The sequence below is a fragment of the Dasypus novemcinctus genome, chromosome 18 (assembly GCF_030445035.2).
Source record: "Dasypus novemcinctus isolate mDasNov1 chromosome 18, mDasNov1.1.hap2, whole genome shotgun sequence".
Taxonomy (NCBI): Eukaryota; Metazoa; Chordata; class Mammalia; order Cingulata; family Dasypodidae; genus Dasypus; species Dasypus novemcinctus.
The window spans coordinates 38716978-38789066 of NC_080690.1; positions in this window are offsets into that span (position 1 = coordinate 38716978).

Consider the following 72089-nt stretch of genomic DNA (forward strand, 5'->3'; position numbering starts at 1 on the left):
TCAAACAGAAAACAAACCCAGAAAAATGGACGTGTTTTGTTATTTCTATTTTCTTCTCCTGGTTTTCCTTTGGGGGGAATTTGCCACACTCATCCATTTAGCAATGAGGTTTTGGGTCAGACTGACTCCATTCCCTGCTTCAATGTATGGGCTCTGTTTAAATTAAGCCCATCAGCCTCACCCAGGTTCCTATCCACAGAGTTTACGTAGTGACCCAGTTTGAGTCAATGAGAAGGTTAATCACAGGTGAGGGAATTTTAATGTGGGTCACTGTTTTCCCTGAACAATGTGGTTCAGTGGGGCCATATGAGAGCTGGAATAGCTTGGATTATTTTCTATCACAAGGAGAGAGCCTAGAGCCAATGAAACTACTAGGTAAAGCCAGTGGTGCACCCAACACCTCCAAGGCAGAAACTGAGTCCATGATGACATCCTTTGAGCACCTTGGGCTTCTGTGCTTTTCCATAAGTGAGCAATAAGTTAACTTTATTGTTTAAGCCAGCGTTGTTGAGTTTTCTAGCTTATGCAATGTATGTTCAGTGTGTATGTATGTTAAGCATATGCTGACTCCCTTCCTCTGCTTTCTGTCTTTTCACTACTCCCCTTCCATGGAGTCTGATGACGGGATTCCAAAGACCTTGGTTCATGCCTACCTCCAGTACTTACCAGCTCTGCATAGTTGAATAAGGAAATATTCCATTTTGTTTATTTGTGAAACAGTGATGATAAAAATAATATTTAGCCTACAGGGCTGTTGGGATAAACAAATGTGATAATGATTATAAAAATACCACACAGATATTAATTATCTATCTGAAAGTAATAGCTTAATCTAGAAATAGTCAAGCCCATTTCCCCCAAGTCCTTTCCAGGAATAATTTATAATGATCTGAAAACATATCTATAACCAAAAAGAGTTACGTGAAAATAGGTCATAGGTAGAATAATAAAACTCTAGTATCATAATTATTTTATGTAGGGCCTGATTTAATGCTATATGGAATATTCCACTCAATGAAATCATTGCAGACTTTGAGCAGCAGGCTAAGATATTAAGAGACAGAATTCGTACATTGTGATTGATCATATTAAAATAATTTAGTTCAAAGTAGGCATCATTATATCTCATCTAGAATTTTCTTCTAATGTGAGGAAAGGTTTTTGCATGGTAAATTTGCTCAGTTTTGCAGCACCTGTTCCTGAGCTATCTGGAGACACTTGCAGCTCTGTGGGGCTGGAATGCTGGCCAGTGTCCCTTAGAAGGTGCCTTAGGCTCTCCGCCTCTGGTCTAACTATAGTCTGCATCACGCCTGGTTTTTCCAGGAGATGTATAATTTCGTAAATGAGTTCAAAACCAGCTCCATTTTTCTGGTCTAACTGAATCGGGCTGTATAACATGGAAAAGGCATTTACTGGTGCTGTCCCTTTGTAGTTTAATTCATCCCAATTGCCCCATCTTGTGGAAGAAAGAAAAACAGTCACAGCCAGACTTTTCCTTGAGTGTATGCCCCCAAAGAACAAATTCAGCCCGTCTCTCTCTCTGACAGTTTCTTTTTCATGTATTACATTTGAAATAAATTACTCTAAATAAAATTGAGTATTCTTAATATATTTGCAACTTGATCTCCCATATTTACAGATGGGAGACCAGTATGTGACGGTTGCAGTGACCACTGCTGGACAGAAGTCTGTTGCTGCATTGGAGGACTTGAGTCTAGATGAATTAGACCCAGGTTAGATTGCATTTCTGCAGCTTTCCACCTGCTGAGCTCTTCTCAGTCTCCTGGGAACAGAGTGGCTATCCCACTTCCAACTATTTGAAACACCCTTCCCCACTTCCATCCTGCCTGGGGTCATCCCTTTCTATGGGAAGTTGGTTTGGGGAAGGTGAATAGGACTTATTCATCTATTTATTCATTCACCCATTTCCTTATTGATTCATCCATTCATCCATGTATCCAACATGTATTTATGGAGAACTTTCCATATCCCAAGCACTATCCTGGGTCCTGGGGAAACAGTGCTGGGCACAACAGCCAAATTCTCTCCCCTTGCTGGGTTGACACCTTAGTTGAAGTTGGGTACACTGACAGTAATTAAATGATTATACACAGTGTAATTGCAAACCATGATAGGCCTAGGAAGGGGAATTAATAAAGGGTATTATGAGACCATAAAACAAGAGACCTGCTCTTTGGAACCTGACCTTTCCTGACAAAGGGATACTGGATGGGCGATCTGAAGATGTAGGAGCTAAAGGAGTGATGGGGGACGTGGCAAGAATATGACAAGCAGAGTTTGTGAGTTGGGAGGAACAGAGTGCCTGGAGTAGAGAAAAGTCAGTACCTGGAGTAGAGAGAAAGGAAGAAGAGTGGTTCTCAAGAGGCTGCAGAAGTAGGCAGGGGCCAGATCATGCTGGCCAGAAACCTGGCCACCTAGCCACACGGCTTGCCAGTGTGAAACACTGTCCGTTAATAAAACTTGACTGAGCTGGCCTGAACTTCCTCTGCTCTGGCTCAAGGCAGCTGTGGCAGAGGAGTCTCCCCAGTTCTTTCTGGATAGCCCCATCTTGTTCTGCACTAGAAAAATGCTATGCCTTCCACATCCTGTGCTCATCCATTCTGGTCTTTAAGTCACAACTGCATCTTAGAAGGTGCTATTTCTCAAAAATTGCACATTTTTTTTTTCCCAGCCAACCTCTCAGGTTTATCCAGCACCTGAGGGTGTTTGTGTTTATATGTATAAATGACTGTTGATTCCATCTCAAAGCTACAAAAACCAGCTTGCCTCCTTAAGCAGTCAGCCTGAAAGTTGCACAACACTGACATCTGGTGCCTGTGTGCAGTTTGAGATTGTACCAGGTCAGAAGGAGGCTCCTGAGAATGAGAACACTGCAGCAGGTAGCAGAAATAAATATTTGGAAATGGGCACACCCATACATGCACACACACACACACACACATATACCCCAAATAGCCTGTCTACGGTCTTTGGTTGTGAATTTTTTCTGACTTTTCAATAATACTCATAAATAGAATATTTGTTTCAATATGATGCTTTCTTACTGTCAATATTTGCCAATTGGATATGATGTTCATTTGATGGGAGATGATGTTCCACTTGGGTTTAGAGGAAAAAAAACAATAAAGTAAATCGGTGTTTTTATTTAGCCTATATTCTTATAAGACATTGGATTAATTGAAAAAAAATTATAATTCTTTACTCATAAAAACAGCTTAATAATGGTGATCTTATGGGTGATAATATTTGTATAGTAATGTATAGCCTTCAAAGCACTTTAACATATTTTCACGTTCTCTCATTCATTCAGCCATGATTCATTCACTTAAGAACTATTTGTTGAGTGCCTATTTTCTGCCAGTGACTGGTTTATGCAAATATGCACTGGATTCAGACCAACTTGCTTTAAGCTTTTGGGCCTTTGTATGTTAAATGGCCAGTGATAATAACATTGCCTTATCTTATCACACAGGGCTGTTGTGAGGGTTTAAATTTTAAAAAGTGTAAAGTATTCTCTACAGTGCCTAGTGCATCGAAAGTTATCAGTGAGCCATGCTTTGGGGTTGGCATGCATTATTTTATTGCAGATTTTCAGGTTAGGAAGCAGAAGATTTTCAACTTGAACATGCATGTGATGGGAAAGTAAAAAAAAGGTGGGGTATGTAATTCATAGGTTAATCTGTATCAGAAGACAGGAGGGTTAATGACAGGAGTAGGTTGAAAAGGCTGGAGGGGAGGACTGGCCCTATTGTGAAGGAAATTTAGTGTCTGGACTTCATTCCACAGGGAAATTTGAAGGAAATGCAGTTGTTGGAGTAATGTATTTGGAATATAGGCTGTAGGTTTGAATGATGGGAAGGGTCAGAGATGGAAAATGAAACCATCAGTTATAGGCTCTTACAAGGGTCCTGGTCTGAAATAATTGGACCTCAGGCAGATTAGAGATCAGGGTGGGCATGTAGAGGAGTGGCATGTGGTTGGAAGGTCCTATAGAGCATGGATCTAGGCAGATGTTGGCTCTTCATTGTTTGTTGGTGTTTTTGTGGGGTGACTGTATTGCCAGCTACTGGAATCTCATTCGTTGGAAATCCAGAAGAGAATGGTATTTTGGGGGTTTGCTGTTTGTACTTTGTTGGGTTCAAGTTCTATTCCAGATAAAACAGTGTGTCCCAGCAACTCTTTATGCTGTGGACACTCAGCAAGAGTGGGTTCTTTTTGCAGGGTACTGCCTGGGGCCATCAATACATTCAGACTTTCTTCCTCCTGAAGAAGGGAGCTAAGAGAGATGTGATAAGAAGAAGATAGCCTTTGGTAAGGACTCCCAAGAACAGGTCTATAAATGGTGCTTCTAGAAAGTGATAGGAATTGGACTTTTTTTTTTTTTTTTTAAAGATTTATTTATTTATTTAATTTCCCCCCCTCCCCTGGTTGTCTGTTCTTGGTGTCTATTTGCTGCGTCTTGTTTCTTTGTCCGCTTCTGTTGTCGTCAGCGGCACGGGAAGTGTGGGCGGCGCCATTCCTGGGCAGGCTGCACTTTCTTTTCACGCTGGGCGGCTTTCCTCACGGGCGCACTCCTTGCGCATGGGGCTCCCCCACGCGGGGGACACTCGTGCGTGGCATGGCACTCCTTGCGCGCATCAGCACTGCGCATGGCCAGCTCCACACGGGTCAAGGAGGCCCGGGGTTTGAACCGCAGACCTCCCATATGGTAGACGGACGCCCTAACCACTGGGCCAAAGTCCGTTTCCCGGAATTGGACCTTTATGTGAAGTAAAAGTGAAGAGGAAGGGAATTAAGAGATGGAGGCTATTCACTAACTAGTTTAATAAATATGTCTAAGACTTGATGGCTTATAGTAAGTACACATTCTTTTCTCATGACTGTGGAACACTTGTCAATATTGATCGTGGTTCCATAAAGAAATCCTTAACAAAGCTGAAAATATTAGATCTTAGAGTCTGTAATTTCTGACTATAATGCAATATGATGTAGTAAAGTGACATATTAAAAATAATAGGATGAAAACAAAATTACTCACAACGGAAATAAAAAAGAAGAATTTTCTTATAAGTGGAACTCAAACGCAAGTTTACAAATCATTTAGAAAGTATGTAACCTCATTGTGGATATTTCAATGATTCAATAAGAAAGATTTAAAAAGTTGAAATGAATTAAATATTTAACTTAAGAAACTAAAGAGCACATTGAAACATTCTAAACACAAGAATAAGTGAATTAATGATAATAAAACTCAATTAATGAATTAAAAATGCGATTAATAAACCAAAAGCTTCTTCTTCAGGGAGCCAAAGTAACCCCCTTCCCTAGAAAGTCTAGGGAAGAGGGGAGGGAAAGAAAAGGGAGGAGAGGAAAGGAGAAGGAAAGGGCAGGGAGCCACAACAATTGGAATAAAATAGAAGATCTAACTATGTTATGTTAGAATAATTAGGACTGTTTTAGGGCAACTTTATGCCAATGAATTTTTTTTTTTTTAATTACCAGGACCCTGGGATTGAACCTGGGATCTTGTATGTGGGAAGCTGGCACTCAACCACTGAGTCACATCAGCTTCCTTGATTTGGTTTTTCATTTGTTTTTTTTGTTGTTTGTTTGCTTTTTTCAGGAGGCATCAGGAACTTAACCCAGGACCTCCCATGTAGCAGGCTGGAGCTCAACTTCTTGAGTCACATCCACTCACGTCAACGAATTTTTTTTTTTTCACGGAAATATAGCATTTATTTATTTATTTAAAAAAAATTTTTATTGATTTTGTAAAAATATTACATTAAAAAAATATATATGAGGACCCCTTCAACCCCACCACCCCCACCCCACCACTCCCACCACCCCCCAGCAACACTCATTCCCATCATCATGACACATCCATTGTATTTGGTAAGTACGTCTCTGGGCACCTCTGCACCTCATGGTCAATGGTTCACATCATGGCCCATACTCTCCCCCATTCCATCCAGTGGGCCCTGTGAGGATTTATAATGTCCGGTGATTGCCCCTGAAGCACCATCCAGGGCAGCTCCAAGTCCCTAAGACACCTCCACATCTTGTCTCTTCCTGCCATTCCCCATACCCATTAGCCACCATGTCCACTTTTCCCACTCCAATGCCACCTTTTCTCTGTGGACATTGGATTGGTTGTGTTCATTGCATCTCTATGTCAAGAGGAGGCTCAGATTCCTCATGGATACTGGATGCAATCCTCTCGCTTTCAGTTGTAGGCACTCTAGGCTCTGTGGTGTGGTGGTTGTCCTTCTTCAACTCCATCTTAGCTGAGTGAGGTGAGTCCAATAAATCAGATTGTAGGTGCTGGAGTCTGTTGAGGCTCAGGGCCTGGCTATCACATTGTCAGTCCAGAGATTCAGATCCCCTAAATATATCTTAAACCCCGACACCAACTACAACTCCAGCACAGTAGCATGAAAGTCTTAAGAAGAGAGATCCCATCTGAGTCCAGATTCATCACGCATAAACACCAGCTCCAAAGAAGGGCCATCTGACATAGCAGTTAACCCCATCTGCTATGACCATAGCACCCATGGGCCTCTTTAGCCCTCAAAGGAACCAATACCTGGGGGTTGTATCTACTTTATCTGTCTCTTGGACTCTGCTCAGTTGTGCATAAGGGCAATCCTTCTGACAGCCTCCAGACTCTTTTTTAGAGACTCGTAGCCATATAAACTCATTTCTCCTTTCCATTTCCCCCTTAGATTATGTCAAACAGCATTTTAAAGTCATGTTATTTTATGCAGACAGGGATATTCTGCTGATCTGCATTGAACCTTCCATTCAAGGTCATTCTTCAGTTGCATCATCAGTTGGTAGGTGATAGTTGATCCCTTGGTGCCAGGGAGGCTCATCCCCGGGTGTCATGTCCCACGCTGGGGGGAAGGCATTGCATTTACATGCTGAGTTTGGCTTTGAGACTGGCCACATTTGAGTAACATGAAGGCTGTCAGGAGGAAATTCCCAGGCACAATGCCACGTCAATGAATTTTAAACTCTAGATCAAATGGGTAACTTCCTAAGAACACAAATACTAAAATGAGCTCAATCAAGGTAAATATCCAGACTATTTCAATAAAGTAATGTAAAAATCTATCAAAGAATGGTTTTCTAGGGGACTTTTCTAAGTGTTTAGAGACATCTAACACCTGAATTATCCAATTCTTGAACACTGAAAATGAAAATGTTCCTAATTCCTCTGAAAAACTTACAAATTCAAGTAAAAATGACATTCAAAGAAGAAAACTATAAATGAAACTTATAAATGAAAATGCAATAAATTATCTAATACAATTTTATCAAAGGAAATATAGTCATGTATTAAGAGAAAAAATGCTGTAGATTTATTGATTGCTTCTAGAAAGAATCAATATTTAAACATTATAGTAAAGAGAATTCCATGTCAAATCCATTAAAAAAATGTGCTTTTGGCAATTCACCATGCAAATTAACATATTCTATACTCTGAAATCTTACAGTTTTGGATTTAAACCAGTTCCCCCAAATATGTTTAACATTAGAACTCTGTGTTAGTTTTATGTGCCACCCATTAATGTCCCACAGGCACTTTTTTCCACAGAATACACCATTCAGAGTAGACATGCTCCTTCAACTTCCATAAGGACCTAGGGAAGGCATAATAACAGCCTTACCAATATGTCCAGGTCCTAATCCTTAAACCCTGTGAATCTGTTACTTTACATGGCAAGGAGGAATTCAGGTTTCAGATGGAATTAAGGTTGCTAATCAGTGTACCTTCTGAACAGGCAATTATTCCACATTACCCTGGATGGCTTGATGTAATCACAAGTGGGAGAGAGAGGCAGAAAAGAAAACAGGGAAAGAGGTGGGAAGCTGGAAGTAGACTAGAGTGATGTGATGCGAGAAGGCCTTGACCACCCGCTGCGGGCTTTGAAGATGGAGGAAGGGGCCTCATGCCAAGGGGTGTAGGCACTCTTGAAGTTGGAAAAGGCAAGAGAATGGATTTTATCCTTAACCATCCAGAAAGGAATGCATCCCTGCTGAACTCCTTGGATTTAGCCCCGTGAGACAGACCCATGTTGGACTTCTGACATCCAAAATTATAAGTTGATAAATTTGTGTTGTTTTGGTCACTGTGTTGGTGATGATTTGTTACAGCAGCCATAGAAAATGAACGCAAGGTATGTCTAACCTAACACCTCCTTTAAAAACCCTATTACTGATATTTTTATCTTTTATAATTAATTCTATGGAATAGACATATGGACGGGAAAATGAGTTAGAATGACTCTTTTTAGTAAAGTGAGGTATTAAAAACAATAGAATGAAAACAAAATTACTCTCTTTTTTAGCTGTAGTATAGTGGAACGGCAACAGTGTTTGCAATCCAGAGTGCTGTAGTTTTTAATGTTTGCATGACCTTGTGAAAACTTTTTTCAGGCTCTGTTTGCTCATCCATAATTACATCATGGAGTTGTGAAGACTTTATAAGACTCAGTATTGTAAAGCACCTGAAAGTAGGACTTTAGAGTAGCCTGTTGGGGTTTGAAACCTGACTGTGGTTGTTACTAGCAGGATAATAATCTTGGGAATGTCCCTCCTGCTATAACTTCCTACCTTCTGTCCTTTCTTCCCTTCCTTTGTCTTCCATTTTCATTAAAATTTTGTATTCATATGTGTCAAATCCAATAGATTATTATAAAAAGGCAAACAGTGAAATGTCTGCCTATATCTGCCCAGTTTCCTCTGCCCACGTACCCAAAGAAAACCACTGTTCTTCTTTTTTTAAAGATTTATTTATTTATTATTATTATTTTTTCATATAAGGTAGTATATTTTATATATATACATATATAAGTATATCTAATATTGCACTTTTCTTTTTTCAGTTAAAAATTTACCTTGAAAACCTTTCTCTATCTGTAACAAGAGTGCTCTATATGAATGTTCTGTAATTTATTTAACCTTCTGATGAGTACAAACTTGTTTGTAATCTTTTCTATTACAAACTATACTGAGATGAATAAAGTAATTTTGCATATGTACAAAGATATCAGTAAGAAAGTCCTAGAAGTGGGACTGATGAGGCAAAACTTTATTCATTTGTAATTTTGATAGATATAGGCAAATTTCTTACCTGCCCTAAGACTCAATGTCCTCATCTGTATAGCAGGTATAATAGTCAAACATACCCCTCAGGAAGTGTTTGTGAGAATAAAATGAAGTAACATACATAAAGCACTTAGTATTAAACGAAGTTCCCCTTTTACTTTTACTACTATTTGATGATGTCATGTGATAAGTTGCAAAGTGCTCTGCATAGCACATTTACATATTGATTATGATGTCATCAAATTTCATAAATACTGACTTGGGGTAGCACATACAACAATACTTCAAAACTTACCTAATGAACAGGGAAGAGATTTTTTTGCAGATAACATACTGTTTATGTGTTCATTATACAACCAACTTGCTTAAAATATTTTTTCCTATAAAATTAAACATTTTCCCAATTATCCAAATTATGGCAAATTGAGGAAGAGTGGACATTTTAACAGCAAGATGCTTTTACTCTGTTGAAATAACTGAAGCTGCATTTTGGCTAAAAGAGCCCAGGCTGAAAATTTTCCGAAGGTGGTACGAGAAAGGACGTAACCCAATATGGTATCGGGTACTTTTTGTAGCCATTAAGGAGCTCAGCAGATGTGCAATTAATCCTTAAGGAGATGAAGATTCAACTTGAAAAAAAATCCTGATTCAAACAATTCCATTCTCCCATTAAGTTTCTCTTAAAATAATTTGAAAATTGCTAAAAATTTCATGACTTGTATACTTTTAAAATTTCTATGTCTTACATAGGAAGTGCCTATCATACATCTAACATTATTATATGTACCCAAAGATTAATTCTTGCCCTTATGCTATTCAAGCACAGAATAATTTTAGGGGTCATGAGGCAGATAAGATCACATACATGAAATGAAACTTTCCATTTAGAGATTTTTATTCTGATGTCATAAACAGAAGCTATGTAGTGTTTAGATACAATATAGACCAGGATTTAGGAGGCCTTTTTGCTATTCAGCTGTCTTACTTGTCCTGCTACATTGCAAGGATATTTATTTCCCAAATACATCTCCATCACAGCCCGTTTCTTCATCACTGTTACTGGAGCCTTTGGCTTATCTTGTCCATTGCAATTGCAGTCTGGTTTCTCTCTCTAGGTTGAGCTCGCTGCTGGAACATAGTCTGGGAAATAGACTGGGAAAATCAAGATTCAAAGATATTTGCATTTATAAAAGTTGGAGAAAAGGGCTTTGTGATGAATCCTTAAATATAGATTTGTAATATAGCAGGAGGAAGACAGTGGGTGGTGAGTTAAAGAACATTTGCTTTTCCACTAATTGAGATTAAAGTTCTTATGGAAAACTTAGACTGACTTGTGTAAGATTCAGCAAGAACATCTCAGCTACAGCTATGGATTTGGAAATCATCAGGGTTAGGTGGGGCAAATTCCATGGTAGTGAATGAAATACGTAGGGAGAATATGTACCAAGAGATGAAAACCCAATAATCCAAATAATTTGAGTGAGTGTCTTAAATTAGTTTCCCAGCAAAAGCAGAGCTGGGGCAACGGTTTCCATGCCCTTAGTTTATTTCGGGTAGTGTTCTCAAGCGATATGAGTGAGATACTATTAGAGTGAAACAGGAAAAGGTTGGGGGGGGGGAGCGGGAATCTAATAAAAGGAGGTTATCAAGCTGTTCACTATGTAGAAAACTGGGGCTGGCCTGCTCTGGGATCCTCCAAGGACCTGTGAAGAAAGTACCTCTGAGGAAAGGGTTATCTTTCCACCAGCTTCCATCCCCCATTGAGATTTAACTCTCTCATATTTTCAAGTTTGGAGACTGAGAAGGGCACAGCAGATTTCTGCAGGCATCTTACACAATGCTGGCAGAAAAGCCCAGAGGCACACAGCGAAGGGGTAAACTGTCTAAGGGGCTGCCAGGTTAGACCTCTCCACAGCTTGTTTGTTGCAGCAAGGACAGGAGCCAAAAGGTGACCTGAAAAGTGCAAGGTGGAGTAGAAAAGGAGTTTGAGACAAGGCACAATCCATGTTTAGGATTGGAAGGTGATTCCAATGATGCGGCCAAAGAAGTAGAAGGAAAACTAAGAGACAGTGGTGTCCCAGAAGCAGAGGGAGAAAATTGCTCCAAGAAAGACATAATGAATTGTCTCTACTGAAAAAATTAACATTTGTAGAGCATTTATTATGTACTGGGGAATACTCCAGTGAAGGGGTTTCCTATCACCATCCCTAGTCATAGTAAAGATTCTGTTAGGCAAATATGATTATTCTGCCTATTTTATATGAGAAGACTGAGGCTCAGAGTTGTTAAGTATTTTGCTTCAGATCACACAGCTAGTAAAGGTTAGAGGCTAAGATTGAAATGATGCAATTTGCCTTCAGAGTTCTAAATCACTAAACTATTAAGTGCTTATTGAATTTAGGCACGATAGGAACAGGTTATCAGATTGCAGAGGGAATGAGGAAGACAAGGGTGAGGACACAGAAGGCTGAAGGCTAAAGTTGGAAGAAATTAAGCATTTTTATAAATGGAGAGGTTGAAGACCTGTACAGGAAGGGAGAGAAGTAAAATGGAGTGTTGGGTGGGGAGAGGATTGATTGATTTATTCATTCATAAACTCATTAGACATATTTCAAAATTATCTCTTTGCCGTACAGTATCAAGAAATGGGACATAAATCTAAAAATAAAAAGGACACTCTGAATGTGTTGGATCTTGTACAAGAGCCAGGCAAGAAAACAAGTAAAACAAAACAAAACAAAACAGTCTGATGCAGTATTTGAGTGCAATAATAAAAACAATAGTATAATTTATTGAGTGACACTGTATGCTTAAATTCTTTGCAATGATCTTTCAAAGTGGAATGAAATATACATTTTTAGAAAATGAGGCCAGGGAAATCAAATGAGGAGTCAAAGTTCATGCTCCAACTTTCAGATCTCTCTCTGAGCAATTCCAAACCTGCAATTTTCACCAGCCTCATGTTTGAAGGAATCCCAAAACAGAAATACATTTATTAGGTCACAATAAGATCTGCTCTTTCATTTGTTCATTCATTCATTTGCTTTTCTTATCGCAAATATACACATTTTATATGTCTGCTCTGTGTTAGGAAGTGATGAAGAGGTTAGAGGTTCTTTCTTTGATATGTAATAGGGATGGGTAGCAAGAGGGTGGAGGAGGCAAAGGACTTAACATCTGTTGGTCATTAACCCAACTTTTAAATCCACACATCCCTAAATCTCCCTGCCCACTTAACCATCCACTCTTAATTACTTTCCACTCTTCCTGTTGATGGGGGAAGGGTTAAGTTCTACGAGTAGTTTGGCTTTTCCCAGCTGTTTCCTAGAAATGATTAACAAGAGTCTCTTATATCTTTGCCATAGTCCTCTCTGTGTCTTGATTATTGCGCCTTTCGCATATCATCTGTGAAGTCCTTCCTGAGGGGTCCTGGACACCTCAATCCCAGGGCAAAAATTGCAGTTTTGTAATTTGATAAAAGATCCGATCTGAAAAAAATGATTCCAGAAATAAAACATGGAAACAACCCAAAAACCAGAGGTGTTTGCAGCAATTTCAGGAACCACAGGCAGCTGTATGCAAAACCACGGTAAACCACTGCCTTCCCAGCACCTCAAGCTAAGTGCTCCAGATGCCAATGGCATTGCTGCATTTTACTCCAGAAAGTTCTAGAGACAGGCCAGTCTTATACTGAGCAGCTGGGTAGAGCTACCAGATGTGAAAATAAAAGTACAAGTAGTATTTGGGACATAATTATAACCAAAAAAATCTTTGTTTTTCTGTAACTCAAATTTAACCAGGCATCCTATAGTTTTTGCAGCCATAGCAATTTCAGATTCCCAACTGGCACATAATCTTGTCCCCATCTCACCACTGATGAGAAAATGGAGTGGCAGGGTGTTTGTGGTTGCAGGAGCAGGCAGTGAGGGATCCATCCCTTTTTCTGTAAGAGGCGTGGCATGTTTTCTGATTCTCTCACAGGGATGTGATTCTTGCAGGCAGCACAGGCTGCACCTAGCGATGCCAAGGAGCAGTGAGTGCAGTGTGCTTGGTCTGACTTCTCCCAGAGCTTGATGATGGATGTGTCCTCTCTTTCATCAGCCTCATCTTCATAATAGAGTGAAGTTAATCTCACTGATGGTTAGGTTCAGAAGACAGCATATACAGTGAAAATTGCTTAAAGTTAAAATTTTTAGAAATTCTTTAAATCCAAACCTTTTTAAATGACCATTTTTTATCTTTTCTAAACCCTGTAGAAGGTGTCTCACTGGAGACCTCCAATGCAGCAATTTTCCTCCACTGTTAGACCAGACTGTTGAACACCAGATGAAGTAGTTGGCCATGTTGTATGAAAAGTATATATCTTTAAACATCAGAATCCCACTCAGAAAGATGCTCATTTGTGAAAGTCATGAGGTGCTGAGATGCAAGGAATAACTGGCAGAGTCCTGTCATCTGTCTCACATTCACTCCAGGAAATATTCTTTGGGTGAGATGCTGGACTGAAAGGCTATAGAAGTTTCTTATTTTCTCTTATCCTTCCTTGAATGTGTTTGGTTGGATTCATACTAGTAAAGTGAATGTTTGATACAAAGAGACTGGAGTAACTGTTATTTATCTCACTTTTACCATGTATCAGACATTGTTCTACATGCTTTACTTGGTCTATTTCATTTACTGTCTACAATAAACCTGTGAGATGATCAACTTGCTGATTCTGCCACAGCCTCTGTGAGGACATCAGTGTAAGCCTCATGTCCACCTCCTAACCATGATGGATCTAACCAGGGGCAGGCAATTGACCAAACCCAGATTATCAACCTGGGTACTTGAACTAGAAGAATTAGAGATGACCAGCAGCTGAGGAAGCCCTGGTACCAGAGAACATGCAGATTCAGGGCTGGAAGCCAGGCTGGTATATTGCTGAGTAGAGGCTGCTGGTGGGATGGAGAGGAGACCAAGAATCCAGACAAGTGAGACCACCCTGAGAAATGGAGAGACAGACTTGCTTCTATTACTGAGAATTTTCTAATTTCCATGAAACCTGGCTGCATGTAAGGCTTTTGGGTTCCAAGTGGTTTCCCTTGTGTTTAAACCCTCTCTCTTCCTGGAGCTAAACTGAGAGGGTTTCTGTTTATTGTGTCCTTGACTAGAATCCACCTAATTGGAACTTCAGTTGCTTTCATAAGAGCAAGGAGAAGGAAAGTTTTGTCTTATGGGCCAGTTCACCAAGAGTGAGGGATCAGGAGACATGTTTTAGTTCCAGTACTACCATTAATTTGTTGTGTGACTTTGAGTAAAGTACTTACCCTTTCTGGACCCCAGCTTCCTGATTTGTAAAACGAGGATAGTACTGATTGCCATGTCTTTTTCCAAAAAGGAGGCTATATAAAAGTAATATATGTTACAGTGTTTTGAGCATTAAAAAAGCAATATATAAATGTAAATAATGATGATTACATTGGACCAAAACAAAAAATCTTTTTTTTTATAGTATGGAGTTTTTATACTAATAAAATTTCTAAGACTTGCCTGGCATTTCAATTCCAGTAAAAGTTCTCCGGAGTACTCTGGTGTGAGACCATAGGGGCATGTGCAGGCCTCTAAATTTTTGCTTTATCTTGTCAACTAGATTTTAAGTTCACTGAGGGCAGGAATTCTAAGAAATATGTATTTGCTTCTTCCTTAAGACTGTGCACAGTGTAGGGGTCTGTATACCTGCCTAAAGAAAAGGCTAGTGGATGATGTTCCAAGAAGCTTCACCTTCTGTGAAATTCAAGATGAGTTTTCAGGTCTCTCTGAATACTCCTATTCTAGAGGGGAGAATGAAAAAATAGTTTTATGAGCATGCATACATACTGTAGGGTATGCCTACACATCTTATAGTTTTCACACCCGAGCACTGCAAATGAAATCAGTGTCACTGATCCTCCCAGCTAGGTGACACGCTATTGTAAAGATCAGATTTGTATATTCACTAATGTGAATATATTTATGACCCTGCACTATCATCCTCAGTTTAAATATATGTATATATCTCCTGCATCTTCTTGAGGAAAGATATTCACCTTGTCAAAAGATTTCAGTATTTGGAAAGTTACAGATCTACTGTTCTTTTAGTCAAATGAGCAAAAAACTAATCACAAAAATATCCTACAATCCCTATCTGTCACTTAAAAATGATGGGTGCCTCGTGCAGGCATGACCTTCCCACTATTAGAGATACCCGAGCTGTGGCTGAATAACCATCCATTAGGGATAGCTTTGAGGGCAATATTTGGCAGGGGTGGGGACTGAAGATGGTCTTGATTACTACTGATGGTCCTTTCCAACTTAAACTCTGGAATCAAATTGTATGTATTGGATAATTACTATATGTACCTATAATACCTGTTGGGAATAATGCCTGCATCTCAAAGAGTTCATATTCTAGAACAGAGGTGGGGAACCTGTTGCTCACAAGCCAAATCCAGTCTGCTGGGTGATTTTGCAAGTAAAGTTTTATTAGAAGGCAGCCATGCCATTCATTTACTTCTTGTCTGGGGCTGCTTTGCCCTATAATGGTAGAGTATTTATGACAGACTATCTGGCCCACAAAGTGTGAAATATTTATGCTCTCTGGCACTTTAAAGAAAAGTTTGTCAACCCCATAAGCAGTAGACTGCAAAGTTGGGTGCATGCTTCTCAGAGGGACATATGCTTCTCAACTGGGGTAGAAGGTGTATTAGAACTTCTACGTATCTTTATTTTTATCTTATCTATTTTTATTTTTCTTCTTTCACCATTTCTAAGTTTTATTTTCCTCAGCTCTCAGATGAGGAAGAAAAGTGATGATGCATAGGAAATAGTTTGCACAACTTGAACTCCTAACTACTGGACCCCTAACCACTACACTATCCTTCCCTGGAATGAAGTAGAGGGTGAGGTAGAGGAAGGCTGGGGAAATAAAGGAAGGCTTGTTAGGTGTGACTGGAGTTGTATTTTTGAAGAGTGGGTGAGAATCTGAATGGTGATGGGGCACTCTTATCTCCCAGTAACAGGGAGGCTGGCTTAGGCAACCTCTAATTTTCCTAGCAAGGACGTCATCCCCCTCTTCCACACCCCTGCCATTCTTTGAAAGGCTAGAGAGATTTCACCTGCTAGTTATTCACTTGATCCGGAGAAGTGCTTCTGTAATTTCAGTCTGTGCTTTCTATCACTAAGATAAACTAGTAATGATTTGCCAATAAGATGCAATTATAGTGCCTGCTGGGGTCAATATTCAATCAGTGGTTCCATTCTGAATGCTGCTTTGATCAGTTGGTCAAAACTTTCCTTTCTTTAGATGCTTTGTAAACCATGATTGATCAAGAGGTTTAGGGGCTTAAGATTGGGATGTGATTTTGTTTTTAATCCAACTTTTGAGCAGTACTCCAAACTCTGGCCAAATATGATAGTCTCACTTGGAAAGCACTCACCCACCCTGACATTAGACTTGGCATTTCTTAGTATTTCCCCTAACCACCTCCCACCCCAAATCAAGGCCAGACACTAAAAGAATGGTAAATAAGATAAATTATTCTGAACATGCCATAGCGAGATCAGAGAGGCCCATGATTCACCCCACAGCCAAAAATTTAATTTTTTTAATTAAATATATTCTGTTTTTTCCCAGTCTTTCCCTTCTGTTTGGTTGCTTGCATTTTTTTTTTCTCTCTCTTTTCTACTTCCCTCACATAACCTCTTAGGTTTTCCTTATAAATGAGAAAAACTCAGCCTTACCCCTTCCTTTGGAAATCTCACACAGAATACTGAATACCCTGTAGAAAACCAGGTTGAGGTTGCTCAAATATGTTCCTTGGGCGCACCAGCCCAGATCTCCACACCTAGGAGATCCTCTGCTTTTTGTAGGGATAGAGAGAGATTTGGCTGAGAGTAAATCTAAATGAAATTGGGAAACTGTCCCAGAGGCCCACGGTAGTATTTGATTGGATCTTGGTATTCAGCTGGGCCACAAAGTACAGCTGGATGACTTTGGAGTTGGTTTCTCCCTCCCTCTCTCTCTCATTCTAACTGAACTCTGCTTAGTTCAAGTCAGAATTTTTATCTTTATATGGATTCACATTTACTCAAGATTCATAATCAATGGAGGCTTCAAGTAGCTGATGGCAGCTCTTCTGTGTAGCTAAGATATTATTTTTTGTTTACCTTTTAAACCTTTAATCCTCCAGGATTTTATTTTTGTTATGTGACCATATAGTTTAAATTATACATAACTTTTGACCCAGGAATGCCTCTGAGGGGAATCTGTCTTAATGAAATACCCTAGGACTAAAGGATTTATAAACAAGGATATTTATTGCAACATTATTTGTCAAGGCAAAAAACAAAACAAAAAGCACAAGACTGTCAACAGCAAGGGAAATATTAAATAAATCCTGGTATGAATCACACTATGGAATATTAAATGGTTCCTAAAATGGATGAGTTAAAGCTCTATCTTTTAACCCAGAGGACTCTCAATAATGGGCTGTCACTTGAGAAAGACACCAGATGACAAGAACAAACCCAGTTTCCAAGGGCTGTTGAAACTATGTACCACAAAGTAGTGGTTTAAAATAACAGAAAAGTATTTTCTCACAGTTCTAGAGGCTAGATGTCCAAAATCAGGGTGTCAGTGGGGCCATGCTCTTTTTGGAGGCTCTAGGAAGACTCCTTGCCTCTTCCTAGCTTTTGGTGGTTGCTGGCAATCTGTGGTGTCCCTTGGCTTCTAGCTGCATGACTCCAATCTCTGCCTCTGTCTTCACAGGACCTTGTTCCCTGTGTGTCCATCTTTATGTGTCTTCTCTTCTTTTCATAAGAACAACAGTCATTGGATTTAAGCCTACCCTAATCCACTCTCATCTTAATTTAACTAATTGCATCTACCTATTTCCAATAAGAGCTACCTATTTCCAAATAAGGGCACATTATGAGGTTCCACTTGGACATAATATTGGGGGGGGGGGGGTGGACACTATTCAATATAGTATATCTCCTATAGCCAAAAAAAAAAAAAAAGAAAGATGCAACTAGGACAACACCAGGCCAGTGATATGGCTTACTTTTCTGGGAGATAGAGGGAGATTATTAACATTTTCTTTACATGGTTTTATATTCTTTCACTGGTTTCACTGGTTGTAGTGGACATATGTCAGTTTTGTAATTTGATAAAAGATTAGATCTGAAAAAAAAAATGATTCCAGAAATAAAACAAATACACAAACCAAAAATATTATGTCTCTCCTTGGAAAACTTAGTACCAAAATTTTGGGTAGTTGCACATGTAAAAAATACAAGAAAAGTCTTGTGTTTTGTACTACCCACTATCAACTTCTGTGAAAGCTGAGACAATTTAGGCAGCTGGGGTCCAAACTGGTGATGTCAGGAATCCTGGAATCTGTTATTCTCAGATTAGGATGACTTTACTTTCACTCTTCACATTTCCCTGGTGACTCACCTATCAGAATTGTTAAGATGGTTCCAAAGACTTTTCCAACCAAATGATATTAAAGCAAATTTTTGACCTGTCTCCTTTCTGCTGCCTTCTGACTTTGAGTTATTCCTATAAGTGTTTCAGATAAAGGAGGATTAGACTTGTGTAAGTCAAGGTTCCTTGTACTATCTATGTGACCTTGCATAAATTTTTATTAGTCTCAGTTTCCTGAATTACAAAGTGAGGACAAAAATGCCTCTTTAGCAGATCTCACCAGGGATAGTACAAGGTTTAAATAATGGATAATGGATGTAAAAAGACTTTGCAATCTATTACAATTTTAAAATACCATAAACTAATTTTTCTGTGACTACCTTTCTTTTAATAGAAAAATGTGACTTCCTACCCATGTGAGGATCTCACTGGGAAGTGATGTTTGGCTTTTGGTCTTTCTGCTTCTGGCATTTGTGTAGCAGAGGGCAGAGTTCAGCATGATTGGAGTCACAGAAAATTCTACAGACATGTAGAATCTTCAGGTCAAATCGCTCTTTGAAATTCAAGCTTTCAGCCTATTGGGTAAAGATGAAGTGTTCCCTCTGTCTGCTACACTATTTCAACCAACAAGTCTTTTATAAAAACAAAACCACTAACTCATGAGATCCTGCTTTATTTATTTTTGCTGTTGATGTCTCACTGAGTAATAATAACATAAGCCCCTTTTGTAATAGTTTCAATTCAACCTAGAGACTCATTCTGTTGTTTTCCTCTTTGTCGCACCTTATATTAAGCATCTTACCTAATACAATCGCTCCCTTCTAAAATGATAGAGCAGAGGCATTGCCTTAGTCACAAGAATATTCCACGTGTTAAACTGGGCATCTTTCAAAGCACACATCCATTGGAAGAGCGTATTAACCACCAATGTCATCCTGTTAATTGTCAGTAATCACTTGCATATACTCGCTCTCATTTAACCTTTAAATCAGAGGCTCAGAGGGAGTACCTAACTTACCCACAGTCACACTGCTAGTAAGTGACAGGGTCAGAATCTAACCCAGGTCTTTGCTACTAGATGCATAACCCAAACTACTTTAACACATGATCATCTTCATTGAAGTAATGACCGTATCCAACAGGCTCGAAGGGCAGCTAGCTTGACCAATTTCTGCCCCATATAATCCAAAGAGACTTCTCTTTTTTCTGGGACTTCTCACAACAGCTAACAGATATCCCACCTGTTAGTCAAATGTAGTTAATTATGGAACTCTTTTGAAAAGTATTTCAAGGGACTAGACTCTAAGAAACCTTCCTTGGAAAAAGCTGTTCCAGCCTCACACCTTGTGCTTGCACTACTATCTTCTTCCTCACCTCCCTCTCCAATTCTAGAGACTCTTACTTAGTTCTTATAAGAAGTACCATGTAGATATTGGCCATTGTTCCCTTTTGGGTATACAAATATTATTCTTAGTTGTGAAAAAAAAAAAAAAGGAAATTGCTGAATGTCCTTTGTGCCTGGGGTCTGGTGTGTTCTTTAGTGCGAAAACTCTGAGGCCTGTTGTTCTACCCCCTCTGATGTTCATAGTGGATTTTTCATGACAAAGCATATTTATTGTCATCTGATCAGATTTGGGATTCTGTTCTTTTTGTTTGTTTTTTGTTTTTTGCAGTCCTCTATCCTGAGGTGGAGCAGAGTTGCAGTGCTCACCAATGGTGTACTTGAAGAAGGCTGCTAAAAATGACTAGAACTGTCACCCCTCAGCCTGCATTTCCAGTAGATTTCCCCATGCACATGCTAATCAAGGACACAGGGAGACAATTCATGGCCTGGATATTAATTTTCTCCCCACAGAAAAAGGAACCGGGAGATGGATCACTGAGTGCTTATCTAGCACAGAGAATGTGGCCTGAATCGCCTATCTTCCATTTACCTCCCTTCAGAAAGACACTGCAAGTATCATCAGTGATAACTTTGCAAGTGGCCTTAATAGAGGGTCAGGGAATTAATCAATGTAGCTTCCCACAATGGAATCCACTTGGTCAATATCACCAAGTACACTCAGACCTAACAGATCACAGGAGAGTTTTCATGATCAATAAAAGTTATAAAGAAAATAAATTATCAGGGCTATTTCAAAAGAAAATATCATAAATGCTTCCTGCTGATAACTCTTCATCTGGTAGCTTTGGTGACAGGATAGGGCATAGGCTGTCACACCCAGAGAGAAATGGTCATATCCTGGGATATTTGTGTGATCAGTTTAAAAGATATAACTGGTTTTGAAGGTTAATTGGCTTATAAATTTGATATCCCAGTTTTTCTGAACTAGGTTATAAATTTTTTGATGGTTGAGATTATTTTGATTTCTCAGTGCCATGGACCTGAGCATATAGTAGACACATCAGTTAATTTTTGCTCAGGTTATCATCGTCCCTAGTTTCCTCCAGGAACTAGAGCAAATAGCAGGGGGTAGACTCTGCCCTTCCCACACCCTGGCTTCTACCCCCAGACTCCTTCTAAATCTTATAAATTTCTCTTTTATAAATAAAAGAATCTAAATTTATAGGTAATGAGATGCTGAGATACCTGGAAATAACACCTACAGGTTAGTTGTACCACAATCCTACAAAGAGACATTACCGAAATTTTCCCACTGTTTCATCTCTGTGCCCCATAACAAATCATTTCATATTTAGTCACTTAAAATAACTGCTGTTTCACATATATATGATTCTGTGGGCCAGCAGTTTGGACTGGGCCCAGCTGGAGGGCTCTTCTGCTGGTCTTGCCCAGGTTAACTTATCTTCAGCGATTTGGAGGCTCAGCTGGGCTGAATGGTCCAACATGGCCTCACTCCATATCAGGCATGTGGTGCCATCAGCTGAACCCCTCTTTCCGTGTGGTATCTTATCTTCAGGGAGGTGGAGCTGGGCTTCATCAAATCACAGTATTACATTCCCAGAGGATGAGAGTGGAGGCTGCAAGGCTTTTTGAGGCCTAGCCTTCAGGGTCACACATTAGCATTTCCTCCAGATTCTGTTGGCCTAAGTAAGATTCAGAGCCTAAGTAAGATACAGATACCAGATTCCAGAGGAGAGGAAATAGACTCAACCCCTTGAAGTGGGAAGTGGCAACGTCACACAATGAAGGGACAAAAGGATTACTGCAGTGGTCCTCACAAATTATCAGCCACAGTTTCCCTCTATCCTTCCCACCCCTCCACAAACACACATCACCAGACCTTATTCAAGAAGCATACATTTTCTCTGGTCCAAAGAAGGTTACAGCTGAGAGGAGATGACAATGTAGAAAGTAGATAAAATATTTTAAAGGACTAAGCCTTTAGAGTAAGGGAGAGATAAAATCTAGACAAGATGTTTGGGAAGAAACATCTTGAGACAGCTTATCCAGACTAACTGGAGATAAAATTTACCTGGGTTGGGGGTAGAGGTCAGGGGTGATGCAGGGAAGAAGATCCAAACAAGAACTGGAGGGTGGACCTGAAACTGGTTTATAGAGATGGCCATGCCCCAATGTCATGGAAGAACCAAAATAGGTCCCATAGTATCAAGCACGGCTCAGAAGTAGACTGAGAGCCACTGAATCTGAAGGAGCAATGGGTCAAAGGGAAAATATAGTGTGTCTGCAGAGACCACATCAACCAAGAATAAGGATCAGATGAGAGCTGTGTGGCTCAGAGGATATCTGCATAGACAGAAAACACAGATGAACAGTTACCTCCCTTCCTTGCCCCTTTCCATGCTGCCGAAACCCATAAATTACTTACTCCTACTCAAACTGCAGGAACTTCCCTGGGGAAACAGGAAGAGTCAAATTGACTGAGAGTACGTTTCCACTATCTCAGTGGTACAATGACTTGATAGTTGCATATCTGGCTTTATTCTGTGATCTTGAAGCCATACTGGTTGAGAGTCATATCAAACACAATGCTAGTATAATTCTGGGTAAAAAATACCAGAGAAAGCACCTTTATTGGAACTCTTGATCTTACATGAATTTGGAATTTACAGTGTGTCTATTCTTTCCCTTTAATTGAAGATGGATGAGACTCTCCCAGAACCCAAAATATTCTATGGCAGAAGGTAACTGTTTAAGGAAGCAGGACTTTCCCCATTCATGACTAAAGGGCAGACAGTATTTATTATCATTACCCTTCATCCATCCAGTTCAAGTCCAACATGTTTTCTCCATCCTCACATTCTGAACTTGAATCAATATTTTTGAGTAACTATTACCTGCTAGGTGCTGTGGAAGGTACCAGGGTGGGCAAAAGGAGACTTGGTCCTTGCCCTGTTAATGCTTAGAAGCTCCAAGAAGAGAATCCCTCTATAGGTTCCATTCTAGGAGACAACTAGCTATGTGGTCCTAAATGGGAACTCCTGGGAGGAAGGCACAACAGAGGCACAATAAGATGATCCTCAAACTCTCTGACATTGATCTTCCTTGGGACAAACCAGATCAAACTGGCTGATCTTTGGTAAAAAACAATAATTACCAGTAATTACCATTGGCCAAATACTACGCTATAGGATTTATCTGCATTATATCCTTTGATTTTCTTCAGCATATATGGCTATCTAATATCTCCCAATTCTGCTCCATCCTCAAGTGTCTACTTGGAAATTATCCAACATTTCTCCATCTTTGTTTCACCTTAAAACAAATAGAAAAACAAACACACAAACATGACCTTATCAGTCTTATTTGCATACCTTCACAGCTTTCTTATCTCCTAGGTGTGATAAGAGATTTTTGGATATTGAATAAGGTATCCTACAGAAGACATGTTCAAATTTTACTCTGTGTTCCTGTGTGTGTAAACTCATTTGTAAATAGGACCTTTTGAAGATGCTGTTATCGATTAAAGTGTGGCCAAATTGAATTGTAGTTGATCTTAATCCATATGACGGGAGGTCTTATGAAGAGAGGAAATTCAAACATAGTTAGAAGTAGAACCCAGAAACCAGAAGAAACCAGAGGTCAGTAGAAGCCAGAAGAGCAGACCCAAGGAGAGAGAGAATTGTGGGAATGCTACAGACTCTGCAGAAAGAAAGTCCTGCCAATAACTTCATGTTGGGCTTCTAGCCTCTGAAACCAAGGCACTAAATTCCTGTTGAGTAAGCAAACCAGTGTGTGGTAAATGTCATAGCAGCCCTGACAAACTGAGACAGAGCTGATCAGTCAAAAAAAAAAAAAAAAAGACAATGGGTAATAATAATTCAGGGATGAAACAATTATGCTTTCATGCTTTGCAGGAAATTAAGGCACATATACCATTAATAAGAGCCAAAGCACAGTAACAAGAACACTAAAGAGCTTCGGGAATTCAGTGTCAATTCATCAGCTTTTTTTTTTTTTTACAGTCCCTGTTTAACCCCACTCCAGGCATGGAAACTCAGTAGTCAGCTGGATAGAGAGGGCACACTGGCAACTGTGAATGAGTACCTGGCCCTCTCCCATTGATCATTTCTCCTCTAAGCTTCCTTAGAGAAACGTACATATCTAATTCTAGGGGAAAAATGTTTTCTCTGACAATAAACAATCTGTAGTTATATCCTGGATAAGCCCAGCCAGACTCAAAGATTGGTTAGATATCAGATAAGAGCTTGGAGGGCCACTTGGAATTTCTCAAAGATGTAAAATATCCCTTAGGTCTCAAGAATCCACAACAACAAAACAGCAAAAAAAAAAAAAAAAAATCCATTAATCTGTTTGTCATCTGAAAAGCAACCTTTAAAAGTTTACACAATTTTTATTTTTTTGAAATAGTACATCAGGAAGGCAAGCCCTCTAAAGTGCCAGCTTAAAGATTTACATGCCATTAACTGTGTAGGGGAAGTTGGCACTTGAGGGAAAGCTTTTGTTTTTTGGCTTTTGTTTCTGCTGGCATTAAAAAACTAAATTCAGTCAAGAGCTAACTCTGAGGTTGGCAATGAGAGAGAGAGATGTTTACACAAGATTTTGGTTCCTCCTGAAAGATTCTTAAATAGTTTACAAGGTCTCAATGACATTTGAATCTTTCTAGGACATTAAGTACCTTAAACTATTGATAGGCTGAACTCTCTTAGCTGCGTACCATATGGAGGGCTCCTGTTCTGAAAATAATCAAGACTGGCTCTGTTCACTGGATGAGGGACCAGAATTGAGGCTGCTGCTGAGTCCCAAGGTGGTTTGAGGATCTGGATGACAAAGATCTGGGTTCTAATCCCATTTCCACTTCTTTTGGTTGCTTGACCTAGAACAGATGACTTATCCTGTCTGGTCCAGTTTCCTTGCCCATAAAATGAGAGCAATAATGATGCCTACATCACAGGATTGTTGTGGTGTTAAAATAACTTTATACAGCATTTAGCACTGAGTGGGACACACAGTAAGTACTTCATAAATAATTATATTATAATAATTCCTTAGGAGGTATCATGCTCCATTAAACTAAGGTCATGTCTGTGTAGATCAGGAATACTTGTCCCTAGAGTGTATGAGGATAGAACCTTGGGGGATGAGTGGTGGTGACTGAACTCTGAAGGTGTCTTGGTTTGCCAGGGCTGCTAAGACAAATACCATACAAATTCCTTAGACAGCAGGAATTTATTGGCTTACAGTTTGGAAGCTGGAAGTCTAAAATCACAATATCAGCCTATCATGGCTTCTCCATATTCTGTAACATTCTGGTGGGTTTGCTGGCAAATAATCTCTACCTCTACCACAAAGCCTTCTGTCTCTTTCTGCTTCTTATGTGGTTGTATGCCCATGTCCAAATTTCCTATATTGTGTCCAGTCATATAGAATTAAGGCCTACACTGTTTCAGTTTGGCCTCATCTTTATAGGATCTTTGAAGAACCTATTTACAGATGAGTTCATACTTGCAGGACTGGGGTTTGGACTTGAACATATCTTTGTGGGGGATGTGATGGCCTACCACAGATGGGAAAAGTTATATCTTTGTTTTACTAGCTTCAACCTGAAATTTGAGCATGTCCTTAAATTATGAATACTGATAATAAACTGCACTAGTATTAGTGGACCCCATGGATTTTCACCAATAGAAACCCCTGGTATTTTCATTTCCTATTATAGTGGTCTCAGGGATCTTGAAATATTATTTATGCTCAACAGTGCTTCAAAATTACAGCACTTATTAATCTACCAGTAGACCTAGTTATTTAATGTCATTGGTCCATGTTTTATGAGTGGGCAGACTCATTCTGGTAAAGGGCAGAAATGAAATAGAATCTTTCTCATGCATGTCCTATCTGTATGCAGCAAGAGTTTCTGAGATGAACCAGTCTCTGAGTCAGGATGAGCCACCCTTGCTCTCTTTCTATTCCCCTCTTCCACCTAGGAATTTTGGCCACCTCAGATTCAAGGGGGCAAACTGGAAAGAAGACCCCTCACTTTCTTCTCTGCCTTAAGCAATATTTTCCAATACAGCTTTGACATCTGCAAGGGGGAAAACTAGTAGCATAATTATAATCCAAATTAGCTCCTGTTCTTTTAATACAGAGTGCATTTGAACAGTATCTCAATAAGGAAAGAGGAATGAATAGTCTTTTCCAGGTCCCCAAATCTCTATAACAAACTCCTATCACTAGTCATGTCAAATAATCCCACCAGTAAGAGATTAACATTAAATGAGCGACTACTCTATCCTGAGAACTGCAAAAGTTCTTCACTTATGTTATCCTATCTAATTCTCACAATTATCTGAGACATTAGTTCCTTGCTTGTACAACTGAGACAATTGGGTTTTGAGAGTTTAGATAACTTACCCCAGCTCATGCAAATAGTAATTGGGAAACTGGAATCTAAACACAGGTCCCTTTGACTTCAAGGTTTGTGTTTTCTTACTACTTCCCACAAAGTCAAATAGATAAAACAGATTTTATTTTTCTGCTTTGGTTTCTTAGTTAGAAACCTGATACTTTTATTGCACTAGGTAATGGGGGTAAATCTTTCCCTTCGGAGGGGATGGGTAGTTCTTCCTTCACTTTGATGATGAAGTACTTGGAATTTATTTAAAAATACTTGCTCTGTCAGATAGGGTTGAATTTTCTCTCACTGGTGAAAGAGCACTGGCATAACCCCTTTGCTGCAAATTATTCCTGGGCACTAAAAAGTTTTCAGAAACAAAAACCCTGTTTATTTGCTGATAACATTTGCTCCTTTTTAAATTTTAAGAGTCTCAGTAAGTGGAATTATTGTTCATCCAGTTGGGAAAGCCAAGAATCTGGAAGTCTCCCTCTTAATTACACCCATAGGTAATTGTAGCAGTTTGATATTATTTATAATTCCAAAAAAGAAGGATTTTGTTTGTAAACTGGTTTGCTCCCCTGAGTATGATCCACTTTGATTGTATTAGATTCAACTGAGATATCTTTGATTGACTAATGTTAAGAGTAGGGCTTTGATTTGAACATATCAGTAGTGCAAACTATCAGTAGGGTGCAAACTCAGCGTTGAGTCCCTGCTGCCTTGGTGGGCTACATAAACGGACACTCACTCAAGAAGACACGCAGAAAAAGAAACACAGGAAGAGAGAGAGAGAGCTCCATAGACACAGCAAAGGAGAGAACTTTGATCTTGCAGCCCCGGAAAGAGATATGAGCCTGATAGTTGGCAGCACTGAGGAAGTCCAGAAAGAAATAAGCCCTATGCCAGCCTGGAGCTGAGAGAGAGGAAGCCTGAACTCTCACAGGGATCAGCAACCATCTTGCTTCAACACACGGCAACTGACTTTGGTGAGAAATCAGCCTTGAGTTGGACTCTTTAGGGCCTTGTAACTGTAAGCTTTTACCCCAAATAAATACCCCAATAAGTAGCCAACAGATTTCTGGTACTTTGCATCAGTACCCCTTTGACTGACTAATACAGTGATCCAACACCAAGTCTTGTCAATTTTAACCCCCTAAACTGATCTTAAACATTTCCATTCTGTGACCATTGGTGTGGTGAGTGTTTGATCAAAATCTGTCTCCTACATGAGAGTGTATGCTCCGTGAAGACAGGGACTGTGCTGGTTTCACTACCGGTGTTATAACAACCTATATCATGTGCCAGCATATTTCTAAAGGTTTTACATGGAATAACTCATTTTTATTTACAAAAACCTGATGAGATGGTGTCAGTTATTGCCACATTTTACAGATAAAATGTAATGAATTGACTTGCCTAAAGCTCACATACCTGGTAAGAGGTGTAAAGCCAGGACTCAGGCTTAATGAAGCCTCCGGCATCAAAATCCTGTTCTTAACTGCTACAATTTATAGCCTCTCGAACATCTAGCCACTCCCTGGTACTAAAGAAGTGCTAAATATTTGTTGAATGAATCAATGAAGGCATAAACTTGTATTGCATGGAACACATACAGGAAAATGCTACCATGGAGTGGTTTTTCAGGAATATCAAAGCTGCCAGGTGCCTTAGAGGTCACCCAGTTTAATCTTCTCATCTTACAGGCTAATAAACTAAGATTTAGCATCAGGAGTTGATGCAGAAAGTCTGTTCTTTCAGCCGCATTGGCAAGAATAACACACCGGCTTGCATCTCCCAGACCGTACCTTCCTTCACTTCGGTAACCAACAAGGTAGAAAATGGCCCTGTAGGGATTTTTTCCAATAGACCGGCAGAAACTTTTGTGTGTGTAAAGGATTTGAGTGCAGGGAATGGACTTATTTTTTACCTTCCCCTTTCTGTTCTGAAATTAGATTATCTAGGACAAAAAAGAATGCCAAAGGTAATGAAATCTCCACGGTTACACACACAGCTTAAATTAACAGTATGAGTCAGTGTTCAGAATAGAAATAGCAGCAAAAGCTGACATCTTGGGAACAAATGACTCAATTAACTGTATGGGTACTGCCACCTGGTTAAAATGTCCTTGATGATTTGTAATCAAAGACCCATAAGGGTAAACAGACAGTGGTTGTGGCAATATTTGTACCTGGTTACTTGGGCCACTGGTTCATTGGGTTATGTTGGGGGTGCTTTCTGAGAACCTTTGGCTTTCTACCCCCACAGTAGAATTCTAGATTCCTATTACCTATCTCCTACAGGCAGGCTATGTCTCACGACCAAGCCAAGTAGAACAGGACACCGATGGCTGGCTAGCTTGTAAGAGGTACTTTGAGAGACACCTGAAAATTATGTGGATGAGAAGGGAGAATTTTCCCCTGTGGCAACAGAGCATTCTTTGTTCCAGGTGGAGTTGGCTGAATCAAAGTTTGACAAGGACAATGAAAAGAGTAAGTGGACCCTGAGGCTTCTTGAAGGTCCAGCTAGAATGTGGTAGTCATGGAGAAGCTAAGATCCGTCTCCTAAGCCTCAACGTCTTAGTGTTCCCCATTTTTATTTCAGTTTCCCAATTTTGTAATTGAGTGGTGTTCTCTGACCTTCAGGCAGCCTGGAAATCCTCTGAAGGATTTCTGCAGCCATAAGGACAGGAGTGGATGAGAAAAGGAAAGCATGTTGGGGCTAGAGAGCAAGAACCTGCAACTCATACTTGGCCCTTGTCCCCACTCCCAGCATCTTGATTCTGTGTCTGATTCTTGGCACCTGGATGGCACTCACAGGTTAGATTTGGCATGGCTGAAACTATACACTGGTAACTGGAGCTTCAATAGAGCTGATGCCCCTTCTGAAGCAAAATATTTCAGGCTTCATTGTAGTTAGTCAAGTAAGTACATTATCTGGAACCCAGGATCATGGTCTGTGACAGTTTGAAGTTTTTTATGAATCTCAAAAGGACCAACATTATGTTTTTGAACTAATCTATTCCTGTGGGTGTGAGACTCTTTTGATTAGTCTACATTAGTGAGTTGTGATTCAGGTTGAGTCTCCAACCAGAAAGAGACAGATACACAGGAAAAGGGAGCCCTGTCATATTTGATCCGGCCATGGGAAAGAAATGATTCCAGGTTCTCCCACAGCTGCAGAAAGACAGGGAAGTCCCAGGAGAATGAGAGAGGAGACCTGGAAAGAGACAAGCCCTAGAGAATGTAGATTCTGGAGGGGAAGGCAGAGACCTCGGCAGAGATTGCCTGCCATCTTGTTTTACCACATGGCCACCCACCTGGGCCAACAGTAGTTGATTTTGGTGAGAAAGCATCTCTAATGGTGCCTTGATTTGGACATTTCATGGCCTTAGAACAGTAAGCTTTTACCAAAATAAATTTCCCATTTTAAAAGCCAACCCATTTCTGGTACTTTGCATTGGCAGACCCATGATAAACTAAAACATGGTCTCTGGACACACATCCAGCACACATAATCTCTTTTCATTTCCATTGCTCTCTGCCTAGAATTTACTAATCCATGTGTGCTAGACTTAATGATGGCCAAAAATTGTCACATCCTAATCCACATAACCTGTGAACATGTTACCTTAATAACCGGTAAAGTGACTTTGCGGGGTGATTAGGTTAAGGATATTGAGATGGGGAGATTTTCAGAGATTATCCAGGTGGGCTCAAGGTAATCACACGGATCCTTAGAGGAGGGAGGCAGGAGGATTAGAGTCAGAAAAGGGAGAGGTGATAATGCAAGCAGGGGTTGGACTGACATACTTTGAAGATGGAAGAAGGGGCTATGAGCCAAGGAATGTAGGCAGCTGAAGCTGTAAAAGGTGAGGAAACAGATTCTCCTCTAGAGCCTCCAGAAAGAATGTAGCCCTGCCAATACCTTAATTTTAACTCTGTGAAACTGATTTCAGACTTCTGTTCTTCAGAACATTGAAATAGTAAATTTGTGTTGTTTTAAACCATTACATTTTTTATCATTTATTTCAACATTAGGAAAGTAAAATAACAACCAGCCAGCTTCTCATACACCTCCCCCATGCATTCATTCATTCAATCAACAAACCTTTGTTCCATGCATATGTGCCAGATACTGTACTCTACATTTTAGGGGATGCAAATATGAGTAACTCAGTTCTTAGTCCCCAAAAGCTCCTGAGCTAGCCCTAGAAGGGATTAGGGATGGGTACAAATTTCTCAGTTGCTAAGAACAACATGTGAAGAGCCAGTCTTCTGTGTTTCCTGACATCCTCAACTGCCGGGTGAATTCAGGGTCTGTTGGCACAATGTGAAAGGCCTGCATTGGGGCTTACTCATCTCTCCTGAAGAAGGCATTAAATTATTCTGCCATGCTTGATGACTGAATCTGAGCAGCCTTATAATCAGTTTAATCTGAATAGAAGGGCACAATGACCCTGGCAAAATCACCCATCTCCCTCTTTTATCCAGTCCCAGAATCTGGGCCTTAAATTCTGCTTTGCTGTACTCAAGGTCTAGCTGAAGAGTTTCCCCTCTGGAAATAGCTGAGCTTTTTGTTTCAGGAATTGAAGCAGAAGGAAGAACAGAGCAAAATCAGCTCCCCACAAGGGCAGGGGTTGAGTGATCAGTTCTAAGAATCTAGCAACAAATTCAGCTTGAACATGGTTAAAGGAATCACACACCCATGTTCCTTCTTTGCTGTGATTGGACAATGATAATTTGAAGCATGATCCTTTCAGGTGGTCACCCAGAAGCCAGTACAGAAACAGCAAAAATTTGCATGCAGAAACATCACAGCCAACTTTTTGTTTTAAATATTTATTTTATTTATTTATTTCTCCCTACCTGCCTTGTTGTTTGCATTTGCTGTGTTTGTCTTCCTAGTTTCTTTTTTTTTAGGAGGCATCAGGAGCTGAACCCAGGATCTCTGGGAGGGAGGTGCCTAATCACTTGAGCCACCTCTGCTTCCTACTTTGTTGTGTCTCTCATTGTCTTTCCTCCCCACATGTTGCATCATCTTGTTGTTTCAGCTCGCCATGCTTGCCCATCCCATCACATCAGCTAACTATCTTCTTTACAAGGCATTGGGAACCTCTGCTCCCCGTTTTGTTGTGTCTCTCATTATGTTCCTTCTTCTTTTGTCTCTTGTTGTATCAACTTGCCATGCATGCCCATTGTACCAGCTCACTGTCTTCTTTAGGAGGTAGCAGGATCCAAAACAGCAACCTCCCATGTGGTAGGTGGGAGTTCAGTTGCCTGCATGACATCTGCTTCCCCACAACCAACTTTTGAAGATATTCTCTACAGGCCTATGATGTAGGCAGGGCAAGGGACTACAATCCTATTTCAACAGACAGAGTACTGAGACTCCAACAATAACAATAACTGGAATTTCCTGAGCATTTCATCTGGGCGAGTTCCTGTGTTAAATACTTTCCAGGCACTGAGCTCTTTGAACTCTTTAACACAGCCTTATATAGTAGGTACTATTGATACATCAGTTTACAGATGAGGAAACTGAAATTTACAGATGAGGAAACTGAAGACTGGAGAGAATAAGCCATGTACCTCAAGACATAGATAAGGGAATAGTAAAGCAAGTTTTGAATCCAAGATTTCTATATCCCAGGATCACACTCTTAGAAAGACTTTAGGCTATATTTTTCCCATGGAACACAGCAGTGGTGGGTCTTGGAGAGGAACTCAGGTTGCTTGACCCCCAGTCTAGAATTTTCCTAATGCACCAATCCCCAGTATGGTCTCCATGCCCTGGAATTCCAGCTTAGCAGAATGGCATCTAGGCAAGTTGTGCTGGCTGCCATTCCAAGGGGCCTATGTGGTGGATTTGGGTTCCCAGTCACTCCCAGTCACTCTAGAAGGGAAATTCTGCTGGTAAAAGCCTTATATCCACAGTGGTGAGAATCTTTTAACTCATTTAAATGCCATGCATCTGAACTACCCTGGTAGTACCTGGAATAAGAGCATTCATTCTGGAACAGAGAAGCATTAAAAAAATGCACATTCTCCCAGAACCAGAAAGAATTGAACACCAGTAGATTCTGTGTTAATTTACTGCAAACTGGGCATGGAATGGACTTGCCAAGTACCAGGCCCCATGCTGAACACATTTCCTGCATCCTTTAGGTAGGTATTTTTATCTTCACCTAAAAGGTAAAGAATTGAAGTTCACAGAGGATAACTTGTATGCCCAGGCCACACAACTGATGAGTTGTAGCTGAACATTGAACTCTGATATGTCTGGCTCCCAGAGTCTAGTGACAATTGGGCATCCTCCCTAAGCCAGGTTGCCTACCCCAGTCTGAACAGGAACCACAAACTAGGATTCACAATTGTGAGCAAAAGTAAGAGAGGAAAAGCAGAGCAAATGTGGGACCAAATGGGAGATCAACTCTGGAAGGCTGGTGTTCATGCCCAACCGGATCTCTGATTTTTTATCTCAACCCAGGAATAAAAATAGACCAATACCTGGGAGAGAGGGACAGGTCAATATAAGGATTCCTTCTTTTTCAATGACATATTCACACCCAGAGAAGGCTTTCTCTTGAAAGTTATAGGTTAATTAAAATTTGCCCAACTTATTGATTTAAACTTATATAAGCATTTACATATTTATATACTTTTTACTGGTGCCCTGTGGAATCTTCACTTCTGTTTGATTTTGCTAATTGCCAGAGCACTTCCTCTCCACTAGTGGATCAATAATAATAATGATGAAAAGTCTAAAAACGCAAAAGCATTTTTTGTTTCCAGCTTCTATTTTACGAATAAAACATTGATGCTCTTTTTAAGTTGGCCATCACTCATCTGGTAGGTTTTGCAGACAATAACAGTTCATTAGTAATATCTGGTGGGGAAGATGTATGATGCTGTAAATATTTAAAATCAAATTTGAAAAAGAAGACAGAGATGAATGCACGGGGGGGAGGAGAAGCATGATGCCCAGGGCTATAATTTTCACAGCAACTTCCACTTGGGCCCCGCCATTGTTTTCCCCTGTAAGATGGTAGCCGCGAAAGGAACTTAACAATGTGGCTACATCCAGAAGGGTCCAAAATGGCAGACATAGAAGTCAATGAGTGTCTTAGCCTGTGACCTCTCCAAAAGCAGCCTCTAAGGCAAGAATGTGGGTGCACGTCCTTTATTTGGAGAATGATTTTAGGAAGCACTGTGTGGGAAAACATGATGGGGAAGGGGAAAAAAAAAAGGCCAATCAAGGGTTAATGGGCAAAGTTTCACAGTGGGTACATGGACTCAACCTCTCGGGGAACCCTCTGAGAAACCTCTTGGCTAGGACTCTAGGGGGCCAGGGAACTGAGGTCTATCATCCACAAGCCCATTTCCCTCCTCCTTCATTGTTTCTCCTGGAAGTGTATTTCCTGACACTTCAGCTGGCCTGAGTTCAGACCCAAGAAAGCCTTTAGGGATCTGTGGGTGGCTGGTGTGTTGGAAAATGTCCATTCTGGGGAAGGGCAGGACTCTGACAGCTCAGCTGCAGTGGGTGAGAGTGAAGCCCAGAGTTTCTTTCTCAAAAGCGATGGGAGAGCTGATAGAGAGCCCAGCTTACCATCTTTGTTTTGGAACTCCACTTTCCATATTTTCCTCCCTGTATCCCACCCAAGAGCCATGGAGAGTAGGAACTGGTCATAAGTGATGGTCTAGATGAGCTAGGGCAACCGAGGCCTAGAAAAAAACACAGTGTTGACCAGAAGCAGAAATGCCCCTTTCTGTATCCACTCTCTCGGAGGTGTATTTGGAGGAATTCAACCCTTTTTGGAAGTGACAGTATAACTATCACTTGGGAACGCCCTCCCTCCAAGTTCCCCCGCCCTATCCTTTGTCATCCAAAAGGCAGTGAGTTTCCTCACAGAGCTTAGTCCCAGTCATTGGGTCCCAAAACCATCCTTCCCCACACTTCCTTTCTAAAACTTTCCTGAACATGTTTTATTTCCTCGACCCCCTGTTTTATACCAAAAAGCTAATATTTATTCTGATGTTAATATTTGAAAGTGGATGAAAATGTGTAATTTTTTTCCAGTGGAGAATTCCTAAAGCTAAATTATTCTACCCAATAAAAGTAGATTTCTAAGCTCTCTTCCAGCACTGATCCATGCATGCCTAAAATGTTCCAAACTGTGAAATGAGGGGAGGACCTCAGGCCTCAGCTAATTCAACGTCCTCATTTCACAAGTTGGAAATCATGCGCCAGAGATGGGAAGGAACTTCCTTGAGGTCATGGCATTGCGACATGGCAACAGGCTGATAAAAGGTGTATATTTTTCATTTATTCTTCAAAGGATCTCAGAGCTGGGACAGAACCTTGCAGTGACCAACTTCAATCCAGGGCACACAAGAAGTGGGGGAAGCAAGTTACAAATTCCCAGCCCTGACAGTCCAGGAGAAGCCTGGAACTTGCATAAAAATCATGGGTAAACACTTTTAGCACATCTTCCCTTGCAAGAGGGCCTGAAATAAGTTGACCTGGGACCCTAAACACATTCCTGGTGGCCCTGGTTCCATCCTTTCCCTATACTTGCATCTTCTCTGCTTTACAATGTACTGGCCAAAACCTTGCCCAGTGTCTGTTTAAATGACCTTTATGATGGACTGTTTATGAACACTAGAGGCACCTGAATCTATTTCCCAATAGCTCTGACTGCAGATGTTTTCTGATGTCCAGTCAAAACCTGTCTCCTATAACAGCTGCCCACTGGCCTTGTGTGCTGATTGACAGTCAGAAAGCAACACACTTGACAACCTTACAAATATCTAAATAGTACCATTGCTTCTTTTCCTTATACAACCTCATTGTGTCCCCCTCACTTTCCTCTGGACACTTTGCCACTTATCTTCTTGGAATAGAGGGCTCTTAGGTATGTAAAGACTCTGAATCAGTGGCTGATGAGCACAGAGTAGGCAGTCCCTCATCTTGCCATGTGTGTGATCCTGGAAAAGTTATTTTAGCCTCTGCATGTGGACTTGTGTTAATTCAGCCCAAAATCATAATTTTATATTTGTTTTTATCAAATAAAATACTGTAACACACATCTACTATAAGTTCAATGGAAAATTAAGTTTTTTCTATTTATTTTGCTGTCAATTCCTAACCAGCCCCCTCCCCCTTTCTGTATTTGGGCAGCTGGTATTTGGGTTCTGAGAGCAGGACTTTTATTTTTGACAGGCCTAACTACTTGCCTTACATGCTAACTGAATTCTTATCTAACAACCTCACTCACAGTACTACCTTTACCATAAGCAAATGCTATAAAGATGATAGAGGAATGGGATTTGTGGTGCCATCATATAATCAATTCATGAAATAGACTTGGTAGAAGACATACATTAGCTGACTAGAGTTTTCTGGAACACATTGTTGGTACTGCCATAGAGGATTCAGCACAGGTGGGGCTGGGAGTATTTCTGTTTTGATGGAAAGTAGAGCAGCCATGTGCTTGTCAAAAGACCTCAACAGATCGTACAGCTGAGTGACCATGGAGCCGAGGCTTGAAAATTTGATTTGTGGAATACTAGGTTCAGAGATAGAGAGAGGGTTTCACTGTGCTTAAGTTTGGGAAAAGTTTCTTATCTGTGTTCCCTATGAAAGGTTATTAGCATATTAAAGGCACTGAGAAATCTTGCATTGATTGTTTAATCATAGTTTACCAAACCTTTTTTTCCCCAAATAACTCCAACTAAATTTGATAAATTCTGCTTTAGACAGACCACTTCTCTTCCTGCTTCAGTTTTGCCTTCTGAAATTGACTAGCATCTGAGTTTGCGCTTCTCAAAGGGCTCTGTTTAGAGGCCATACTTGAACTCATAAATGTTTACCAAACTGGATTGTTTCAAGTCATAGGTTGTAAGAATTGAGGCAAAACTCAGTGAAAGACCGAATAAGGATATCCTTTCCTGAAATTGCCAGTGCTTGATTAATAGTCCCATGTAAAAATAAAGCATTTGCCCCAAGGATTTCATTATTGAGTTTTGAAAAAAATAAAAAAGGGCAAGTGGACATTGTTTTTCTTCTTCCAAGTGGGGATTTTTCTGTTATTATTGACTCAGATTATAAAGAACAAATATTTACTGAGCCCAGACTATGCACTCAGGGATATTCCAGGACTTGTAAAAGATTCAGAAAGAAAATGATAAACAGTCAATATTCTCAAGGCACTTACAGTCTAACCAAACTAATCCCAGTGTTGCCCAGTATACAGCATTTACAGGAATTAATCTAAAGAAGTGATTAGTGAGATGGAAAGGGGACGATTTCATGGAGTTAGTGGGACTTAAATAGGGCTGGGAAGACTGGGAAGGAATTTTAGAGGAAAAGAAGATAGTGTTCCAGGCAATGAAAAATCATCTCCAGAAAGTGTGATGACAAGAGGCTTCTGGAAAAATTCCTTTCCCTTGGGTCTGTGCTATTCCAAGAAGATGTCACTGTGATGACAGTATCTTTCTTTATTCACTAGACTTTTGCCTAAAGTAGCTGATGCTTATGAACTTTAAATACAAAGCTGGTGGTTGGTGCAACTGAAATATGTATCAAGAGTTTGAATTTAGATATGAGTATCTAAATTGTGTGTCTAATATTTGAAAAGTAAGCAGGTGATTGGCTTTCATCAATCTGCATTTTTTGTAAGGGCTGATGAGTTCCGTGAGTGTGGGCAGCCTGGTCTGGAACGTTTAACTACTCATAGCAACAGCCAAGCTAGCACCCCGCTGACCCAACAGCCTGATGGCCTGCTCTCTGGGCAAGAACTCAAGGGCAATTGCTGAGACTTTATGGTGATGTGCTTTTTCTCCACCACCAAGGGAGAGGAAAAGAGACCCTGTTTCTTTGAGGTCCTGCAGGTTATTGGATCTTGTCCATGGTTCCTGCTCCAAATTCTTTATGTTCAACATGAGCAGCTTCTTGCCTAGACTGTTGGAAAACTATAATCTGAAATTCCCTCTTCAACAGATATCTTCCTCTTTCTTCTGCACTGGGTTTTAGGAAGACAACAGTTGGCTTTAAAACTTGCTTGTCTTTTATTCATACCTCTCTCTGTGTTTCTGGGTAAAATCCTACTCATTTAAAAAGAGGAGAATCTGCTTTTCAGCTTCACCCTGAAAGTAAAAGATTAAGGTTAGTCCTTAGAGAAAGAAATAGATCGTTTCTCATCTTTCTTTGAAACACAGCTTCAAGGGTTCCTCCCTCCTCCTCCACTTTTTCTCCATTTCTTATTCCTCTGCACACATTTCTCACTGTTCGTAAGTCCCCATTCACTATCGAGCTTTCTTGCTTCTGCTTTTCACAACTCAGACCAAAATTTGACAAAAGAAACTGAGGAAACTAAGGCTGGTAGGTGCTATTGAGTGACTCAGTGGAAGGGAAGCTCTACAGAGTGCCAAGGACAACCCACCAGCCTGTAGGTTCTAGACAGTATCTTCTGCCCTTGAGGTCATTTCTGATAGGAGCAGAAGAGAACAATGAAGATCAGAAATAAATTACATCACGCCACTGATGCAGTGCTTGGGACACAGTTGGACCTCATTACATGATTCATCTTCTTCTTATCATTTTTATTAGGATCCTGGAATTGTTTGGACCCACCTGGAGCAGGGCTGGCTCCAGATAGCCTATACCATTTATTTCAAAAAATAAAATTAAAATATCAGATGGACTTAATCTGAGAACAGACTATAGTCCTTTAATATTGTACACTAAAAAGAGTGAGTTTGAAAAAACAAGTTGTAGAACAACATGCATAGTGCGATCACATTTTTGCTTTTAAAAATCAAAGCCCCATATAATTCATAGATGACATTTCACGAGTTATTACTGTTTACCTAGCACTGGGCAAAGTGCTTTTAAAGCCCTTATCTCCTTTTATGCTCACAACAACTCGGGGAGAGTGGAATTGTTATTAATGCCTGTTCACCAAGCAGAAATTGAGGCTTAGGGAGGTTAAATAACATCTCAGCATTGCAAGTCCAGGTGGTCTGATTTCAGAGTCTGTTTTAGAAAGCATTATACTATTATGTGTTCATTCTAGAAAAACATGGGGAGAGATACAAACCAGACTGTCAAGGGTTATACAAGGAGAAAGGGAATGTGTGGTGGGGAGAGGGGCAGGGCAAGTTTGAAACTTATTTTTATTATAAATTTGTATATTGCTTTAGATATTTGCAATGCATATACATTGCTTTTAGAGTTAAAAAGAAAGTCCTTTGAATTGCATACATTTGGTTCAATTCATTGCTCTTACTCTTTCTATTCTGCCTTTACTGTGCTATGTCTCACAGAAGTATGGTATTCCCCAGTGGCTCTCAGGGCCTGTGATATATAACTGCAGCTTCACCTGTTCACACAGGTAGTTGCATCACTGTTCCTGGGAGGAAAGTGCCTAAGAGCACCAACTCTTTTGCTTCCCCATGTGGTTTGAAGCCATATAATTGTGGTCCCCCAGTGTTGGGCAGAGAGACTTCCTTATCTTTCTTGGGGTCCCTGGAAGGACTGGAGTTAGTGGCACAGTTATGAAAAGCATCTTACATTCTGCATTTGCAAAAGAAGGGATTTAGATAGGACTCCAGAGATTTTATTTGTATGAACCAGGCCATCCAATGGGGGATTAGAGAACAAAGCAATTGCCTGTTTATCCACTTATCCATTCGTTCATCCATCCATCCATCCAATTTTTTTTTTTTAAGGGAAGTTGAGGGTATACAGAGCAATCATGCATAAAAGACAGGATTTCTATATACCACCTTGTTATTAACACCTTGCATTGGTAAATTTGTTACGATTGGCCAAAAGCACCTTTTTATAATGGTACTCTAAACTATAGTACATAGTTTAACTTAAGGTTCACAGTTTGTATTCTAAAGTTCTATGAATTTTTAAAAATTGTATTCTAGTAGCATATATACAACCTAAAATTTCCCTCTTTTAACCACATTCAAATATATAATTCAGTGTTGTTAATTATGTTGACAAAGTTATGCTACCATCACCACTATCCATTACCAAAACACATACATCATTCCAAATAGGAACTCTGTATATTTTAAGCCTTAACTCCCTATTCCTTAAATTGTCCCATGCCCTAGTAACCTATATTTTAGGTTCTGACTCTATGAGTTTGCTTATTCTAATTATTTCATATCAGTGAGATCATACAGCATTTGTCCTTTCCTGTCTGACCTATTTCATTCAACATGATGTCTTCAAGGTTCATCCATGATGTTGCATGTATCAGAAGTTCATTTCTTTTTTACAACTGAATAATATCCCATTGTGTGTATATGTTACATATAGTTTATCCATTTATCAATTAATGGACACTTGGGTTGCTTCCATCTTTTAACATTGTGAATAAGGCTACTATGAAAATCAGTGTGCAGGAAGGAGATGTGGCTCAAACGATTGAGCTCCCACTTAGCAAATGGGAGGTCCTGGGTTTGGTTTCTGTTGTCTCCTAAAGAAGATGAGCAAGAACAGCAAGCTGATGAAACAAGATGATGCAAGAATAGACACAAGGAGGAAAACATAATGAGAAACACAACAAAGTGAGGAGCAGAGGTGGCTCAAGTGATTGGGTGCCTCCCTCCCATATAGGAAGTCCCAGGTGGAAGACCAGCACACAATAAACAGACACAGCAAATGCAAACAACAAGGGGGTGGGGAGAAATAAATAAATAAAATCTATTTTTAAAAAAAGAAGAAAATCAGTGTGCAAATATCTGTTTGAGTTCCTGCTTTCAACAATTTTGGGTATATATCTAAAAGTGGGATTGACACATCATATGTAATTTTATTCTTAACTTTCTGAGGGACTGCCAAACTGTCTTTCACAGTGGCTGCACTATTTTACATTCCCACCAGCAATGAATGAATGTTCCTATTTCTCCATCATCTCCAACACTTGCTATCTCTATTTTTTCAATAGTAGCCATTTTTGTGGGTATGAAATAGTATCTCATTGTGGCTTTGATTTGCATTTGCTTAATGGCTAATGATGTTGAGCATCTTTTCAAGTGCTTTTGGCCATTGTATATCTTCTTTGGAGAAATACCTATTCAAGTTTTTCACCACTTTTAAATTGTTGTTTGTTTTTGGTTTTTTGGGTTTTTTTTCGGTCTTTTTTGTTATTAAGTGGAAGGATTTCTTTTTTTTTTTTTATTGGCTTTGTAATAATATTACATTAAAAATATATATGTGAGGTCCCATTCAACCCCACCCCCCCCTCTCCCCCCCCCCAACAACACTCGTTCCCATCATCATGACACATCCATTGGATTTGGTAAGTACATCTTTGGGCACCTCTGCACCTCATAGACAATGGTTCACATCATGGCCCATACTCTCCTCCATTCCATCCAGTGGGCCCTGTGAGGATTTACAATGTCCGGTGATTACCTCTGAAGCACCATCCAGGGCAGCTCCATGTCCCAAAGACGCCTCCACCTCTCATCTCTTCCTGCCTTTCCCCATACCCATCATCCACCATGTCCACTTTTCCCAATCCAATGCCACCTCTTCTATGTGGACATTGGATTGGTTGTGTCCATTGCACCTCTATGTCAAGAGGAGGCTCAGATTCCACATGGATGCTGGATGCAATCCTCCCATTTTCAGTTGTAATCACTCTAGGCTCCATGGTGTGGTGGTTGTCCTTCTTCAACTCCATCTTAGCTGAGTGTGGTAAGTCCAATAGATCAGATTGTAGGTGCTGGAGTCTGTTGAGGCTCAGGACCTGGCTATCACATTGTCAGTCCAGAGATTCAAATCCCCTAAATATATCTTAAACCCCAACATTAACTGCACCTCCAGCACATTAGCATGAAAGTCTTATGAAGGGAGATCCCATCTGAGTCCAGATTCATCACACATAAACACCATTTCCAAAGAGGGGCCATCTGCCCTGGTAGTTAACCCCATCGGCCATGACCATAACTCCCATGGGTCTCTTTAGCCCTCAAAGGAACCAATATCTGGGGGTTGTATCTGCTTTATCTGTCTCTCTGACTCTGCTCAGTTGTGCATGAGGGCAATCCTTCTGCCAGCCTCCAGACTCTTTTTTAGAAACTCGTAGCCATATAAACTCATTTCTCCTTTTCATTTCCCCCTTACTTTAGGTCAAACAGCATTTTAAAGTCATGGTATTTTATGTAGATGTGGATATTCTGCTGATCCGCATTGAACCTTCCGTATAAGGTCATTTTCCAGTTGCATCATCAGTTGGTAGTTGATAGTGGTCCCTCGTTGCCAGGGAGGCTCATCCCTGGGTGTCATGTCCCACGCTGGGGGGAAGGCATTGCATTTACATGCTGAGTTTGGCTTCGAGACTGGCCACATTTGAGTAACATGAAGGCTGACAGGAGGAAATTCCCAGGCACAATGTTGCTCTAGGCCTTGTTCTTATTTTAGGTTTATCAGCTCACAAGCATAGTCATTAGCATCAGGGGCTCACTGTTGAACCCTCACTCCCTCCCGGTCCCCGCCACTGTACCTGGGAGACTGTTGCTGCTCCCCTAGGGACCACGACAGAGCACCACTGCCAGGAACCCAGTACCCCCCCTGCTGTGGTTTTTAATTGTTGCCACTATGAGTATATCCAAACATTACCATGCACCCTGGACATATGTTCTGTACAGCTCCCTGTCAGCCATATATCACCTGTCATTGGTATCCCATACCAGTATCCCTCCATTGCCATTGTTGAAACACTCTGTGATCCAGAACTCCCCGAAATTTGAAGCCCAATATAATGTCATGGTCCCTTACTAGGGAATGGCATATAGCGATGGGTTTGAAGGATAGATAAAGAACTTGGATAAAGTTAGATAAAGAACTTAGATAAAGAATGTTGACTTGAAAAAATTCCACATCCTATCTTTTTCTTTTTTTTTTTTTTTTTCCCCCCCTAATTATTCAGCTTTTCTTCACAGGAGTCCTAGACCACAGCAATGTATATATATATAATATACAGCACTCCCACACATCCACCAGAAAACCTTTTCCCTTCCACAGTGATACTCTTACGCCCTATTCATATCATATTTACTTAAAGTGATGTACAGAGTCTGAGACATTAGCTTTCTAACAAGGTAACATCTGTGCTTACATTATGGTGCATACTTTAGGATACACAGTTCTTTACATTTTTAGTTATCCTATGTTTTACATTATGGTTTACATTATCAGTCTGTCATCTCCTATATGTTATGGTGTAATATTACGTGTTTTATATCCATCCTTGTGTACTCTCAAGAAACTCCTCTCTTACCCCCCATTTACTTTGGTTCCACACATTTAACGTCCATTTTCCCTTCCACCTTGGTGCCCACAGTGACAGCCAACCTCCGTTTCCTGAGGAGCCACTTCCAGAGATAGATGGAATAGTGTTCAGGGCCTAACTTGCTCAACTGCCCCAATGCCCTGGGAGCCACCCTTTCTCTCGAGGGATACAGTTCCCTCTATTTGATGGCATTAGTCCTCCCCAGGATGTGGGTCCACCCCCACTCTCACTACTTGGGTTTCTACCCCATGGTGTCACCCACTCTGGCAGAATGAGCATTTAGACATTCCCCAGGAGCCCGTCCTGCATCAGACCCTCCCCTCCAAGCATTCTAAACAGGTAACCCTCTTTATTATATTTTGATATGATTTTCTCGGCATTTTACTCTCCACCAACACCTGACCCTCTCCTGTGTTCGTATGCTACCCCTCCCTCCCCCCACTTTTGGGCAACGTTACCCATCCGTCCCTCCCCAGGCACCCTCAAACCCGCAAAGCCCCAACCAAAGGCAACCCCTTGCCCCCCTTTTATCTCTTCTTTGTGTTCATACTTACCACCATCTCGTCTTAAATTCCACCCTTGCAGACATCGGCTCATATCCTTCCTCCACCCTCCGATTTCCTGTAAGCCTATCGTTCAGTCTCTTGCTATCTAGGGCAGCTTGTTTATTTCATATCATTGAGGTCATGTAGTATTTGTCCTTCAATGTCTGGGTTGCTTCACTCAACATAAGGTTCTCAAGATTCATCCATGTTATCACATGTGTTTGTAGTGTGTTTGTTCTTACAGCCGAGTAGTATTCCATTGTGTGTATATACCACATTTTATTGATCCACTCATCTGTTGATGGGCATTTGGGTTGATTCCAACTTTTGGCAATAGTGAACAATGCTGCTATGAACATTGGTGTACATATATCGGTTTGTGTCCTTGTTTTCAGTTCTGCTGGGTATATACCCAGCAGTGGTATTGCTGGGTCATATGGCAAATCTATGGCTAGTTTTTTGAGAAACCGCCATACTGTCCTCCAGAATGGTTGGATCCTTCTGCATTCCCACCAGCAGTGGATGAGTGTTCCCCTTCCTTCACATCCTCTCCAGCACTTGTATTCTTCTGTTTTTTTCATAGCTGCCAATCTTATGGGTGTAAGATGGTATCTCATTGTAGTTTTGATTTGCATTTCCCTGATAGCTAGAGATTTGGAACATTTTTTCATGTGCTTTCTTGCCATTTGTATTTCTTCTTTGGAGAAGTGTCTGTTTAAGTCTTTTTCCCATTTTTTAAATGGGTTGTTTATCTTTTTATTTTCAAGATATAGGAGTTCTTTATATATGCAAGTTATAAGTTTCTTATCAGATATATGATTGCCAAATATTTTCTCCCACTGTGTGGGCTCCCTTTTTACTTTCTTGACAAACTCCTTTGAGGTGCAGAAGGCTTTAATTTTGAGGAAGTCCCATTTATCTATTAGTTCTTTTGCTGCTCGTGCTTTTGGTGAGATATTCATAAATCCATTTCCTATTACAAGGTCCTGTAGATGTTTCCCTACACTGCTTTCTAAGGTTTTTATGGTCTTGGCTCTTATATTTAGGTCTTTGATCCATCTTGAGTTGATCTTTGTATAAGGTGTGAGATGGTAATCCTCTTTCATTCTTCTACATATGGCTATCCAGTTCTCCAGACACCATTTGTTGAATAGGCCACTCTCTCCCAGTTGAGAGGGTTTGGTGGCTTTATCGAATATTATGTGGTTGTATATGTGAGGTTCTATATCAGAGCTTTCAATTCGATTCCATTGGTCTATGTGTCTCTCCTTATGCCAATACCATGCTGTTTTCACCACCGTAGCTTTATAGTATGTTTTGAAGTCAGGTAGTGTGATTCCTCCAATTTCGTTTTTCTTTTTCAGTATGTCTTTGGCTATTCGGGGTCTCTTTCCTTTCCAAATAAATTTCATAGTTAGTTTTTCTATTTCCTTAAAGAAGGCTGCGTTGATTTTTATTGGGATTGCATTGAATGTGTAGATCAGTTTTGGTAGGATAGACATCTTAATAATGTTCAGTCTTCCTATCCATGAACAAGGAATAGTCTTCCATTTATTTAGGTCTTCTTTGATTTCCTTGAACAATCTTGTATAGTTCTCGGTGTATAAGTTCTTTACCTCTTTAGTTAAATTTATTCCTAAGTAGTTGATTTTTTTATTTACTATTGTGAATGGTATTTGTTTCTTGATTTCCTCCTGATCTTGCTCATTATTGGTGTACAGAAATGCTACTGATTTTTGCGCATTGATCTTATAACCTGCGACTTTACTAAACTCATTTATGAGTTCTAGAATCTTCGTTGTAGATCTCTCAGGGTTTTCTATGTATAGGATCATGTCATCTGCAAATAATGAAATTTTGACTTCTTCCTTTCCAATTTGAATGCCTTTTATTTCCGGTTCTTGCCTCAGTGCTCGAGCAAGTACTATAAGACAATGTTAAATAGGAGCGGAGACAGTGGGCATCCTTGTCTTGTTCCTGAGATTAGAGGGAAGGAGTCTAGGATTTCTCCATTGTAAACAATATTGGCTTTAGGTTTTTCATATATACTCTTTATCATGTTCAAAAAATTCCCTTGTATTCCAGTCTTTTGGAGTGTTTTTATCAAGAAAGGGTGCTGTATTTTGTCAAATGCTTTTTCTGCATAAATAGATATAATCATGTGATTTTTTTCCTTCAATCTGTTTATATGGTGTATTATGTTGATTGATTTTCTTATGTTGAACCATCCTTGCATACCTGGGATGAATCCCACTTGGTCGTGGTGTATAATACGTTTAATGTGTTGTTGAATACGATTAGCAAGTATTTTGTTAAGTATTTTTGCGTCTAGGTTCATTAGAGAAATTGGTCTGTAATTTTCCTTTCTTGTGATGTCTTTGTTTGGCTTTGGTACTAGGGTAATGTTGGCATCATAGAAGGAGTTGGGTAATGTTCTTTCTGTTTCGATGTTTTGGAATAGTTTCAGCAGGATTGGTGTCAGTTCTTTCCGGAATGTTTTGTAGAATTCACCTGTGAAGCCATCTGGCCCTGGGCTCTTCTTAGTTGGGAGATTTTTAATAACTGATTCTATCTCTCTGCTTGTGATTGGTTTGTTAAGATCATCAATTTCTTCTTTTGTCAATATGGGCTGCTTATGTGTTTCTAGGAATTTGTCCATTTCCTCTAGATTGTCATTTTTGTTGGAATATAGTTTTTCAAAATATCCTCTTATGATAGTCTTTATTTCTGTGGGGTCAGTGGTGATATCGCCTTTCTCATTTCTTATTTTGTGTATTTGCATCTTCTCTCTTTTTTTCTTTGTTAGTGTTGCTAAAGGTTTGTCAATTTTGTTAATCTTCTCAAAAAACCAGCTCTTGGTCTTGTTTATCTGTTCAAGTGCTTTCTTATTTTCTATTTCATTTAGTTCTGCTCTTATCTTTGTTATTTCCTTCCTTCTTCTTCCTGTTGGGTTACTTTGTTGTTGTTTTTCTAATTCCTTCAAATGTGCAGTTAGTTCTTCAGTTTTTGCTCTTTCTTCTTTTTTGATATATGAATTTATGGCTATAAACTTCCCTCTCAGTACTGCTTTTGCTGCATCCCATAAATTTTGGTATGTTGTGTTATCATTATCATTTGTTTCAAGGTAGTCATTGATTTCTTTTGAGATTTCCTCTTTGACCCACTGTTTTTCTAAGAGTGTGCTGTTTAATTTCCAAATCGTGGTGTGAAATCTGGGCTTCTGTCCCTTGCAAATCTCCAGCTTGACTCCACTGTGGTCAGAGATAATGTTTTGTATGATTTCAATCTTTCTGAATTCGTTCAGCCTTTCTTTGTGGCCTAGCATATGATCTATCTTGGAGAATGATCCATGTGCGCTTGAGAAAAATGTATATCCTGCTGTGTTTGGGTGTAGCGATCTATATATGTCTATTAGGTCGAGCTCCTCTAATATACTATTCAGATGTTTTGTTTCTTTGGTGATTCTCTTTTGAGATGTTCTGTCCAGAGTTGATAGTGGTGTATTAAAATCCCCCACTATAATTGTAGATGTATCTATTCTTTCACTTAGTTTTTCCAGCGTTTGCCTGACGTATTTAGAGGCACCCTTGTTAGAGGCATAGATATTTATGATTGTTCGATCTTCTTGACAGATTTTCCCTTTGACTAAAATGTAGTATCCTTCTTTGTCTCTCACAATTGTTTCACATTTAAAGTCTATTTTGTCTGATAATAATATAGCTACTCCTGCCTTTTTTTGGTTATTGTTAGCTTGTATGATTGTTTTCCAGCCATTCACTTTTTTTTTTTTTTTTTTTTTAATTTTTTTATTTTTTATTGACTTTGTAATAATATTACATTAAAAATATATATGTGAGGTCCCATTCAACCCCACCCCCCCCCTCTCCCCCCCCCCCCAACAACACTCGTTCCCATCATCATGACACATCCATTGGATTTGGTAAGTACATCTTTGGGCACCTCTGCACCTCATATACATTGGTTCACATCATGGCCCATACTCTCCTCTATTCCATCATGTAGGCCCTGTGAGGATTTACAATGTCCGGTGATTACCTCTGAAGCACCATCCAGGGCAGCTCCATGTCCCGAAGACGCCTCCACCTCTCATCTCTTCCTGCCTTTCCCCATACCCTTTGTCCATTATGTCCACTTTTCCCAATCCAATGCCACCTCATCTATGTGGACACTGGATTGGTTGTGTCCATTGCACCTTTATGTCAAGAGGAGGCTCAGATTCCACCTGGATGCTGGATGCAATCCTCCCATTTTCAGTTGTAATCACTCTAGGCTCCATGGTGTGGTGGTTGTCCTTCTTCAACTCCATCTTAGCTGAGTGTGGTAAGTCCAATAAATCAGATTGTAGGTGCTGGAGTCTGTTGAGGCTCAGGATCTGGCTATCACATTGTCAGTCCAGAGATTCAAATCCCCTAAATATATCTTAAACCCCAACATTAACTGCACCTCCAGCACATTAGCATGAAAGTCTTATGAAGGGAGATCCCATCTGAGTCCAGATTCATCACACATAAACACCATTTCCAAAGAGGGGCCATCTGCCCTGGTAGTTAACCCCATCGGCCATGACCATAACTCCCATGGGTCTCTTTAGCCCTCAAAGGAACCAATATCTGGGGGTTGTATCTGCTTTATCTGTCTCTCTGACTCTGCTCAGTTGTGCATGAGGGCAAACCTTCTGCCAGCCTCCAGACTCTTTTTTAGAAACTCGTAGCCATATAAACTCATTTCTCCTTTCCATTTCCCCCTTACTTTAGGTCAAACAGCATTTTAAAGTCATGGTATTTTATGTAGACATGGATATTCTGCTGATCCGCATTGAACCTTCCGTATAAGGTCATTTTCCAGTTGCATCATCAGTTGGTAGTTGATAGTGGTCCCTCGTTGCCAGGGAGGCTCATCCCCGGGTGTCATGTCCCACGCTGGGGGGAAGGCACTGCATTTACATGCTGAGTTTGGCTTTGAGACTGGCCACATTTGAGTAACATGAAGGCCAGCCATTCACTTTCAATCTCCATGCATCTCTGGGTCTAAGATGTGTCTCTTGTAGGCAGCATATGGATGGGTCATATTTCCTTATCCAATGTCCCAGTCTGAATCTTTTGATAGGTGAGTTTAATCCGTTGACATTCAGTGTTATTACTATCAAGGAATTATTTGTGTTAGCCATATTTTGATTGGATTTGTGTTTGTCATATTTTGTTTGTATATTTTTTTTTGTCTTTTTTGTTGTTGTTGTTGTTGGTCTTATACTCTCCTCCAACTTTGCCTTTCCTGTTTTTTCCTTTCTTCCTGCAGAACTCCCTTTAGAATTTCTTGAAGGGGAGGTTTCTTGTTGGTATACTCTTTCAGTTTCTGTTTGTCTGCGAATATTTTGAACTCTCCATCATGTTTGAATGCTAGTTTAGCTGGATAGAGTATTCCTGGATGGAAATTTTTTTCCTTTTGTACCTTGACTATATCATACCACTGTCTTCGTGCCTCCATGGTTTCAGAAGAGAAATCAGCACTTAATCTAATTGAGCTTCCCTTGTATGTGATGGTTTTCTTTTCTCTTGCTGCTTTTAGGATTTTCTCTTTGTCTTGAGCATTGGATAATTTGACAAGTATATGTCTTGGGGTGGGCCTGTTGGGGTTTATGACTTGTGGAGTGCGCTGTGCTTCTTGGATATGTACATCTGTCTCTTTCAGTAGATTTGGGAAGTTTTCAGCCATTATTTCCTGCAACACTCCTTCTGACCCCTTTCCCTTCTCTTCACCTTCTGGAATGCCTATAATACGTATGTTTGAGCGTTTTGCATTGTCATTCAGGTCCCTAAATCCTAATTGGATTTTTTCTATCTTCTTATTGACCCCTTCTACTATCTGTTTGATTTCTGATGTACTGTCTTCCACATCACTAATTCTCTGCTCTGTCTCTTCTAGTCTGCTGATATTTGCTGCAAGTGTATTTTTGATTTCTTGAACTGTGGTGTTCATTCCCATCATATCTGTTATGTTTTTGCGTATGTCTGCAATTTCCCCTCCAAGTGATGTCTTCATGTTGTTAACCTCTTTCATTACTGCATCAAATTTGTCGGTGATAAATGTTCTAAGATCTTTCATTGCTTGTGCCAAGTTTTGCTCCCCTTCGTGATTATTGGTTTGTTGATTGGATTCAGCCATGTTTTCCTGATTATTGGTTTGGTTTGTAGATTTTTGTTGCTTTCTGGTCATCTCTTTATTTTGACGAATTTAATCAGTTCCTTAGCTTCTTTGTCTGCTCTTGGAGGTTAATTAGTTGTTATTTTTGCATAGGTGTTATCTCTTCTCTTTGTCACTTTTTTCTTCTTATTCTAGTTACTTGTTGTTGGTTAAGTTCACTTTAGAGGAAAGTATTAGTGTTGGGGAAAGGCAATTGTGTAAGCAAGGGAAAAGTGTAAAGTAGTATTGGTGATGTATGTTAACAAAGCAAGAATATGAGATCTGGGAGGATGGAGGTTAGATTCATGTAGATTGTATAGAGTTATAGCTGTAGGTAGAGTACCTTTTATGAAGTAGATGACTGAATATGGGAGGAATATGGTATGAACTACAAAGCTATTGTTTTCATGAGAGAGGGAAAAAGAAAAGAAAGGTAGGAGTTTCAAGAGTGGATAACAGACAGAAAACAGAACAAAGGTATTAGAAATTAAGAGTTAGACACTTTGTGGATCAAAGAACGGGAGGTGGGGGGTGGAATATAGGAGAGATAGTAGATGATAGTGGATATCAAGATGCAGGGGAAGGGGGATAGTGTAGGTAGCCTAAATCAGTTCACACAGAAATGAGGCAGTGGAGGATGGGAAAACCCAGCAAATGTGAGGTGTTCCCTGTAGCACCTATTGTATACTTGAATTAAAATAAAATGAGTGGAAGATGAGGGACAAGAGGGAAAGAGAAAACCGAAAAAAAAAAAAACTAATTATAATAAAGAAAAAAAGGAAAGACAAGAAGAAAGGAAGAAAGAAAAAGAGGATGGGCAAACGGTGGGGAACAGATAGGGGGAAGAGAGATACAGGTATACACGTGTCACAATTGCAACACTATCTAAAACAACAACTTCCCCCCGCTTTGCCCTAAAAACCCCCGTCTGTCTGCCCAAATGGGTCTGCAAGCACCTCCCTTCCCACAAACCCCCAATAGGCCGCCCAGGGCCCACGAACTCCCCAGTACTGCAGATGCTCAAAAAAAAAAAAAACAAAGAACAGAAACCCCTCCGTAGGCCCGGCTCCGCCCGCCGCTGCCCGCCGCGGAGGCCTGGACCGGCTCTGCCCGGCTCCTTACGCTGCCGTGGCCTCTGGCTCCGCTCGCTACAGTGGCCCAGCCGGCTCCCGCGTCCACCTCCCGCCGCCGCGGCCTGGACCGGCCCCACCCGGCTCCGTAGGCCGCCGCGGCCTGACCCGGCTCCGCCTGGCTCCGCTCGCTACAGCGGCCCGGCCCGGCTCCGGCGTCCGCCTCTTGCCGCCACGTCCTAGACCGGCCCCGCCCTAGACCGGCCTGGCCCGGCTCCGCCCGGCTCCGCTCGCTACAGCGGCCCGGCCCAGCTCCGACGTCCGCCTCTCGCCGCCGCGGCCTGCACCGGCCCCGCCCGGCTCCGTACGCCGCCGCGGCCCTACCCGGCTCCGCCCGGCTCCGCTCGCTACAGCGGCCTGGCCCAGCTCCGGCGTCTGCCTCTCGCCGCCGCGGCCTGCACCGGCCCCGACCAGTTCCGTACGCCGCCGCGGCCCGGCCCGGCTACGCCCGGCTCCGCTCGCTACAGCGGCCCGGCCCGGCTCCGGCGTCCGCCTCTGGCCGCCGCGTCCTAGACCGGCCCCGCCCGGCTCCGTACGCCACCGCGGCCCGGCCCGGCTCCGCCCGGCTCCGCTCGCTACAGCGGCCCGGCCCGGCTCCGGCGTCCGCCTCTCGCCGCCGCGTCCTAGACCGGCCCCGCCCGGCTCCGTACGACGCCGCGGCCCGGCCCGGCTCCGCCCGGCTCCGCTCGCTACAGCGGCCCGGCCCGGCTCCGGCGTCCGCCTCTCCCCGCTGCGGCCTGCACCGGCCCCGCCCGGCTCCGTACGCCGCTGCGGCCCGGCCCGGCTCCGGCGTCCGCCTCTCGCCGCCTCGTCCTAGACCGGCCCCGCCCGGCTCCGTACGCCGCCGCGGCCTGGCCCGGCTCCGCCCGGCTCCGCTCGCTACAGCGGCCCGGCCCGGCTCCGGCGTCCACCTCTCGCCGCCGCGTCCTAGACCGGCCCCGCCCGGCTCCGTACGCCGCCGCGGCCCAGCCCGGCTACGCCCGGCTCCGCTTGCTACAGCGGCCCGGCCCGGCTCCGGCGTCCGTCTCTCGCCGCCGCGTCCTGGACCGGCCCCGCCCGGTTCCGTACGCCACCGCGGCCCGGCACGGCTACGCCCAGCTCCACTCGCTACAGCGGCCCAGGCCCGGCTCCAGCGTCCGCCGCCCGCCACCGCGGCCTGAACCGGCCCCGCCCGGCTCCGCACGCCGCTGCGTCCCGGCTCGGCCCGGCTCGGCCCCGCCCAGCCCCGCTCGCCACCGGCGCAGCCCGGCCGGCCTCCGGCGTCCGCCGCTGCGGCCCGGCCTGGCTCAGCCCCACCGAGCGGGACTAGATGCCTCGTCTCCGCCTACCCAAGGAGGGAATCCTCTACAGGTAGCTGGGATCTCCGTGTATATATCACAGACGGATCCTCTCTGTTACCTTCCCTCCAAATCGATGTCCAGACACCTGATTTCTTAACATATTACATATTCTGGGTATTAAACCCTTTTTGGATACGTGGTTTCCAAATATATTTTCCCATTGTGTTGGTTGTATTAGTCAGCCAAAGAGGTGCTGATGCAAAATACCAGAAATTGGTTGGTTTTTATAAAGGGTATTTATTTGGGGTAGGAGCTTACAGATACCAGGCCATAAAGCATAAGTTACTTCCCTCACCAAAGTCTGTTTGGAGCAAGATAGCTGCCAACATCTGTGAGGGTTCAGGCTTCCTGGGTTTCTTTCTTCCTGGGGCTGGCTTCTCTTTCCTCTGGGAGCTTACTTCCCGATGCTCCAGCTTAAGTCTTCAGCTTCAAACTCCAATATCAGAAATCTGCTGTTCTTTTCCATGCCTTTTATCTGTGAGTCCCCACCCACTGGGGGTGGGGACTGAATGCCCTAATCATAACTCGGTCATGCCCAGGTACAGATCACATTACAAGTATAATCCAATATCTATTTTTGGAATTCACATATCAAACTGCTACATTGGTTACCATTTTATAATCATGATAAAGTCCTTTGGTGCTCAAAAATTTTTAATTCTGATGAGGTACTATTTACCTGATTTTTCTTTTGTTGCTTGTGCTTTGGGTATAAAATCTAAGAAAACTTTGCCAAACACAAAGTCCTGAAGATGCTTCCCTACATTTTCTTTTAGGAATTTTATATTTATGGCTCTTGTCTTTAGGTCTTTGATCCATTCTGAGTTGGTTTTTGTATATGGTGTGAATAGGGGTCCACCTTCATTCTCTTGCCTATGGACTTCCAGTTTTATCAGCACCCTTTGTTGAAAAGACTGTTCTTTTCAAATTGAGAACTCTTCCCCCTTTCAAAAATCAGTTGGCAATAAATGTGACAGTTGATCAATGAGTTCTCAATTAAAATCCCTTGGTCTTATAGTCTGCCCTTGTGCCAGTACCATGCTGTTCTGTTTTGTTTTTTCCCAAATTAGTTACTTGTTTGTTACTTATAGGTGCTTTCTTAAAATAAATATGATCACATAACATCAAACAGTGAGAAATAAAGCACACATGTGAAAAGCAAGGTGACAGAAAAACTCATTCCTGACAGTTAAATACCTGGCACTTTGGTAAACATGTAGTCTTTATTTAGGTATTTACAGTGCAGAAAGCAGCTATGGCTAGCATAAGCACAGACAAAATTGCAACAAACTTTATTTTTTTTCTTGAAGGGACTGAGAAAACTGAAGTAAAATCCATAATCTGTATTAGCATTTTGTACCAGTCTTTCCCATTCCTTATGTATAGAACTCACCTTTTTAAAAATCTATCTAAAATTATGTAACAGACTTGACAATTTTTCTGTCTATTGATCTTCAGTTTCTTCTGAAGTTCAAGAGAGATTCAATAACACTAAGAAAATATGTGCAAACAGAATGTAAGTGACTCCAGAATCTTCTGGCAATTGGGTCACATTGAGACAGCAGGGTGACTGGTCAGGTCACATTGGTCCTTTGGCCAAGCCCCAGAGGACTCTGGATAGCCTGGGTAGGAGGAGAGCCAAGGCCACAGAGGCTGGAGCTGGAAGGTGGGCAGCACCCCAACTATGCTGTTTTGATTACTGTGGCTTTGTAATAAGATTTAAAGTTAGAAACTGTGAGTCCTCTAACTACATTGTTTTTCAAGATGGCTTTGCCTTTTTGAGGTGCCTGACCTTTTCACATAAATCTAATGATTGGCTTTTCCATTTTTGCAAAGAAGGTTGTTGGAATTTTGATTGGGATTGCATTGAATCTGTAGATTGTTTTGGGTACAACTGGCATCTTAATGATATTTAGGTTTCCAGTCCATGAACACAGAATGTCCTTCCATTTATTTAGGTCTTCATTAACTTATTTTAGCAATGTTTTGCAGTTTTCTATATAGAAGTTGTATTAGTCAGTCAAAGGGGTGCTGATGCAAAAAACCAGAAATTGGTTGGTTTTTATAAAGGGTATTTATTTGGGGTAGGAGCTTACAGATACCAGGCTGTAAAGCATAAGTTACTTCCCTTACTAAAGTCTATTTTCACGTGGTAGAGCAAGATGGCTACTGACATCTGTGAGGGTTCAGGCTTCCTGGGTACATCTGGGCTCAGCTCCTCTGTTTTCTCCACAAGTTCAGCTGTAGATTATGAGGCTCTCTAGGCTTTCCCTTTCTCCACTAGGTCAGCTGTAGACTATCAGGCAAACAGCTCTGTCTCTCTCCCTGGGGCTCCAGCTTCAGCATCAAACTCCAACATCAAAACTCCAACATTAAAAGCCCTTAACTCTGTCCTTGCCATGACTTTTATCTGTGAGTCCCCACCACCAAAGGGTGAGGACTTAATGCCCTACTGGCACAAGAGGTCTACATAATTACTTAATCAAGTAAACCTTTGAATCCAATGTAATCTATTATGCCCAGAGAAAAAGATCAGTTTACAAACATAATCCAATATTTCTTTTTGGAATTCATCAATAATATCAAACTGCTACACAGATCCTTTATATCCTTGGATAGGTTTATTCTTAGATATTTGATTCTTTTAGTTGCTATCGTAGATGGAATTTTTTTCTTGATTTCTTCTTTTAATTGTTCATTACTTGTGCTATGGAAACATTACTGATTTTGGGGTATTGCCTTAGACCCACCATATTGCTGCATTCATTTATTAGCTCTAGGAATTTTATTGTGGATTTTTCAGAGTTTTCTGTGTATAGGATCATGTCATCTGAAAAATAGGGAAATTTTTACTTCTTCTTTTCCAACTTGAATGCTTTTTATTTTTTTCTTGCCTAATTGCTCTGGTTACAACTTCTAGTACAATGTTGAGTAACAGTGGTGACAGTAGTCAGCCTTGTCTTGTTTCTGATTTTAGAGAGAAAGCTTTCAGTCTTTCAGTGTTAACTATGATGTTACCTGTGGGTTTTTCATATATGCTCTTTATCATGCTGCAGAAGTTTCCTTCTATTCCTAGATTTCTAAGTGCTTTTATTAAAAAGGAGTGCTGAATTTTGTCAAATGCCTTTTCTGCATCAATTAGGATGATCATGTGGGTTTTCATTCCTTCATTCTGTTAATGTGCTGTATTACATTAATGGATTTCCTAATGTTGAACTACACTTGCATACTTGAGATAAATCACACTTGATCATGGTGTATAAATCTTTTAATGTGCTGTTGGATTAGATTTGCTGGTATTATGTTGAGGATGTTTGTGTTTATATTCATAAGGTATATTGGTCTGTAATTTTATTTTATTTTCTGGCTCTGGCATGAGGGTAACATTGGCCTTATAGAATGAATTAAGGAGTGTTCCCTTATCTTCAGTGTTTTGGGATAGTTTGAGCAGAATTGATATTAATTCTTCTAGGAATATTTAGCAAAATTCACCTGTGAAGCCTGGACTTTTCCTTGTTGGGAGGTTTTTTTTATTATTCTTTCTGTCTTTTTACTAGTTGTTTGGTGTTTGAGGTTCTCTATTTCTTCTTGAGTCAGCATAAGTAGTTTGTGTGTTACTAGGACTTTGTCAATTTCATCTAGGTTTTCTATCAGATTTGCATATAGTTTTCACAATAGAGTCATATAGCCCTTTATATTTCAGAGGGATCAGTAGTGATGTCCCTCTTTTCATTTCAGATTTTAGTCATCTGTGTCCTCTCTTTTTTCTTCATCAGTTTAGCTAAAGTCTTGCCAATTTTATTAATATTTGCAAGGACCAATTTTTGTTTTTGTTGGTTTTCTTTCTGTTCATCTAGGTGCTCTCTTTTTTTTCCATTTAGGTACTCTTTTATTCTTTTAGTGATGCTTTGTGTTTCTAATGCATATTTAAAAACTATTTGCATTAGAGAAGTTGTGGGTTTATGGAACAATCATGCAAAAAATATAGGATTCACAAACACCATCCCACCACAAATACTTTACATTGGTGTGGAACATTTGTTACAGTTGAAGATAGCACTTTCTTGTAATTGCACTATTTTTTAAAAATAGTTGTTACCTTTATTACAATTGATGAAAGATTACTAAAATAAGACTATTAACTATTGTCCATAGTTTATATCAGGTGTATTTTTCCTATTTTCCACCCATTATTAGAACCTTATATTAGTATTGTATATTTGTTATAATTCATGAAAGAATATTTTTATACTTGTACTGTTAACTACAGTCCATCATCTACAATAACTTTATTGTTTTTATTCTCTGTATTATTTATCCCTGCCCTAATCTTTTGTTTCCTTCCTTCTGCCAACTTTGGATTTAGTTTGTTCTTTTTTAATTCTTTGGTTTTGGGGTTAGGTCTCTGATTTGAAATATTTCTTCATCTTTAATATAAGCATTTAGAGCTTAAATTTCCCTTTTAGCATTGCATTTGCTATATCTCATGTTTTGGTACATTGTATTTTCATTTTCATTTGCCTCAAGATATTTCTTAATTTCCTTGTTATTTTTCTCTTTAACTCCATGATTGTTTAGAGTACATTGTTTAATTTCTACATATTTTTAAATCTTCCATTTCTCCCTGTGGTATTGATTTCTGGCTTCATTCATTGTGGTCAGAGATGATACATTAAAAATATTTTTTTAATTTTTTGAGACTTATTATGTGACCTAAGATATCATCTATCCTGGAGAATGATCTGTATGCATTGAAAAAGAATGTGTATTCTGTTGTTGGGTGAACTGTTCCATATATGTCTGTTAGGTCTAGTTGGTTTAGAGCGTTGTTCAATCCTTGTATTTCCTTGTTGATCTTCTGTCTACATGTTCTACCCATTATTGAATGTGGTTTATTACCATCTCTTACTATTAATATAGAAGTGTCAGATTCTCCCTTCAAATCTGCCAGTACTTGCTTTATATATTTTGGGGCTCTGATATTAGGTGTATATTTATTTGTAATTGTGCACTCTTCTAAAAGTCACTATTGATAATGGAGGACTTTCTTCTGCAGTTTTGTTCTTTAGTTTTTGTAAGTATCATACCTTTTTGGTCCTTCAATTCTTCTGTTCATGCCTACTTTGTATTTACTTGATTATATTTGAGTCCTTTCTCATTTCTATCGGGATATATAATTTCAAATATTTTCCTTGTACTTACCATAGGGTTAAAATTTAACATCCTAAATATATAAAAGTCATATTTGATTTGATACCAACTTGACTTCAAAAGCTATGAAGGGGAAAAGCAGATGTGGCTCAAGTGATACGGCCTCTGCCTACTACATGGGAGGACCCAGGTTTGATCCCTGGGACCTCCTGGTGAAAAAGAAGAAGAGAAAGCATACCTGTGTGGTAAGCCAGTGCCCACACAGTGAGCCAGTCCTCACATGGTGAGCCAAGGGCCTGTGCAAATGCCCATGTGGTGAGCCAAATGCCTATGTGAGTGCCAGTGTGGTGAACCAGTGTCTACATGGTGAGCCAGTGACTGTGCAGGTGAGTCACACAGCAAGACGATGATGCAACAAAAGAGAGATGAAGGAGAGAATCAAGGTGAAGTGCAGTAGAGACCATGAACTGAGGTGGCACAATTAACAGGGAAACTTTTTCCACATCAGAGGTCTCCAGGATTGAATCCTGGTGAATCCTAGAGGAGAAAGATGAGAAGAGAAGACAAAAAAGAGAAATAGATACAGAAGATCACACAGCAAATGGACAGACAGCAAAAACAGCAGGGTGGGGGAAGGGGAGGAGAATGTAACTCTTTTTAAAAAACGGAAGCTTCACAGGGGGTGGGATATATGGGAACCCCCTATATTTTTGATATAACATTTATGTAATATAAAGCTTCTTTTAAAATAAAAAAAACCTATGCATACACTGTTCCTATACTCACTATTTTCTGTACATTTTTCAAATTATATTTTTGTACAATTTGTACATCCAAAACCATAGATTTATCATCGCTTTTTAAGCATTTGCATTTTAGTACATGTAGGAATTAAGAAGCAGTTACATACCAGATAATACAATACAGTACAATAATACTGGCATTTATAATTACCCAAATGGTTACCTTTATGAGAGGTCTTTATTTCTTTATGTCACTTTGAATCATTGTCTATTGTCCTTTCCTTTCAGTCTGAAGAATGTCCGTTAGCATTTCTTGAAGGGCAGATCTAGTGATGATACACTCCCTCAGCTTTTGCCTACCTGGGAATGTCCTAGTCTTTCCTTCATTTTTTAAAGGAAGTCTCACAGGATATAAAATTTTTGGGTGGCAATTGTTGTCTTCCAGCCCTTTTAGTATTTCAGTCCAGTGCCTTCTTGCCTCCATGGTTTCTGAGGCAAAATTAGCACCTAAATCTAATTGGAACTCCCTTGTACTTACATGTTGCTTTTCTCTTGTAGCTTTCAGAACTCACTCCTTGTCCTTTGCATTAGACAGTTTGATAAGTACGTGATGGGGCATATTTTTCTTCAAGCTTATCCTGTTTGGTGTTCTCTGGGCTTCTTGCATGTGCATATTCTTTTGCTAAGAGAATTTTTTCTCTTATTCTATCTTTGAATATAGATGTAATTCTATATACAGAATAAATATAAATATAATTCTATAACTATGATAATAATATATATTTTATTATATAGATACAGTTCTATCTTCTGCCCCTTTTTCTGTTTCTTCTATTTCTGGGACCCCATAATATAAATATTGGTATGCTTGATGGTGTCCCAGAAGTATCTTAGGCTATTTTCACTTTTTGTAATTCTTTTTTCTTTCTGCACCTCAGCCCAATTCATTTAAATTGCCTTGTCTTTGAGTTCACTGATTCTTTCCTCTGTCAGCTCCAATCTGCTGTTGAAATCCACCTGGTAATTTTTCATTTCAGTTATTTGGTCTTCAACTCCAGCCGTTCTATTTGGTTTCTTTTTAAAGTTTCTATCTCTTTATTGAGATTCTCATATTGTTCATGCATTGTTTTCCTGATATCCTTTAATTCTTTTTCTGTGTTTTCCTTCATCACTTTAGCATCATGAAGATCATTTTTGTAAAGTCTTTGTCCAGTATGTCTATAGCCTGGTCTTCTTTGTTGATGTTTTCAGGATGTTTCCCTCTTCCATCAGATGATCCATCATTTCCTTTTTCTCTGCCATGTAATATATTATTACACACTGTTTTGTTGGTTTTTTTTTTTTTTTTTTTTTTTTTTTTGGCTTTTATAAAGGGTATTTATTTGGGGTAAAAGCTTACAGTCCTAAAGCTGTGGAAAGTCCAACTCATGGTACCATAAGAGGTGCTTTCTCACCGAAGTCAGCTGCCATATGTTGAAGCAAGATGGCAGGCAATCTCTGCTGAGTTTCAGCCTTCCCCTCTGGGCCTCCTCTTCCTCTTGAGGATCCATGGGCCCAGCTTCTTCCAGACCTCAGCTGCAGGCTGGCATAGTGCTTGTTTCAAAGGGCTTCCTAGATCAGTCTTGGCTCTCTTCCCAAGGTTAGCTATAAACAATTAGGCAAATGGTCCATCTCTCCCAGGGGCTTTAGCTGTTTGAACCTTCTCCTTCCTGTCACGTCAGGATAAAAGGTGACAAAAGTTCTCTGTCTTTTTTTTTTTTTTTTTTTTTTGAGGTACCTGGGACAGGTATTGAACCTGGGACCTTGTATGTGGGAAACTGGTGCTCTATCACCAAGCCACATCAGCTCCAATCCTGGGATCTCCCATGTGGGAAGAAGGCACTCAACCTTTTCAGCCACATCCAATCCCCTGTGTGGCTTCTTGAGTAAGTATCTGTTTAGCACACTGTATGTTTTAATGTTTTAAATGCTAACTCTGGGATTTTTCCCCTGAGATGTCTGTTTCTTGAGTTTGTAACCAGCTGGTGATATGATATTTTCTTGAGTGTAAGCCCTCCTATCAGGAAGTTTCATCCAAGGCAAATGCAAAATGCAGGGTCCTCCTTACTTTCCCAGGGCCTAAGTCCTATCCTGGGCTTGTGGTTACTAATGGCCTTATGAGTTTCCCTCTTTACAGGAGTTTGAATGCCCCTTCTACTTCCTTGGAGACAGACCACCCTCTCCTGGATATTTCACTACCAGATTTGAAGCAGGTAAGCCACCTCAGGTCATCCACCTCAATTGTTTAACTGTTTTTATTTGTCTCAAGTTGCTTTTACCTGGACGGCCAATTCTTGGGGGGAGGGGAGCCACACTGAAGAGGAGTTTCCAAGTCAGTCTTTCCCAAATGGATCAAGGCCATGAACCTACAAATGGTGCATCAGTCAACTCTAAACTGCCCTGGGAAGGGGGTGAATGAGGGCCCAGGAAGGATGTCAAGAGATTCTTCCATGGCTACCCAAAGCTGAGCTTTCTTGATCTGCCCAGCAAATGCAGCCCTTCAACTCTCTTCTTTTACTTTGAGGAAGCAAACTATCTTTAAGTCTCCTCCACTGCTGTTGTTCAGGGAAGACTGGAACAGGGGCCACTCTCAGAGACAGACCCCTAACATTCCAAAGTGGTCCATGCCCACCTGGATCTTGGGGAAGTGGATTTTTATTTCCCTTTCTGAAACCAGTGAGCTATGCCAGGGTCTGGATCCCACTCTGCCCACTGTAAGAGTGGAAGTTGAGTGACAGTAACTACTGCAAGGAGAGTGTAATTTGCTAGTATTTACTGTAATTTACCAGTTTCTTCTTCCTGCTCTTCCCTGGAAGCTGTACAGTGTTCTATTGGACTATGAATAGTTGGTTCAGACAGTTTCTGCCTAGTTAATAGTTGTTCTGATAGAGGGACTGATTCCTGGAACTCCCTTCTCCACCATCTTCCCACAATCCTCAATCTATCTTTCCCTTCTTTTATTAGATCTTTAAGGAATACCAGCTATAAGCCAAACCCTCAGTCAAATACTGAGTATTATGGGTCACATTTCTCATAAGACACGGTAGCATCAACTAATCAATAATTGTGGTGTTATATTACAGAAATTAGAATATACTTTGGGGATCATATCTTCTTGTACCATTTTTTACTCACTTGCTGTGTATTTTTGGGCAAGTTTCTCACCTTATCTGAGCCTTTAAAATGTTCTCAGTCGTGACTTCCACCTCCCAAATTTGCCAATTCCATGCATATAGCTGGTATGAGGTAGAAAACATACATTTTCTAGTATGTTTGTGAATCTGTGGGCATGAGCAAGATACACATACTGAGACACTGTGTCTTTATGCTTGCACCAATAGAAACTGATAAGAGTTGTAATCCTGTTCCAGTCAGCATTTGTGTGCTTAATGTTGGTAAGTAAGATAATAGCAGGGAAAACATAGGCACTTATAGAAGGAATATGTGACTATGATTTATAGAATTGAGCTAAAGAATAGTTGTTCATCTGTGAAACGATTTTATAAATACCTAATATAAAAGCATGTTACAGCTTCCCTATGGATGGCATGAAAGAGTGCTCGATAATTGGTAAATATACTTTTTTGCAGCATGCTTGTCTCTTTAACAAATATTGACCTGTCCTTTACTGTTATATTTCAAAATGTGAGTAAATCAAAATAAGGTGTTCTTTATGGGGCTCTCTTGTTTTATTATCTGTCATTTAATTTTTAATACCTAAGTGACACCTGATATATTACCTAATCAAAAGAAGAAAATTATACATTGCACATAATCAGTTATTTTTGCCATATCACTGAAATTAGACTAACAGATGAGGAAAATAAATAAGATGAACTTTAAAAATGAAAATGCTTAGCCTTTGGAATTTTAGTTGACAGCTTTTGAAAATTAAATTATAAGTCAAGTCCTGATAGGTTTGATATCTTCTTTGCAGCTTTGCCAATGATGTATTGCACCTTTAATGGAATATCATTTATCATCTGATAATAACAAATGTAGTATTTCTGAGCTTGTCATCTCTTCTGTGATGACAAATAGTCCAACTTGTAGTGGTGATAATGGAATTTTATAATGATCTGTCCTATACTGACTCAACTGCAGTCCAAGCTATTTTTCTTAAATCTCATAATGCCTATTACAGGTAGATTACAGCAGTCAACGCCTCCATTCTAAGCATGGGGGCCTATCAATGAATCCCTATTTTGGGCAAATAGCCTAAAAGGATTGGACAATATTTACTTGCTTATCAAAATTATTCCTTTTAGGCTAATAAGAGAGCTTGTCGGAGGCTGTAGGAAACAGTGAACTATAAAACTTAAAGGATAAAATAGGTGATGAAAACTGTTTATCTCTAAACAGTAGGCAGCACATTCAGTTTGCAATTCTACTAGTCCAATCCATCATTTCATAGAGATTTATTAAATGAAGGCCTTGTGCAGAGAAACATGGGTTGGATAGCTCAGTCGCCCTTCTACTTTATCTTGAAACAGGATTTATTTTGTCTTAACTCTTGGTTTGTCTGATATCATCACCTTGTTGCACTTGTACAGTCTATAGTCCAAATCGCTTGCCTTCTTGATTCTTTGCTGAAATTTCCCTACAGCAGGAGGCATCACAGAAAGCCTGGGTTTGGAGGATACATGCTCCTTGAAATATTCCACTGGAGAGATGGATGTGATTGTAGCAGCCATGATACTCCAAAGGCTGCCTCCCAGGAAGGGCTGTTATCAATATAATCAGGGGGAAGCTGAAGGGTGCACTGTTTCCCATCACAGATCTGTTTTTCACTCTCATCTGAGCAGATTTGATTTTCTGTCTGTGGTCACAGCAGGCCAGCATGTGACAAAGGGACAAATCTGATGTGAAGGCCTCAGTTTTGACACTAACTTTGTGGAATGGAATGGAATAAAGAATGAATGGAACTGTTAAAGGCATGGACTGATATGCAAATTGATGACTGACAGGCATGAAGCTTTCACCTGGGACAAAGGTAATGGGAGGTATGCATTTCAGATAGGCTCTGATGACAGGTCTGGTGCAGAGATTTCATAGCCACTCAGTCCTTGACTTTGTTTTCCAGTGTCCTCTTGGATGTGACCTTGCTTTTTCTCCTTCAGTGGAGTTTCATGCCAGACCCAGCTAAAGCATCTGACTTCTTCCTTCATGGTCTCAGCTCTGCGGTGGGAGAGGGATTAGGCAGGGACTGTTTTCCGCACAACTGCTGAGGGGAAGGCCCCTATGCTGCAGCAAAGCTAGTGAGCCCCATATTTTCCAAGACTCCTCCTCACTTCTTTCTATTCTTTTATTTTCCTGTTCTCTCCTTTCCTCTCTCTTCCCTTCACTTTTTCTTTATCTTCTCTCCCCACCTTTTTCCTCTCACTTTCTTCACATATAGGGCCATATATTAAAAAGCCTATGAGGCCAAGTAGATAATATCATGGGGTAGAGAAGGTCTAGTTTGAAATTCGGGCGTATCTGTAAGTTCTAGGGTAGGAGAGTGACATAACAGGAGAAGTGTAGGACAGTTATTCTGGGGCTGTGTGTGGCCTCCAGAGGGAGTGAAGGCATGGGAGGTGGGGAGTAAGGCAATTGAGACCTGGACCTTCAGTGGGAGTGAATGCGGAGAAATCCCAAAGGCATAGCTGTGTGACCATGACATATTTCACATGGAAAACTAATTCAAAATCTGGAAAAGATGGATGATGCCGCAGCTGAGCAGTGGGGCCCTTGGGTAGGAGAGGTGAGAGGATGTCATCACATCTTTTCCCCACATCTGGCTTTCTCCGGTAGTGTTTTGTCACTGACCTGAGCCAATTAAATTGTAGGCCGTAGACTAGTGGGAATAGCCATTATCCTCAATGTTTCAGTTCTATTCCACACTTGTTTATGGGGCGCCTTCTTTAGAGCCAAGAATTGTTTCAGGGGTAGGGATGCAGAGATGAGTATGATAAAATCCCTGCCCAGGAGGAGTTAAGAGTTCATAAGGAAGATTAATAGTGCAAATTTTGGAGGAGAGAGACCTAGAGCAAAATAGAGAAACATATTCTGTGGCCTAGGAGAAATTATATGCTACCTTGTTTTACCTCATTTTCCTCATCTGTGAAATGGGCATACAACCTTCCATCCCTAATGCATTGGGTTGCTGTGCTGGGAGACCAACTGTCCCGGTTTACCCAGGACTGAGGTGTTTCCTGGGATATAGAGCTCTCGGTGCTAAATCCAGGACATTTTTATGTCAGGCAGTACAGCTTGTTTAGGATACCTTTTAGGTGTGCTTGACAAGGATGGGCAAACTCAATCCCAAACTGATGATTAAAATCACATTGTGAATACAATTAACAAACTAAATTATCTATTTAAGTGTGTTAGAAGGGGAAATTTTAGGTTGTGTATATATTATAAGAATGAAAATCCAGAAAGCACATGAAGAGATACTCAACATCATTAACCATCAGGGAAATGCAAATCAAAGCCACAATGAGATACCATTTCACACTCATTAGAATGGCTGCTATAATAAAAAAAAAAAAAGAAGGAAAATATTAAATGTTAGAGAGGATGCAGAGAAATAGGAACACTCATTGTTGGTGGGAATGTAAAATGGTGGAGTCACTGTGGAAGATACTTTGGCAGTTCCTCAGAAAGGTAAGTGTAGAACTAACTACCTTATGACCTGACAATCACACATAGTTATATACCTGAAAGAATTGAAAGCAGGGACTCAAACAGATATTTGCACACCAATGCTTACAGCAGCATTATTCACAATTGCCAAAAGGTAGAAGCAACTCAAGTGTCCATAAACCTATGAATGGATAAAAAAAATATGGTATATACATACTATGGAATATTATTTAAAAGGAAATTAAGTCATAACACATGCAACAGCATGGATGAGCCTTGAAGATGTCATGTTGTGTGAAATAAACCAGACCCAAAAGGAGAAATATTGTATGGACTCACTGATTTGAAACAATTAGAATAAAAAAACTCATAGAGTCAGAAACTAGATTATAGGTTACCAGGGGATGAGGTGGAGATAGCGAATAGGAAATTAAGGCTTAAAATGTAGGAGTTCCTATTTGGAATGATGGAAATGTTTTGGTAATGGATGGTGGTTCATGTTGTGAACACAATTAACAGCACTGAAATATTTGTCTGAATATGAATAAAAGGGGCAATGTTAGATTGTATATATGATAACAGAATAAAAATTAAAAATTAAAATCCATGGAACTACACTACATAGTGAAGCCTAAGTTATACCATGGGCTTTAATTAATAGTGCAATTATTTTTTTAAAAGTGCTATTCTCAATTGTAACAAATGTTCCACACCAATGCAAGATGTTGGTGTGGGGTGGTATATGGGAAGCCTGTATTTTATGCATGACTCTTCTGTAAACCCACAACTTCTCTAATAAAGAAAAAAAAAAAAGGATAAAAATTAACAAAAATAGGGGGTAAAACACAAAGTGAACCCTATTATAAAAGACAGACTAGAGTCAAAAGTATCATTACAAATGTGTTCTTTCATGTATTGTAAAAAATAAACCACACTAATGCAAGGTTACCACGATTAAGTTCCGCCACTGCTGGGCTGCAGACCATCTACCTCCCAGCAGACCCGTGCACATCACCACCCAGAGCCCTGCCTGGCCCTGGCCCCAAGTCCCACTCAGAAAGTAGGGAGAGGGAGTTCCTGTGCCCAATCCTGGCTGGCAGAGAGGGTGGTGCAATCTTCTCTAGCCTCTCAGCATACATTTTTGCTTGCTGGTATCAGAGAAGAGCCATTCCGAGCAGAGGGACCTTCTCTCCACCCCCTCTCTCCTGGCTGTGCAGGAAGCTTTAATCCCTGGTGCCATGGCTGCCCTAGGATGCTGGAGAAGCCCAGAGGTGGGTCTCTGATCTCCCTAACACTCCCCCCGATAGACCATTACCCAAGTTCTATAACCCTTAGACATGGGTGAGAGAGTCCTGGCCCTGCCCCTCTCCTCAGGAGCTCCATGCTTGGGAGGGCCGTCCTCAGAATTTTCTAAGTGGCTCTGTTGTGCCTAAGTCTGACCTTTTGGGATGCCAGAGTTGGAGCAAGATTTGCCTGGACCCTCTTTCTTCCCTTCAGGGCACTCTCCCATTTTTTACGCACAGCTGTTAGCCTGGTCAGGCGAACCCTGACCAGATGCCCCGAGTCCAGGCAGGCCCGGCTTCTAGGAAGGTGGCAAGGGGTCACTTCCACTGCTCGCATGATGTTGTTTTCACAGAATTACACGAGAGCCGGCAGCCAGAATGGTGCTGAAACAGACTGGGAGTGCCTTGGGCTTGAGCCACACGTGTAGGCCATACATGGTCTCTCTCCATGCCTGCTCCCTCTGCAGTGACTTTCTGGTCCACCCAAGGGGGCAAACCCCCAATCCCTACACCCAGGTTGACCACCCCATCCCTTCCACAGGCTCCCATCAGGTGTCAAGGAGGGCCACACCCTACTCTAAGGTCTGTTGGCAGATACTAGACTGTTGCTCTGCAACACCAAAGTGCCATTCCATAGATGTCCTTTTTGCCTTAAATTGATGTGGCAAGGACGTTCTCTCCCAGGTCAGCTTTAAGCCATGTCAGACAAGGGATGGGCATTCCTTGCCCTAAAGAGAGCCCTCTTCTTGCTCTGGTCATGGGGCCTGCTCCTGTTCTCTCCACTGGTGGTAGATGGAAGGCAGGTGTGCAATCAACACTGAAAGTATTACATTCTAGAAATGTAGTGATTACCATCTAAAGAGTTCAAGGGAAGACAAGGTTGAAAGATAGGTTGTTGTGTGTTTTTTATACATAAAATTCTGAACACTAAATTTAACATGATCAGAATGCTGATTCTCATACCCATTTTTCTGCCTACTTTGGGTAAGTCTTACTTTTGTGGTCATCATTAATGAAGCTCAGTAACAGCCTTTGGCTCTACAGATGAGACACCTTCATGAGTAATCAGCAATTTAATGTGGAAACCAGCATTAAATAGATGGTATTTGGAAACAGTAGCAGCAAGGTCTATAGGCATGCCTCATCTTACTGTGCTTTGCAGTTATTGCATTGTTTTATAGATTGAAGGTCCATGGCAATCCTGAGTTGAGCAAGACTATTGGCAACATTTTTCCCACAGCATATGCTCACTTTGTGTGTCTGTTCACATTTTAATTAAGATATGTACACTGTTTTTTAGAGATAATGCTATTGTACACTTGGAAGACTGCAGTATAATGTAGGCATAACTTTTATATGCATCAGGAAATAAAATGTGTGTGACTCGAATTATTGTGATATTCACTAATTATTGGGGTGGTCTGGAAGAGGAGCTGCAATATCTCCAAGTATGCCTGTATGTCATGGTCGTTTCAATGCAAACATGGCCCTGTGGGGAATAACAGTGTCCTTATCTTTTTCTTGCAGTAGGAGATTTGAAAATATACAAGAAAGATGAATTTGACAGTTGAAAAAAAAGAGATGGTTCCTGGACACTATGATGATTCTTCATATTCATTGATTGGATAATAAACAAAAATGTAAATACTTCTTTTCCACCTGTTATTCTGAATCTTTGTAGTTAAATCACTCTATCTCACATGGACCCATGAATTTTGTGATGCATTTTTGAAACATTAAACTTAAGGTAACAGGCAGGGGCAATGCAGAATATGTTTGCCCTTAGGGGTGGCCCTGCCTTGGGGTGAATGAGGGCAACTCACATTAACAGCTGGGAAAGGATACCTCATCTCATTAAACACCTCAGAGAGGATAAATAACCAAAACCATGCAACTAGAAATTGACAATGCTGTAATTTGAACCCAGAGTCAGTTAGCTCCAAGGCCATATTCTTTCCATTACATTGCTTTCTGTTTCTGGAGGGAGAAATCTTAAGGTTTTGGACCCCTAAGGATCCTGACCTATTCTTATCCTCAACAAGCTCAAGGGTCAAACTTAATATGCCTATTTTAGGGCCTCAGTGGCTGTAAGGCACGGCCTGGTCTGCAGCCTCGCTGCTCAGCATGTGATCCCCAGATCAGCGGCATCAGGAGAACCTGGGGGCTGGTTAAAGATGCAGAACCTCAGGTCCCTCTCCAGACTTGCTGCATTTCAACAAGATCCACAGGTGTTTCATAAACAAGTTAAAGGCGGGAATATTAATTTCTAGGGAAAGCATAGGATTCGGCATACAAAGGCCCAGCTCCTCTGCCTGACCTTACCATTGGTGAGCCGAGTGGCCTGGAACAAGATAATTGGTTTCTCTCACTTTCAGTGTCATCAATGTCAAATGGCAATCACTGCCCTACTTATTTTGTTGGTGCAAAATTTCATGAGATGATCCACAGGACAATGCTTGATAAACTGTAAAGTGCTAGGAAATAGTCGATGAGTCCAAAAGTCAGAGGCTGCGGGTCTTTAGTATTTTTAAACGTCTACCTTGACTCAGGCAGGCTCTTAACAGTTATTGATGGAATGTGTGGACCTGACCTAGCCAGTTCAATGAATTAATTAGTTAGTTAATTAATTAATTAGCTAATTTAACAAAGCACCAGCAAGCGTTTAAATATTCATTCGTTTATTTAACACATTAGTATTGCATCCCTCTTTGTGCTTTTGGGTTGGGCATACAGTGAGGAATCCAGTGGACTGTATTCCTTTCTCATGGAGCGCACAAGCAGTGACATCCTGCTCTCACATGCCAGAGGTGGCCTGTGTGCTCACTTAAGAGGGAAGGTGTGACTACTGTGGGCAGGGAGTATGAAGTGACATTGTTTTCATATAACTTCAAATCATTGATTGTTGCTGTGAGTTGCATCAAAGAACAGAAGTCTTCCCTCTTTTGCTTGGACTTGGGGTTTCTACAGAGAAAACACTTGTGTTCTAAAGCTGCCTCTGTCAGGTACCATCTGCCTGACCCCATTATAATTTCCATGGACTTTTGAGGTTTGGCCTTAGGTTGACTGGCCTGATGGAAAGGGGATCTAGGCATTTTGGACAAGAGTGAGTGGGTGAACCCTTCCTGTGTATGGTGGGAATTGGGATGACCGTGGGCATTTGGGGGGCTCCTGCTGGACCCTCAAATACCTCTCCCCCCTCCTAGATGATGCCTGAAATTTCCACCATTAATGCTTCATTTCATTGGCTCAAGTCAAGCAAATGACCATCTGATACTAATGGAGTTATCTCAGGGTGGATGAATACCCTGAGCCAGAGCAATTTGAAGGCCTTAGTTTGAATTTCCCAAAAGTAAGCTATGCCATAGGGAATGGTGAGAGAAGTAGGTCCTGGGTTCTCAGAAATGGGGAATTAAAGCAGAGGCCAAGGCATCAAAATTAAACATTGACCATTTTAACAGTTTACATTCTAAAACTTTTTTTTTTGTCATTTAACTTAGGTTTGTTTTAAGACTTAGTGTTCCCCCAAAATTTGAGCCTTCAAATATTATCTTTACTATTCTTTCCATGCCTATAAACCCCTGTGCCATCATGAGTTGTATGTTTTAATTTCTGTTCTTGAGTGCTAATTCTTCTCCTTAAAATATCAAAGTTGATTTTATGAAAAGAAATGAAAAAAATCTTAGGATGAAAATATACATACTTCAAAAATATCTTTAAATCAATTAAAAAAAATCTACGTTCTTTTTACGATATAGCCTTGACCTAAGCAATGATATTTACAAATTTATGGGTTTGATGCATATCCCCTCCCAGAATAATGACTTTGATGTATACTTTATAAAACATTAAAATAAACATATCGCTTAATTTTTTAAAAAAAGTTTTTCTCTATGATATCTTAAAACATCTTGAGTAGTATCAGGGGTATGTGTTCCATACTTGAAAATGCTGTTTTATTTAATACCATGGATGATCCTGCTAATCAAAGAGATAAAATCTGGAAAGTTGTGCACTTTTCCGTGTATGTGCACATAGGAAAATGTTACGGTGGGGGCAGTGGGAATGGACTAAGAGCCAAGAAACTTCGGTTCTATGCCCAGCTCTGCCATGAACCAATTGTGTGACCTTGGGAAGTCCTTTCTCCTTCCTGGGCCTCAGTTTCTCCATATTCAATGAAGGAGTACTAGAAGCTCTTAAAGCCATTCCTTCCCATGACCCTCGAGATTGCACAATTTCCCTGCCGTTGAGTCAAGTGTGTTTAAGTAAGCAAGCCACCTCCTGCTCGCCTCATCCGGCCTCTTATCTTAATAAGTAATGAGTGTGCCAAGGGCTGACAATGACATATTTTGAAAATAGTTTTAATGCATAGCTGGCAGAGGACCTGTTGGGCGTTGACAAATTACACAAACAGAGATGATGAGGAGTGCATCAAATATTAACGGCCCAGGCCCCAGACGGTAATGGAGAACTTACCTGTGTCTTACATAAGCCTGCTCATGTTCAGCTGAAGGGAACATTTCTTTTCAGCCTCTCCAGGCGAGTGCAAGACTGGCTCTTAGTGAAATGGAGAAGATGCAAAAGGTAGTTTTTGCAGGTGATCTTTGACTTTGGTTTAATTTATTCCTGGAGGAAAGTGATTCAAGCTATTTTATGCAGAACCCTTTTTTTTCCTTTGCATAAATGTTATTAATTGAATCTCTGTACCTGGACGCTGATCCCAAAATTGATAATGATAAGCACAAAAAACTAATAAAAACACAAATACATGAGCTTGGAAACATTTATTTAGAATGTAACACTAAATATTTTAAATAAAAGCAAGAATGCTCTTAAGGGGAATTTTTCAACATAGGTCTGATTGACTGAGTCTTCTTAAAAATGAGTACAATAAAGTTTAGGCTATTTTCCCAGTAATTATTTAAGCCATCTTTGTTACTTTGAGTGCCTTTGAACTGAGATCAAGGGTAAAATGATTATGTTCAACATGTTCACTGCTGATTTGATGTGCGTAAAAGTCTCCATAGTCGATTGTTCATCAATATCTATTGAGTGAATAACCTATTCCAGCCCAGGGAGCGTTGCCAGATCTACAAATTAAAAATAGAGAACACCCAGTTAACTTTGAATTTCAGATAAATGATGAGTATGTTTAATATAAGTATGTCCCCTACAAATGTTGGGACATAAACTAAAATGTACATATTTATCGGATATAAAAATTTAGCTGGACCTTCCTATATTTTATCAAGGAACCCTAAACCCAAGGACTGGCAAACTTATTCTGTAAAGGGCTGGAGAGTAAATCGTTTAAGCTTTGTAGGCCATGCAGCTATGGCTGAAATTTAAGGATTAACAAATGTTTATGATTACTAAATAATTATATAGATGCCGTTATATTTTAAAATAGCAAAAGGTTAATACCTGAAATTACAGAAGCTGGATAGAGTGGCCCCATTCCTGTTTATGGTTCTCTAGACTTAACCTCACTGTTGGGTAGGCTTACCATTGTGATGGTAATTCTAGATTGAACTCACACCATGTACACTTACTATTGGAATGGTAACCACTCCGTTCCCCTTTGTTTAATATCCATGTGAAACACCTGGTAACTAATCTTAGTTCTGTATACCCGTATTCCAAATCCTTGTGACTGACCCTGGTTTCTACCCCACCCCTGTGTCCATCCTATTCAGCCCCTTAATATTTACTAATGAAGGCACTTGTGTTCAGTTCTACCTCCAATTATTCATTGGCACCACCAAGTTATAAAATATTAGGATTTCTGCAGATCAGGGAGGCAGGTTGGGGCCATGAGGCCACTGTGCTCCTTGCTTGTGCAACCAATAAAAACTCTCACTCTCTTTGAAACTTCAGTGTCTCAGGAATTGGCTTTAAAGGTGCATCTGGAGGAAGGAGCCCGCTTTTGCTTGATATCACAGTCACTGTCATAATTACTTAACTCGGCTGCTGCAGTGGGAACCAACCATAGGCAACATATAAACAAATGGATATGCATTCCCATACCATTTTACTTATGGACACCGAAATTTGAATTTCATAAAATTTTCATGTATCACAAACGATTATTATTCCCTTGATTTTTTAAAAGAACATATTTGACTCATGGAATGGGCCTAATTTGCAGCCCTCGGAATGGCCCTAAGTTTTTGTGTCACCACTGACTTCATGGTAAATGCTGCCCATCAGTTTAGAGCTCTTCTGTTCAACATAGGAGGCCCCAGCTTAAGTGGAAAATACACATCAGGTTCCAAAGACAGCATGAAAGAAAGGAATGCAATTAATATTTTGCTTTATATTGACTACATGATGAAATGATATTATTTTGGATAT